General features: G+C 35.0%; 2 protein-coding genes across 2 annotated transcripts; one reads left to right on the top strand and one right to left on the bottom strand.

The window, feature by feature from the left end:
- Positions 1-38,033: 38,033 nt before the first annotated feature.
- On the top strand, positions 38,034-40,549 carry LOC134242325 (uncharacterized). Its single transcript, XM_062724400.1, has 3 exons — positions 38,034-38,493; positions 38,642-39,758; positions 39,799-40,549. The coding sequence occupies exons 1-3, from the start codon at positions 38,034-38,036 to the stop codon at positions 40,547-40,549; spliced, it is 2,328 nt and encodes a 775-aa protein (XP_062580384.1).
- Positions 40,550-62,845: 22,296 nt separating this feature from the next.
- LOC134242326 (uncharacterized) lies at positions 62,846-63,544 on the bottom strand. Its single transcript, XM_062724401.1, has one exon. The coding sequence runs from the start codon at positions 63,542-63,544 to the stop codon at positions 62,846-62,848; it is 699 nt and encodes a 232-aa protein (XP_062580385.1).
- Positions 63,545-64,750: the final 1,206 nt, after the last annotated feature.

The following is a 64,750-nucleotide window of genomic DNA, read 5'->3' as shown; positions in this document are numbered from 1 at the left end:
CCAGAGCCCAAACTTATAAATTCTAAATTTTCCGGATCAGGAAAAAAGAATTAAATACTTCAGTCAAGCAATTATTGAAGGAGCCATCAAAACGGTTTCAACGTTAAAAAAGAATATAGACTGAAGCTGAAGACGAGATTTTGGAGTAAGGTCTTCAAGACCACACAAAGTTCCATATATGGCGTTAAACTATCAGTAAATCCAATCACCATCTTAAAGACATCGGAGTAGACACAATAACTTTAATTTGTAAATCTACCTCTGCTGCTGATCTTGCTATGACAAAATTCAATGTCTGAACAAGAAAACTTAAAAAAGAAATTTGTTATTTAGATCAATTTCAACCATTTTAAAAGCATTATGGTTTACTTTTTTGCATCTGGACCTAATTTCATAAGTATCTGGCTAGCTTGATCTCTCAATGATCTTCTGAAAGCCTGTAGAACGATATTCTCGGTGTATCCTTCCCGTGTGAGACATTCAACCATACTTCGTAAACCAAATATTTTGATTTACTAGGATCATCAGAAAATGTTGCTAACTCTGAAATGTGATTGATGACTGGAATGTGGTGGTTTAAGGTACTTACTCTTTGGACTTTGTACCGTAATGTTGAAAAGAAAGGAAGTGGACTAGATATCTTTTCTATCCTCCCTTGCATAAATGTTCATCGGTTCGCTCATAAAAATGACAAATTTGTAAGAAAAAAAAAACTATTTTGTTAACAAGTACTTTCAAATACTCTAAACCTATATGAATCGTATAAAGGCTCTGAATCAACAAATCGTTAGGATGGTGGTGCATCAGGCATGAGCCCAAGATCATTGATGACGTCTACCATCTACCGGGTAGCTTCAACAATTTTGTCCATGTAAGATTGATTGATTGTATACTGTTTAACGTTCCTCTCCAGAATATATCACTGATATGGAGACGTCACCATTGCCGGTGAAGGGCTACAAATATAGGCCTATGCTCGGCACTTATGAAAACAAGAGACCAATTTTTTTTCTGCGTCTAGTGGTGTCATCAATGCAGACCAACAATCCATTGGAATCTCCATGTGGATCTTTGAAAAAGGTTTAAACGTGAGAGAGATAGCTTCACTATTCTCGACACATTAGATGAATTGAGCAGACAATTCTTACAATATATTGAAAAGCTCCCGATAGTGTCATCGAAGAGAGCTTTCACTATCCAACCTTAGTTGCATTGTCACTGCAAAAACTGATCAGGTGTACCCCGTACACAATATTTAGATTAACAAAAAATGCAAACAAGAATAAGGATAGCAGACTACACTCATATTTTTTCCTCCTCATCTTTGTCCTAACATAAACATACTTATTTCTCCTCAATTTCAATTTCGTGTTGAAGACTTTGTACAACATTCCCGTCCCATCCCCACAGACAAATTCCGTAATATTTTTTTTTAAATCAGTTACAGGCTGATATCTCATTTTGGATCCAACAACGAACTTCTGTAACTTTGCCAAAGTCCTTCTTGTCCAAGCTTCCAAAGGTCAATCAGCATTTGAATGGTAGAAAAAAGATTTCAACCTTTGAGAGTAAAGATGACATCTCACCCTAATGTCTTCACATTTGAGTCTGTCAGCGAGGTTAAAAAATGAAAATTTGTGGATGTTCTGCCCAGGATGAACATTACTAGCTCATATTTTCAGTACTCTATTGGACGTGTCCAAGATTATTTCCGCAATCCAAAGAACGGGAAAAACATCAATAAATCCAATCAAAAAGAAGTAATTCTTTAAAACATTTTCGATGAGAAAGTGGAACTTTTTAGCAATTGCAGAAAAAAGAACATAGTTTGCAGAATAGCATTCTATGCCAATCGACTCTTTTAAACAAGTCTTAACTCCATTCCTCAGCAACAACAGAGAACAAAGATCTAATAGAAAAGGTCATGACCAAATCATCTACTGCTATTTCAACAACAAAAACTAAGGAACAACCCCTTTAATGTTTTAAGAGCTTTTTCTAAGCGTAATAGATAAATCTTTAATATTTGTATTCCTTTAGACTCTGGGTTAGGGTTACCCTAACCCTAACCCAGACTCACTTTTAACAAGTTGCAAAACATATTAAGAAAATGTTTTTAAAAGATTTCACCATAATTTCCTTTTTAATTTTTTAAAAAAAGGTTTCCTCTGAAATCTTTCGAAAAAACCCTTAACAACATAAAATGTTACAAAAATGCTTTCTTCGCTGCCGTGTGAGTTTTGCGTAGGATTCTTTTATGAAAAACAAGTATGGCTGCATGCGAAAACTTGCGAGTAAGGAACAGATGCAGTAGATTCGCAGTTATGTTAGAGATGAAACAAAGAGAACCCCGGGTTTAAAAGATCTTTGTCTTTCTGATAAACTGATCAGAGAGTTTTGATTTCTACTTTTGTAAAAGTTAGGAATCATAAGATGAACGAAAAAAAGTTCGCAGTAGTGTTTAGGCTTCCAGAAGCTTTAAACGCTCTCAAAATGTAACACTTTTTTCTTTTGAATCCATATTAACTTATTTGTTACAATATCACATGATCTCGATGATCAGATGGCGGTCATATTTACTTTTTTGAAAAGTTTCATGTAAATCGCTTGGGCGCAGTTAATTCAAAAATTCTAAAGAACTGAGGCAAAGACCAGATGAAAATCTTACTAAAAATGCTAGCCCTTCTTGTTGATACTATTGCAACATTTGGGACTCAATCCAGCTATTAGATGGAATTTTATATATTAAGAAATTTATCTCTAACAATGGAGATTTGCAGTACTTACAGTTGATATTACCTCATACTTTACGAGACCAGGTACTTCATCAGATGCACAACTCCATTATCTCAAGACATTTAGGACAAAGAAAAACTACTGCAAAAACAAGATTACTTCACTGCTATGATATGCAAACAGATATAAATCTATGGATACGGAAATGTCATGAATGTCAAATGAACAAGATTACAGCCAAGAGGACCTTTAGGAGACATGAGTGTTGGCGCACCAATGGATAGATTATCAATAGATATACTTGGTCCCTTACCCAGAAGGCCACCAGGAAATCAAAATATATTAGTTGTAAAAGACTACTTTAGTAAATGGGTGGAAATACTTCCAGTTCATGACCACACAGCTCAGACTTGTGCAGATAAGATACTCAATGAAATTATTGCTAGATTTGGTTGCCTGCAATCTATTCACAGTGATCAAGGTCGTAATTTTGAAAGCCATTTGTTCCAGAAATTAAAAAGACTAGGACGACTCCTCGAAATCCACAAGCAAATGGTTTGGTAGAGCGTTTTAACAGAACACTGATTAGTATGATTAAATCTTATATCAAGGGAAAACAAACAGATTGGGATCTAAACTTAGGATGTCTTGCTCTTGCCTACAGAAGTACTCCACAAGATTCAACGAAATTTACGCCGAACATGGTTATGTTAGGAAGAGAAGTCAAACTTCCTCTTGAAGTCATATTTGACGTCTCCAGGGAAACAGAAAATTTTTCTACATGTGCCGATTATATTTATAACCTTAGAGAGAGTATGTACCAAGCAAGTCAAATTGTTAGGAAAAACCTAGGAAACTCTTTGCGGGTGCAAAAGGATAGATATGATAAACGATCTAACCTGAATCAATATGAAGTTGGTGACCTAGTTGCTATTCTACTAGAAAGTCCAAATACTGACCTGGAGAGTCACAAGCTGCAGCCGAGATACTTTGGTCCTTGTTTGGTGCTACAAAAGGTTAACGATTTATTATACCGAGTGCAGACAGACGAACAATCAAACATCCAAATTATACATCACAATAAAATGAAACCATACCACGGTGACAGAATGTCATGGATGGTGACCGCTTTGAAGAGATTTCAGAAGTCGATATGAATTTTATCCACAATTATCAGAAATTAATGATTATCCAGAGATGTTACTTATATAAAGTATCACTTCTAGGTTTATACATGCTTTGACCTATAGGGCCGATAATGGTTTTAGTCTTTAGAAAAAGCTTATCGATTTCCGTTCCGGTCAATGACTTTAGGCCACATGCGTGTAGTTTTTTGTTTCTCATGAATCGCTTAAGTTCTGGTCAATACCTTGAACGTGTAGAAATAGACGAAAAACTGTAGTATGATTTTCTATAATCTCGGAACGTGAGATATGAGAAAACCTAAAAATGAACGCACAAAGTCCTGAAGAAATGCTTTTCTTGCAGAAGCAACAATGTGAGAAACTTGCATTTCAGTAAAACCAAACAAAGTTGCAAGAATAGAATGAGACATGCCTGTACGCAATTTTGTGAGTAAGAGACCAGTAGCCTCTCGAGTAGAACGAACTGTCGATGGCGAGAAAGACGAAAGACGGGTTACAAGATCTTCAAACTGATCATACGTAAGACCAGTTAGATTAAAATAATCTTCATTAGATAGATTTATGCTCTTCCTAAAATCAAGCTTTTTATTTGCAATATTCTTTCCCTCATATCACTAAGTAATTCTGTTATTTCATTTTGGTTGATTTCTTAGGAAACCTTTCTGAGTTTAGCAGTATCAAGCACATGCCTAACACGCAAGTTTTACCCCAGTTGGTACCAATACACCTTGCTGTATGAAAATGTCTGCGCGTGCTGAATGTGGGATAATTCGCAAACCCTTTGATTCTTTGCGACAAATGAAGCACAGCGCCTTAGTTTTACCAACAGAAATAACAGGAAGATTGACCCTAGCAGAGGTAGATGGAATTTTACTAGAAATTTTATCAGATTTGTTAACTGTGTGGTCATCTGGCCCTCCCTCAGTATTAACAGATACATCCTTTGTATCAGGAACCTTACCTGATGCCTGGCTAATGGCAACGGGACATACTACCTTAAATGACCCTACCACACTCTTTTCTAATCTGTAAACCTACCTTCTGCATTTTTGGCATAAAATATCGCCAACGCTCACATTTTTCCTAAGTAATGAACTACATCTACTTTGTAGTATATCTCCCACAACAGTACCATTTCCAAGAGAAGTTCTACAAAGGCAAACGCAGCAATTTTTGCTCGGCATGACTATTCCTTCCTTACACCTGTATCGTGTAACACAAAGTGAATGATTTGTGTCCTCGAACAAAGTGTGCTAACACTGAGGTATAGTTCCGGTTGATTGCGTTTAGTTTAAAGAAAATTTATGATCTGCAGTTCCATAAATGTCTTTATTTTAACAGCAAACATGCATTTAAGAAAGAAAATAGAAGTAAAATGCAAAAGCCTGTATAAAAAAAATAAATTAAATAGTGTTTATATAAGTGAAAAGTTAAAAAAAAAAGTTTTCCAACTGGTGGATTCGAACCAGGACACAAAAAGGTAGGTTAGAGTGTCCACGGCCTGTCTAACTTACTGAGCTATACTAACTATATATGAGTAAGTCCTAAATATAAAGCAGTATGAAAGATATTAGTTTTCACATTTTTTGAGGTTTTTTGTGAATTTCGACCCTAGGGCAGGGGTGCCCCTAAAAAAATCCTGTTTTAAATCATAGATTATATCAATATCTTTCAAAATAACCTGATTTGATTTAGGGGCAGGCCTGCCCTGAAGGACTTCTACGTCAAAATTCACCCAGAATTTAGTGCTTTAACGGACAAAATGCTGTTTTGGCCAACTTTGGAGGTTTATTATAAAGTTACAAATAATGAATTTTAGATTCAAAATGCAAATTTGAAAAATTTAGACAAATGTTTGGTAGAAAAGAACTAAAGAACCTTGATTTTTAAATGTGATTTTTTCCCGGAAAATCGTTCTCTCCTATAGGTCAAATCTTTTGTTATTCCGAATACATCCTTTGCTGATTTTCCTTCTTGGACACATATTATACCACTTTACCTTAGAAATGAAAGGATTTTATTCAATTCCAAATACCTTTGTTTCCAAGCAAATTTCATGAGCTACCCATAAGCCATACCATTTCCTACACATCCACAGACTTGCTCCCCACAGATTTGATCGGTTGAACAGCTTAGCTGAATGCAGCATGTACATGTGTATCTATTAGTTGAACCTATACCTGAATAAAGAAATATATCAACTTTCAAATAAAGAAGAGATATAAAACATATTTATACTAAATTATTTTAGTAAATAAACATTAAACAATATTTATACTCCGACCGAGAATTAAGGATGGATGTGTGAATGAATGGCAGATTTTTACAAATATCATTTGATATGTACTCTATGTATAAAGTTCTAAAGAATTAAATACATTCGTGTACATAATATTTTTATTCCAAGATCATTTTATGAAACAGACTACTTCTACGGGTTGGCAAGGGACCTTTTACAATGAGAATATAAATTCATACTCACCTAATATTTATCTAATTTTGCAGTTTCATCATGGATGTGGCTAAGGCCGAAAAGAAGGGGAGATTATTTCAGTGCACGCTTTGCGATTTTATCAAATTAAAAAGTACGTTATTAAGCAATTCTGAAGTGTCACGTGCCTAGCGATGAAGTTCCCTTTACTACAATGTAAATCATGTGACTTTGTAGCGTTGACCGAGAAAGAACTTTTGTCTCATGGTAAATGGAATGGCCCGCACAAGGGAACAGATGTTCCAGTGGAGGTTATTCGTGCTGCTGTACCCTTTACTACAATGTAAATCATGTGACTTTGTAGCGTTGACCGAGAAAGAACTTTTGTCTCATGGTAAATGGAATGGCCCGCACAAGGGAACAGATGTTCCAGTGGAGGTTATTCGTGCTGCTGTACCTTTTACCTGGAAGAATGATCTACTAGTCCGATGGGAACAGGCAGCTTCACTGGCATACTGGCTGAATTACCGAGAAAGAGAAGATGGCTGAGGAGAAAGTGGTCCCACTGTCCACACTTCTGGAGGAGGTGGCGGAGTTAGTTCCCCCTACGCCAGCGATGAGCCCCCCTCCAGAAGTGGTGGACATTTTACCCCAATTGTTGGGAGAGGAGGAGCCAGAACTAGGTGCAGAGAAAGCGGATCTGATAGGGGCACTTAAGGACCTACAAGCTGAGGTGAAGAAGCAAGGTGACCGGCAGATAGAGGCCATAGTTGAGCAGACTGTAGCGGTCTGACAATTAACAAAGACCTTGACAGATTATTTTTAATAGCAGCGGCCCAAAGAGAGGGTTTACACCTCAGCCGGAAGATAGACCCGCGACACCTATCCGAGCAAGATCCCCTAGGAGGCCTGCGCTCCGAGGCCGAGGATGGTATCGGCCACGCCTGATTACCAGAGGCAGTGCCCCACCGTTCCGAAGGAACCAGAAGGAAGAAAGACGCCGGGAAAGGACAACCCGTGCCGAGACATTATTTAGAAGGTCCATATCAAGATCCAACTCTCCAGTAAAGAAGAAGATCAAGTCAACAGTAGTCAGGTGCGATAAGAAATAGGTTTTGATATGTTAATGGGTTTTATATTAGACTGGGATGGTGGGTGGATTTTAGAACATTGTATATTACCACAATATTAATGCTTTCATGTTGATGGTATGTAAAGTTGATAACAACTAGGTATTTATGACTTTATATATTTGTGAGTACGGATTTTATTTAATGAATATTGTCTACACATGTGTCTACAATATTTAGGATCATTTAAATTCAATAGATATTTGATCTGTTAGAGCACTGCCTATGTCTGGAAACTGGATGTTTGAATTATTTATTTTTTTTAGATATTGTGGATTGAAATAATATGTTGATAAATAGAGAATTGTATATTCCCTATATTTTTGGTTACTAATTATCCGTAAAAAAAGAAGAACTTAAGTCGGTTGTACAATGACGATTGGCTCCGCAAATTTAGGTGTATTCATGACGATTAATCACCAGGGGTTTTATGCTGTCCTTATGACGTTTTTTATAGCATAACATAAATCTTTTGAGAGTACATTTGATTGGTTTTGTTAGCATGGGTATGCATGTCTTTAGTTACCATGGGATGGCTTTTGTTGCTGTGGGTACAGAAGTGATATTTATTTTATTTGACATGAATCATTTTAGATGTCGCAATTATGTGTCTTGTCCGAATTATTATTTTGAGTGTATGTGGATGTATCATCTATGTTTATATCATGTGTGAGTGTTGACGAATGTATGTGAATTCTTTATTATTTTGTACATAGTATTTTGTGAGAATGTGATGTAATATTGTTGTATGAGTGTGAATGTCTTTGTCTTTATGTGTGTTGTATTGTGAATGGATGGTGTTCATGGGGAAATGAACGGTTTAAAAGAGGGGGCAGTGTAGTGTATGTGACCCCCCCCCCCTTTTAATTTTTATGTGATGTAGTTAGGGTATATGACATTCATTATTTAATCCACAATAAGTGTTTATTAATGCTGATTCAACGACTGTAATATTTTACTGTAATTGCGTGAGCTTGAAGCGGGTTGATTTTTTTATCAAATAGAGTCAATGACTGTACTATGTTTTCATGCTTTATAGTGATTTTTAACAGGTTGATGAAGTTTGTATATTAAAGAAGTTTTATTTTGTTTTACTATGAATGTGCTGTTCGCAAAGATGTACTTAAGTTATGTTATTGTATTTCTAAATAGTTGGAATCAAGAGTAAATTGTAGTATCATTGTATGTTGGTAATGTAAACATAAGAGATAATTCGAACTGAGTTAGAGTTTTATAGGAGATTAATAAAGTGAGTCATTTGTAAATTATTACTTACTATATATTGCAAGACCATGACTACGTAAAAGTATGTGATTGCTGTTTATTACTTTTTTTATGGTTATTAATACTTTTTATCAACTAAAAAATTGATACTTAGTAACATACTACAGTAGTAGTAATTACTACAGCTGTAGTAATTAAATTGCAATTAACAAAAATTAACAGCTATTGTCTCATATCCAAAGTCGTGATTCGCATTGAGTTCACAACCTTGAGCTGGCGGGAGATTATGCACTGCTATTACCCTTTTAACAGCTGTTTAAACAGACTTTTAGGTAAATTTATTTTTTACTGTATTCCTATGCACTTTAAACGTACTTCCGACAGAGATTTTTTTCTTTCGTTTAGACTACTTACAAGGTAGTATTGATGCTTTTAGGTAAGTGAAGTAACTCCGCTAGAGTACATTGTAAAGATATATAGATATACACTTTTTTTAGGTCACCTGAGTAAACTCAGGTGACCTATTGCTATCCGTTTTCGTCCGTCGTCATCCGTCGTTCGTCGTGTGTTAACATTTGAACATTTTCAGCTTCTTCTCTGCAACAACTGAACCAATTTCAACCAAATTTGGCACAAAGCATCTATGGATAAAGGGGAACAAAAATTGTGAATTTCATGATCCCTGCTCCCCGGGGCCTGAGGGGTGGGGCCAAAACCACTAAAATTAATGCAATCTTTAAAAATCTTCTTATTAACTCCTGGACATCAAGCAGTCAAACTGTTTGCATGAGTGTAATCAGCATTGAGTCCTCTACCAAAATTGTGAAATTCATGGCCCTGGGGTCAGGGGTTCTAGTGCTAGGGCGGGGCTAAATAAGTATATAGTGAAAATGCATTATTTCTTTGGAAATCTTCTCTACTCCTGATTATTAAATAAACCAACTAAGTACATAGTTATGATAAGCAAGAGTGCCTCATTCAAAATTGTGAATTTTATGGCCCCAGGGTCGGGGGTTCTGGTGTTAGGGCGGGGCTCTATTGATTATATATAGTGAAAATACATGATTTCTTTGAAAATCTTCTTCTCTGCCCCTGGGTATTAAATATACTAACTAAGTGCATAGTTATGATGAGCATGAATGCCTCTACCAAAATTGTGAATTTTATGGCCCCAGGATCAGGGGTTCTGGTGTTAGGGCGGGGCTCTATTGATTATATAATAGTGAAAATACATGATTTCTTTGAAAATCTTCTACTCTGCCCCTGGGTATTAAATATACTAACTAAGTGCATAGTTATGATGGGCATGAGTGCCTCTACCAATATTGTAAATTTTGTGGCCCCAGGGTCAAGGGTCCTGGTGTTGGAGGGGGGGGCTCTATTGATTAAATAGTGAAAATTCATGAATTCTTTGAAAATCTTCTATTCTGCTCCTAGGTATTAAATAAACCAACTACGTGCATAATTATGATGAGCAAGAGTGCCTCATTCAAAATTGTGAATTTTATGGCCCCAGGGTCAAGGGTTCTAGTGTTAGGGCGGGGCTCTATAGATCATATATAGTAAAAATACATGAATTCTTTGAAAATCTTCTTCTCTGTTCCTAGGTATTAAATAAACTAACTTAGTGCATAGTTATGATGAGCTAGAGTGCTTTTACCAAAATTGTGAATTTTATGGTCCCAGGGTCAGGGTTTCTGGTGTTACATAGGGCAGGGCTCTATTGATTATATATTAAAAATACATGAATTCTTCAAAAATCTTCTTCTCTGCTCCTAGGAATTAAATAAACTAAGTATAAGTTATGAATAGCAAGAATGCCTCTTTTAAAATTATGAATTTTATGGCCCCAGGGTCAGGGGTTCTGGTGTTAGGGGGGCGGGGCTCAATTGATTATATAATGAAAATACATTAAATCTTTGAATTTTTTTTTCTTTGTCTCTGGGTATAAAGCAGATGAACTACCTTTATAGTTATGATGAGCAAGGGCCCTAATCTTGCAGAATTGTGAATTTCAAAGCCCCAGGGTCAGGGGTGGGGTGGGGGCTCTACTTATATGCTGAAAATTAATTAATTGTTTGAAATCTGCTCTTTTGTATTTCATTTTTTGATATTAAGGGTGCCTTTTTGAAATTTGTGCAATGTGTGGACCTAGGGTCAGGGGTTTATATCACAGGATTAGGGGCACTACTGGTTAGTTGGAATGCATTTTTGTTCCCCTACCCTGCATATGGGTATTCAGTAACCAAGCTAAGCAGTTGCTAAGTGTATTGTTATGATGATCAATGGTGCCTCTTTCAAAATTGTGAATGTCATATAGCAACTGGCTTAAAACATGAATCAAATTCAATAACTGGAAAATTGTTGCATAATGCTCAGGTGACCTATAAGGCCCGTGGGCCTCTTGTTTTTATGCACAATGTAGTGTTTTCTAAAGCACTTACGTAATTTAAATTTTTCATGGCACTTAGTTTTTTTTTTATTTATTTGTTAAATTTTTTTCTCTCTCTCTCTTACTTTTTCATTTAAATGTAGAGGTCCGTTTGCGCAGGGCCAGCGTATAATCAACATGTTTGATGGAACGCTGTATAATGTAGATGTAACTAATGGGCCTCTAGTTGTTTAAACAGGTTAATATACTTAGATAGATGTTCTTTCAAAGTAGATAATTTCAAATACGATTCTTCAGTTACTATTGATTTGCTGAACGTCATTTTGTTATCAATATATTTTCTATTTGTTAACAAAAACAAGGGACGGTCCTTGTTTAAATTATGAAGAACTTTAAGTTATGTAGCTTGTTTGTTAATCAACAAATGTTTGTAATCGATGATGCCTGAGGTAGGAATTGTAAACATTAAAATTGTCCAATCTGTGTCCAGGCCCCTTTAATGCCGCTCTACTTGAATATGTACATTGAACAGGAAATGTCTGTTTACAGATACTCTGGACAGTCCAAGCCCAGAAAAGATCGTCAGTTTACTCTCAATTTATTTCAGATTCTCAAAGGAAAAACTATTTCACAGAATTGGTTCAGTTGAGGCCAGACTGTAAAATTGCCGGACATCTGCACCCTGTAACAGTTGATAACGAAACAGCTTCCAAATTCCAACATGTATTTGGTATTCACCAGACAATTACTTATGGGATCTTTACAAAGTGTTTAGAGTAGGTGTAGGCATTAATTGTGTCGTTTATAGTGTAAACTTGACTTGTTTTGTTGTTCTCACATCTATGCCAGATTTAAAACTTGCTATGGTGAGTCATTTATTACTGCTTGCATTAAGTAAGATATATTTTCCAGTAGTGAAGAAATTAGAATAGACTTATGGACAAAATTCACTGCTTCATCCCTCCGTAACAGATATGAAGATAAAGCCTTCTGGAAAAAAAATCTAAAGAAAAGCACATTATACCCACTGACACAATTTTGGGAAAAAATGTTACTTTGGCAAGGAAACAAAAATCGTGTTTATATCGCAAGACTGCCAAATTTGTATGGTCAATGCTATTGAAATGACCATGCTTAAATTAGATGCCCCCTGAACATGAGAAGCTACATGTATTTTAAGAAATGAGCTCTATTTAACCAAACGTTTAAAACAATTTAATTTATTCTCAAAAGCCGCAAAGCCATGGGCAGTTAGATTGAAATGAAAGCGTCTGTTTGTTCAAATTATGATAGAGTGAGGCCATAATAAGATCACAGTTTTACACCGAAATATCGATAATGATAAGGCCATTTTTTTTATTAGTTGTTTTTCAAGACTCTTTTTGAAAAAATAGGTCGGGGGAAAAAAAAGACTGTGAGTTGAAAAGTGGTTGTACTAAACAGATTACGATAGAGAACTTTAGAGTACACTAGTATTAAATATTTCAAAAACTTTTACATGCAATTAAACTGCTTTTTGTATGTCATTCTACTTAAGGAATCACTGTCTAGTTTTGAGGGTATGCCAGGGCATCAACAATAGTGGGAAACATGGGATAATCTGCATAACGGGCTAAAATTATCCCATGTTTCCCACTATTGTTGATGTCCCTGGCATTCTCTCAATACTAGACAGTGATTCCTTATATTTCCATTTTTACTTGAAATAACCATCTTAAAATAAATCGAAATACCGTCTAATTGAGTAGATTTGAAATGCACAAGGCCTCATGACGTCAAATTTTACTATAAAAAAATAGTACCAAAAACACGAAACAAATTTATTGATTATTAAGTTACCGTAGTCAAATATCAACATTTATAAAATAAACAACAAAAGAATTTTAAATAATGATCAAAGTAATCTTGTTGACTTTAATTATATATGTGACCTAGATTGAAGTTGTCGGAAGCACGAACATATATAGGCACTATGTCACTTCTCCGCCGCCATATTGAATGCAATGTAGCAGTTGATGAAACGGGAGTTGATTAGTATGGTCAGGAAACAGATTTGTATGGATGTTAAAATAACAGAAGAAGTTGAGTTGCTTAAGAAGTCGGATGGTAATGACTGAGGGACGATGTCTGTATCAGATGATGAAGTACGTGCAGATCAATGTGGCAAGGTCAATTTCTCCACGTGGCTGTTACAGAAGTGGAGTTCTCGGACTCGCGAGGCCTCGGTGATAGTGGACAGCGTTGTGCTAGTGACTTGCTTTCGAGCTGAAGATAATTCATTATTTATTTTGTTTGTTAAAAAGATGTATCATATCAAATTACTAAGTAAACAATTAAACAAAACATCTTTTTTTTCTTTAGTATATTCATATGCCAGTGATGTACATGCAGGTTGACACCTGACCTTTCAGTAATAGAGAAATATACATACCACAGGGTATTACCATGGAACTAACAAGATTCACTTTTGTAGTGTTTATCATAGAGAAAACAATTGGAAATGGAAATATTTTAGTTTAACATAATTACATATTTTAAACAAAGATGTATGTTCTCCTCAGTTTATTAGTAATTTTAATTTTTGATTTGATGTGATTTATCGTTATGATCCTGATCTAATTTAACTTGGAATGGTTCACTGTTAATGTTAAAAAAATATTTACGTAATGCAATTAATTTAATTTTTGATAAATAAAATTTAGTTAATTGCAACTTACCATTATGGCAATTAATATTAAGTTTAATTCTCATTTGTAAAATTGTTAATTGAATCATATATAAATAACAGTTTTGATAGAAATTCAAAATAAAAATAAATTGAAATCCTCATCATGTTTTCTCAGTGGGCATTGCACTTCATGACCTATATACTGCATGTGTTTACCATAAACAGAAGAATGGAGGAAATTCGGATTAAGTAAAAACGATCGTTTTTTGAAGTAAGCAAGTCAAGTAGAATTGCAAAATAGATAAGATTGTGGATATTTACGAAGAATAGAAGCATACTGTATTAAAAATTTTCATTTATTGAAGACATCACATTAGATCAGAGAACAATTAATTATTCACTAAATCAGGTCAAGGCCTCACCCCAGTCGGTCACATGGACCGGTGGTACAAGATGTACAGTGAGTTTCATCTTAGAAATTTCGATTTTCTATCAATTTTGCCGGTAGGACAAATGGTTTTTGGAAACACTGCATCGATGACATGCTCCTTTCCATGGTCGTCACCATTTTTGCAGCATGTGACACATTTTTTCCCCAAAGTTTAGCTTCGTATTTTCGGCGGCAATTTCAATTGTAAAAAAAATAGCCTAACAAAAATTTTATTTTTTTTTTTCCAATTTCTCAAATTTTAAGTTGGAGATCTTGAAAAACAACTAAAAAAAATATGGCCTAATTAATTTGATATGATATTACAATACGAGTGTTTTTACATAGTATTCATGTAGAGAAATGAATTAGATTGTTGAATGTTATTATTTGAACTGGCAGTATTAGTTTTTACATGCATTGATAATCATCTGGAATACCAAGGTTCCATTAAAAGTTTAGAACAAAGACCCAACGCGTATGAATATAACCCTTTCGAAGTTATTACCTCTTTCGCAAGAAATGCTTGTTATCGCTACTCCTCCGAAACCGTAAAGTTTTTTTTAAAGTGAAACCTTTACCAATGTCTTATACTTATTAAGATGACTCTGGAATCTATTCATTGCGAGAGCATTTGGTGACCCTTTCAATGAGTTCCAGCCCCTGAAACTTTTTGAATTTTACAAATAATGAAAAAAATATTTAAACGAGAAGTTGTAGAGACATGGGACCAACTGCATAAGATTCCTTGATCTTTGACCATGAAATTTATGCAAAGGTCAAAGTTATTCCAAAAATGAGAAATTAAGCAATTTTTCTTTTAACATATACAATCTGTCTTTGCATCTTTAATATGTACTCTAAACACTATTTCAAAGATATTATACTTGTCCCTTAAGATTGACCCTATTAAAAGTTTTGGCCCCTTGTGCGAAAAACCTTGTTATTGCTACTGCTCCGAAACCGTAAACCGCAAAGACATGAAACCTTCACAAATGTCTTAAGGGACTTTTGGCACAATTTTTCTGTTCAAGTGCGAAAGAATCTTGTGACTTCTTAAATGAGTTACTGCCCTTTAATGCGTGTGTACTTACAATTAAACCTTACAACTTTAAAACTATAAGTCATAGAGACATGGGTTAATTACAGTGTGACCCTTGACCTTGTTTATAAATTGAACTTCAACGGTCAAGGTCACCTCCAAATTTTTAATTTTTTTCTTCTTTTAAGCCATTCCTGGTTTCTTTTTTATGAAATTTAATTTTAAAGAGATAGATATTACATGGAATTGAAAATCAAAGAAGGTGGAAAGACCTCTTATTGTTCTGTGAACAATAAGTCTCCTAGTTGTTTTACTATTCCATTTGATGTTTACTATAAAATAAGTGTAGAAGTTGACTTAAAATATTTTGCAAAAAAATAAGTGAAGTAGATTTTCAGGTAATTCTAGTAGCTTTATTTCATATTTGTACTATTAAGTTTTGATTAATGCAAAATTTAATTAAAAGTTACCTGATAATGACACTATTTTAGTAGTAATATATAAGACGTGTATATTTGAAACAAATGTCAATAATCAAAAAAATATATATATAACCTGATAATGCTCCAGCAATTGTCCGAGCCATCTTTTTTTTCTGTTCATTTCCTGTCCCAGAATATCCTCTAATGCTTGTTTCTGATTTGTGGCCTGAAATGGTCATGATATGACGTGCTTCAAAACCATCAAGTATATATAATGTAATTGATGTGGCTCTAAGACAGTGATTTGTATAAGTTTTACTCAGTTGAGCTTCCTCAGAAAATGTTTTATTTCTTAGAATATTTTTTCCCAACACGGAAATTTTCGTTCTAAGTTGACTCTTCTTGACTCTGTAGGAGTCTTTTAGGGCGTTGGAAGAATGCGTCACAATCCTTATTTAACAAAGACAAATATTTCGTAAAGGATTTGTATGGACAAAGTTTCCCATTAATTCTATAAATCCTTCCATCTTGGCTTTTACCATCTTGTTCCTTACCTTCATGATTCTTTGTTGCCATGTCACGCATTTCAATGTTTTTCCCATTTTCATTGATAGAAATGTCTGATTTCAAACCCAAAGACGTGCGCAGTAAAGTTAAGGCTACCCATGAAAAAATTGGTAATGAGGTCATAATGAGGTTTAATGTCATGACAGTTGCTCCTCCCTGATTAATCCTAAGAAGGAAATAGAGATCCCATTACAGCATGTGTTGCATTTTAAGCCTATTGATATCAGTTTTAAATCCTCGTGTAGGACCAAACAAATTTTGGCAGTAAGTCTGTTACATTTTGCCGCAAGATAGAAGGTTTGCAATTCCAGAATACACCGGAGTAGCAGGTGACTCTATGGCCATTCCTTTATATTTTCACGTGCTTTAAAAGCTTCAACAACAGTTTACCAACAAGCGTTTCAGACTTTGGGATGCCGGATTTCTTGGATTTATCGTCAGAAAATGTTTTCCCAATGGTATCCTCTTTTTAGGTCACCTGATTAAACTCAAGTGACCTTTTGCTATCTGTTTCGTCCGTCGTCGTACGTCGTTCGTAAACTTTTGAACATTTTTAGCTTCTTCTCTGGAACCACTGAGCCAGCATCTATGGGTAAAGGGGAACATAAATTGTGAATTTCATGGTCCCTGCCCCCCCGGGGCCTGAGAGGTGGGAGGGGTGGGGCCAAAACCATTAAAGTTATTGCAATCTTTAAAAATCTTCTTTACTCCTGGACATCAAGCAGGCAAACTGTTGGCATGAATGTAATGAGCATCGAGTCCTCTACTAAAATTGTGAAATTCACGGCCCCAGGGTCAGGGGTTCTAGTGCTAGGGTGGGGCTAAATAGGTTATATAGTGAAAATGCATTATTTCTTTGAAAATCTTCTTCTCTGCTCCTGGCTATTAAATCAACTAACTAAGTACATAGTTATGATGAGCAAGAGTCTCTCTCTTAAAATTGTGAATTTGATGGCCCCAGGGTCAGGGGTTCTGGTGTTAGGGCGGGGCTCTATTGATTATATAGTGAAACTGCATTTATTATTTGAAAATCTTCTTCTCTGCTTCTGGGTATTAAAAATAACTTACTAAGTACATCGTTATGACACATGTAAGCAAGAGTGCCTTTGCCAACATTCTGAATTTAATGACCCCAGGATCAGGGGTTCTGGTGTTAGGGCGGGGCTCTATTGATCATAAAGTGAAAATGCATTAATTCTTTGAAAATCTTCTTCTCTGCTTCTGGGTATTAAATAAACTAACTAAGTACATTATGCCAATGATCCAAGTATATAATATATTAATGATGAAGAAAGGTGCATCTAGCAAAGTTGGTTTTTTATGCCCCTTGGGTCAGAGTGGTGGTGGTGGTGGTGGGGGGGTTACATAGTCTAAAAATAAATTAATGCTTTGAAATCTGCTCTTTGGTTTTAATCAACCATTTTATGATAAAATTTGCAAAATTTTGAAATATATGGCATGTGGCCCCTGGGTCAGTGGTTCCTTTGGAGTGAGGTGCACAACTGGGTATAAAGTGGAAATGCATTTTCTCTTTGTTACACTGATCTACCTCTGGGTGTAAAGTAAATAGAGTAAGCATGCTAAGTTTATAATTATTATAAGCAGCGGTGCCTCTTTCAAAATTGTGAATTGTGAATTTCATGGCCTCTGGTTTAAAAGACGAACCAAATTTAATTGTTTGAAAGTTGTTACACAATACTCAGGTGACCTATAAGGCCCTTGGGCCTCTTCTTCTAATGTCGTGAACAGACTTCTTAAGTTACAATTCTTCTAATCATTTTCCATAAGTATTTATAAGATATATTTGTTTTATTTGTTTTTTTTTATTTTTCTTTCATTTATTTATATAGTTAACTGTTACTTTATAACAGTTTCACTGGATTTAAATGCAGGGAGGCCTGAAATGGGTTTTTACGGAGTAAAAGCGATATACAAGTCTTATTTAAATTGGTATATAGTAACATTATTGCACTGTAATGTTGTTTTACAGGTGAAGTAAAGATATTCAAATCAACAGATTCCGGAGATGCCACCAACTTGACACACTTTACTGCACGGTAAATAAACTTTATTTGAAAAGAAATTCTCCCGTGATGCTATTTATCTTCATCTCTAGTGAATGGTCAGTGTGGTGCAGTGAGGGGTTTTGGTGGAAGTTACGTGGAAGTTTCCTTTCCTCTGACAAAGTAAAATGAAAAGATTTATCCGTACAGTTTTACCAATTATGACAAGGATGTAATGGATGTTAATGACTACCAAGAAAGTCTTGAAAACATCTACGTTGAAGTTCTTACAAAATATATCAAAATCTCAAAAGCGAGTTGTTAGACAATGACAGTTTTTTTTAATACAATTGTTTACCAAATCAAATGATGCAGTTATGTAAAGCATATAATCCGAGTATTTCAAACAGGATGACAAAAAATCAGTTATGTTCATCTTAAAAATATCAATCCAAGACTAAGATAAAGTACCCAACTCTGCAATACTAACAGTTGAAGCAGCAGAGAGAGTCACACCTGAAGAGACATCCTTGTACAGGGTAAATCAACATCTTATGAAGATAAAGGATGCCAATTTAGAATTATTGAAAAATTCATGTTACAAAGCTAAATTGACAAGGTACAATATAGAAACAATTGTAAGTTGCTTTTTTGACAATCTACCAATCTTGGTGTAAAAATCATTGATTCAGTTGAAATTGAGCATTGACATAGAAGATCAAAAATATAAAAAGTACACCCCTATGACACTTTTTGTAAATTTGGACAGTCAATGGTTTTATTTTTTTTTATTTCCGCTTCCGGCGAAGCAGCATCTTCAGAAAATTTTGCTGAGAGTAAAAATTAAATCATCAGGTATCTACGTTTGAAAACACAACATTTTTTATGTTGATCATGTTTTAAGTATAGTTTGATATCGGATGCTGGATAATTACGCTGCAAATTGAACATTGAACAGTCATGGCAACATCACGCATCCATAAACTTCCGTCAAAATTTGACGAATGTCTTACAGGAGACGACATCGATAATGTCGTGAATTCCGACGACAATACTGATGCAAAGATACATTTGCAATGTGACGGTAAGATAAATAACATTACCTTCAAAGTTGAAGTTGAAAATATCAATATTTGGAAACAAAGTATCATTCTGTTCTTTGGTGAAACGAAGGCGAACTTGATAAACAACAATCGTGTGGTCAAAGTCAAGTATGACGACAAAAACTTCGTGAAATTCAGCTTTTATAATACAGGGAGTGTCAATATACAAGGAGCGACATGCTCAAGTTTCCATGATACATATTTCTCAAAGTTGGATATGTTTGTAAAAGAACAGATTAACAAAGCCCTGAGCCACGACACAGCCAATACACAAGACATTTCTAAGACGGCGAGTGACACATACATTGACAGTGAACATGAACTAGCTACATTGAACAATTCAGAAACTGAATTAAAAGCAGCATTTGAAAGCGAAACAATCAATACAGACTTCTCGCAATCCACTCCAATCAAAAAATCAGGTCAGGCTCTTAAACGACAAATAACACCTAAAGAAAAAGTACAGCAGCATAGTAAAACTATAGAAATGAAATTTAACGAAGTCCACAACATGCTATCAGTAATTGATAACACTCTCAAATCATTTGCTGAAAAACTTTCTCAACTGAACTTGGTCAAAGGCCAAATCTCGCGAATACCAGAATTGTCCCAGTCACTTTTTGTGGACCATCTAAACACGCATAAGAAAAAGCTTCATGAACAATTAGACTCTATTGACTCCAAAGTCAAACACTGCAACTCTGCTATTGATTCATTACATGTGAAGACCAATGTCCTGGATAATCAATTGAAAGAAATTATAGGGTTACAAGAAGGGCATACAGTATCACTTGAAACTCTTCAGTCACAGATCACAAACCTTCAAGACCGCATTGAACAGCTTGAAGTGTCAAAAACATCTTGGCTTGCCCCTGACTATAATGCAAACCATCTCAGTGAACATTCTGTTCCCAGGGTAAACACAAGCCCAACACGACATGAACAAGAACCACAACCAATGCAGCCAACCAACTATGATAAACCTACAGACGATTCGACTGTAAATCCTTCCCCTGAGGGTAAAACACTGTCCAACACATCAGACAAAAAATTGCCTATAACTGGTGAGGCCATGAACAGCACTACAGACTGTGACATCCTCATCCTAAGTGATTCTATACTTAGAAAAATTCAACCCAAACGATTTACACCCGAAGGAAAGACTGTAATACGATTCATAAGAGGAGGAGCAAAATTGTGTTCAGATTTCGTCAAGAAGCACAGTCACAAATTCAACCCCAAATCAGTGTTGATTCACATAGGAACGAGGGATCTCGCTAACGGCAATGTGAAAGAAGAAGATTTTAAGCACCTTTTAGAATTGTGCACATCATCATGGAGGAATTCAAAAATATTTCTGCTTCCAATACTATACAGAAAAGATATTGAAAACAGTATGGTGGATCGGGCAAACTATGAAATTCATACTGCCACTTGTCTCTATCCCAGCGTGAAAATGGTGGACCCATTTGAACCCACAGATGATATGTTCCATGACAACATCCATTTAAACTTCAAAAAAGGCCTACCGGCCATTGTGAAGCACCTGAAAGTTGCTCTAAACATCACACGGGAGAGGGGGAATAACCAACACAAGCCCGCCCCAAATTCGGGAGAAAGAACCGCAAAATATAACAAATTCAACAGACGAATGAACGCGTCCGCACGTGGCCCCACATCTCCCAGCCAACCGAACATTATGCCATGGTTTTACCCACCAATGAATCCCTGGAACCCACCTTGGTCAATCCCTCAATTCCATCGTTGACATATCATATGTCCTCTGCGCCTGTAAAATTATCTTTAATACTTACATTATTAGGGAAACTGTTTATTTTATATCAGAATACTGTTATATTATTAACTTTCATTGATCATGTTGTCTAAGATATCATACTGCTTAAGAAATGATGTTTCAATTAATACTTTTAGATTTGTAATTTTTAGTACGCTTTTAGATATGGTTTTCAACTTTGATATCAAACTGATCTATGTGCACTAGAATTTGCTTCAATCTACAGTTACTAATGTAGTTAATACTACCATTTATCCATTTTATTGTTTAGTGTAATTCATAAACCACATAATTGTATACTTTACTGATGTATTACTTAATAAGTATAATGTGGTTACTATTATACGAATATTTCTTAAATTCGTAATCTTAGAAGACATGCTTCTATGTCGATAAAATCATCTTTTTTTTTTTATATATATATATATATATATATAAATATATGTACTATAATTTCAAAATGAGTAATCCAGTATCCTTTATCTCTAATATTACACCATGAAAAAATATTCCAAACATGTTGCAAATAATTCAAATTTTTTGAAGTTGGGTATGTGGAACATAGAGGGCCTTTCAAGTGAAAAAATCCAAGACCCCCTATTTCAAGAGAAGTTGTCACAATTTCACATAGCTAGCCTAGTTGAAACCTGGTTAGGTGAAACAAATCAAGGCAGTGCATTTCCCAGTCACATTTTAGTTCACTCAAGCTCTAGAAAAAAACATAAAAAGGCAAGACGATATTCCGGTGGAATACATATTTATGCAAAACCTACAATTATAAGTGGTATTATACCAATTAACAATAGTCATCCAGATATTTTATGGATCAAACTTGATCAAAGTTTCTTTAGATTACAAAGAGATATTTATCTTGCAGTAGTTTATATATCTCCCCAATATTCTAATGGCAATGTGAATGACATTGAACAAATATATTCAGTTTTACTAAGTGACATAGTAAAATATAGTAGAAACGGTGACGTAATAGTTCAAGGTGACTTCAATGCCTACACCAATACCCAACCTGATTTTGTTATATTTGATTCTGAACGTATTAATTCAGATGATGTTCTTTATCAACCAGATAAAATTTTGTCAAGAAATAATCTTGACCACAAGCACATTAACAATAGTGGCAAAAATCTTCTGAACCTTTGTAAAGAATCGGGTTTACGAATCTTAAACGGTAGAACAACAGGTGATCTAACAGGTCGACCCACCTGTATAACCTATAATGGTTGCAGTCTAGTTGATTATTGTCTTGTATCAAAAGACTTTCTAAATTCAATTGGTTATTTTGAAGTACTAGATTTTACTTCCCTATCAAACCATTGTCCAATTAGTTGTGCAATATTCGACAGCTTCTGTTCAGAACCAAACTCAAATAACTCAAATAATTTAAAACCAGTTCCTGGAAAGTTTTTGTGGAATAATGATGCAATAGAATCCTACACTAAAAATATTCACAGCAATCTATTCCAAATTAAATTTTCAGAATTTTTGAGGGATGAATTTTCTGATAGTGATTCCATTTCAAAAGCCTTCAGCTCAATACTTGTTGAATGTGCAAAAATATCGACTAAACTTATTAAGAGAGGACCTAGGCATAAAACTCGTAAAAATAAGAAAAAACCGTGGTTCTCACAGTCATGTTCTGATCTGAGAATTACAGTAAAAAATTATGAAAAACTTGTAAACAAGAACCCTTTTAATGGAGAATATAGGAAAATGTTCTATACATACAAGGCAAAATACAGAAGATTATGTAAATTTGAGGAGCAAAATTACAGAAACACAATATGTAATGACATTAACAACAATATTAATAAAAATCCAAAGTCATTCTGGAAATTACTCAATAAATTAGATAAAATCAATACTGGACAAATTTCATCTCATGATGTTCACCCTGAGGAATTTTATCAGTTTTTTAAGAAACTTAACAAAGCTGACAACAATCACAATAATTTTCATAAAAGTATAATAGATAAATTTCATGTCTTGAAAGAAAAACTACATCATAACCATTTCCTTGAACCAGAAATTACTGTCGCTGAAATAAGGAATGCCCTTAAATCCCTGAAAAATGGAAAGAGTTCTTCTATAGATATGATATCAAATGAAATGTTAAAAAATGGGGGATCTGTAATGCTGAAACCTCTTGAAAAATTATTTAACTTTATACTTAATTCTGGTATATTCCCAAAAAGTTGGAATGAGAGCTACTTAGTTTTACTGTATAAGTCGGGTAATAGGCTCGATCCTAATAACTACCGAGGTATATCAATTACTTCAAATCTAGGAAAACTTTTCAACAGAATAATACATACTAGGCTACTTGAATTTGTAAACTCTGCATCACTGATAAGTGAAAACCAAATTGGTTTCAAGGAAAATTGTAGAACATCAGACCATTTATTCTCAATAAAAACAATAATTGACCACTACAAAAACAAAAAGGTTTATGCTGCTTTTATTGATCTTAGAAAAGCATTTGACACTGTATGGAGATTAGGTTTATTTTATAAACTTCTTGAATGTAATATTTCCCAAAAAATGTTCAATATTTTATTTTCAATGTATAGTAATACAATGAGTAGAATCAAATTTTCTGATGGATTAAGTGATGTATTCAATTCTGAGTGTGGTGTCAAACAAGGGGATGTCTTAAGCCCCACACTTTTTAATGTTTTTATTGATGGTATTGTCCATGACTTAAAAAATGGAAATTGTGATCCTGTACAAGTAAACAATATGCATGTAAATTGTCTGTTATATGCTGATGATATTGTAATCTTCTCAGAAAGCAAAAGCGGTTTACAAACCAGTCTTGATATTCTCAGTAACTATTGCTCAAATTGGAAACTCCAAGTTAATGTAGATAAATCTAAAGTTATGATATTTAATTCAAATGGCAAGCCTCAAGGAAATGAATTTAGTTTTAATGGTAATGCAATACAAATTGTACCAAGATACTGTTATTTAGGTATTATGATGAAATGTAATAGGAAGTTTAATTTAGCAACAGCTGTGCTTATTGAAAAGGCCAGAAAAGCATGTTTTAAAATGAAAAGAATTATTGGATTTGATAACCCATGTAAACTTTTAGAAAAACTCTTTGATGCTATTGTACTTCCAGTTCTTCTCTATTGTAGTGAAATATGGGGAGTGGATCTTTCATCCAAAGATATTTCAAATGTTGAAAACTTTCACTTAAAATTCATTAAAGACATCCTTGGAGTGCACTGCAAAACATCCAATGCTGGTTGTTTAGCAGAACTTAAAAGACTACCACTTTGGTCCAAAATTTCCCTCTCAAGTATCAAATATTGGAATCACCTGAAAACTTCTGATTCTTTGGCCTTTAAACTTTACCAATCCACAATTAACTGTAATTCTTGGACTAAGAAATTATTTTCTATTCTTGATAATCTTGGATTCTCTAACATTACAAAATATACAGGTTCCATCCAACACCTTTTACCAAACATTAAACAAAGAATCATAGATCAGTGCACTCAAGAGCAAACATCAAAAATCTTTGGTTCAGAAAAACTTGATCTCTTCAAGAAAGTATACTCAGGAAAAAGAAGTCCTTATGTTGATTTACTCAAAAAAAGATCTGAGAGATCCTCTCTTAGTAAAATTAGACTAAGCGCACATAAACTTGCAATAGAAAGTGGTAGATATATTTCCACATCAAGAAATGAAAGATATTGTAATGTTTGTAATACTGGTAGATATACTGGTGTGATTGAGGATGAAATACATTTTCTTTTTCACTGTAATTCTTACTCTAAGCTAAGAAACGCATTCTTTAGTAATATTTATAACATAACAAAGAAAAATATTAATCTTAGCAATGAGAAATATATGCTACAATTATGTATAAACAGTAATATACAAAAAGTCTTGAAAGTTACTGTTAAATATATCAGAGACTGTTTTGATCTTAGAAGTCAATTACTTGACAATTCTTGAAAAAATATGTAAACATTATTTAATGTTGTTCAGTGGGCCTTTGCCAATTATTGTAATTGTGTTTGTGCCAATAAAGTATTTGTATTTGTATTTGTATTTTTAACATTGTACAACAATACAGGTTGGAGTCAATTCAATAAAGTTTGACTCTAACTGATTTGAAATAAATCTAAAATTGCACAGATTCTTAATTTGTTTCTTGTTGTTAAAGAAAGTGCTGTTATGCAGTTTTGGACAGTGGTGGGGATAAGTGGAATGTTAAAGTTACACATAAGAGATGCATGAGTTTTAGCACATTTTGAAAGTTGTTTCTGGTTAATAATGAGAAACTGATCATGGTTTCACCTTCAGAAGATTTGATTTTTTCTTTGTGCATAAAATTGTCATAAGATTCATCATCGGAAATATGTTCTTTAGAACAAAAAGGTACCTTTTTTTAGCTCTACTGGTCAGAGACCAGAAGAGATTATGCGATAGTAATGCGTCCGGCGTCCGTCCGTCTGTCTGTCTGTAAACAATTTTTCAAAATGCTACTCCTCCTACAGTTTTGATCTGATTTCAATATAATTTGGCATATAAGTAGACTACACTAAGATACATAACTCTGTATATCGGTTTTCAATTTCGATGAGCGGAGTTGCCGTGGTTACTAAAAATAGAAATTTCTGTGAAATTCTTTCAAAATGCTACTCCTCTTACAGTTTTGGCCTGATTTCAATTAAACTTGGCACACAAGTAGACTACACTTAGATACACAATTCTCTATGTCGGATTTTGATTTCGATGAATGGTGTTTCCATGGTTACTAAAAATAGAAATTTCTGTGAATTCTTTCAAAATGCTACGTCTCCTACAGTTTTAGACTAATTTCAATATAACTTGGCACACATGTAGATTACACTAAGATACACAATTCTGTATATCGGTTTTTGATTTTGACTGTTGCTGTGGTTATAAAAATAGAAAATTCTGTAATTTTTTTAATGCTGACTCCTACAGTTTTAAACTGATTTAAATGTAAGTTGGCACACAAGTATACTACACTAAGATATACAATTCTATGTATTGGTTTTTGACTTCGATGAACATTATTGCCTTGATTACTAAAAATAGAAATTTCTGTTTCATACTCTAAAAATAGCACTCAAATACAGTTTTAGTCTGATTATAATATTATGTGGCATGTAAGTAGTATACACTAAGAACATAAAGAGACTTAATCAAGGATCATTATTCAATATTTTGTTGCTGTAAAGTTTCAGTTCCCAACTGCTTTAGTATTTTTCTCTTCCTTTGCTCTAAGTACAAACCAGTAGAGCTTCAGTTTCGACAGAGACTTCTGGTTACTTGGTAAACTCCAAAATTAATATTTCTCAAATCTTCAATGGTGTTGAATTGCTTTCAACTACCCATTGCACCTTGTTTATTAAGAGTGAAGGATTCGCTTCTTCTGTTGTATGTTGTTTGGTTCCTTTTATCAGATAGCATGGCATCTTAAATTGAGAAGTCAACCAAAACAATCTGTCAGCTATGAGGAGATCTCTAATCTCTAGCAGATCCATTCATTTTGAAGAAATGTTTGGTGATGGATGCATCAATATTTTTGTTGTCTGCAAAGTATGGTCATTCATTTAATTTACCATCTGTACCGACAGCCATCATACGATTTACTGACGGTCTATCCTTGTATGTACTATAGGAACGTCTTCGGGACTGGTGGTTTTTTGAACATAAATAAAGGTTCCGTTAAGGACAACCACTGCTTGGTTCAATTCTACTGAGAATAATTTGGCAGCTATTTAGGTTCAAGCCTAGTATTCCTACAGTCAGACGGCCCGGTAGTCCGACATTTTGACCATCACCAATATTTTTAAGAGTTAAAATTAATCCTATCAAACATCATTTCGAGGAAATTACGAGAAACCAACAGGGCCCGATTTATAAATAAATCAAAGAGTTTCTGACAAAAGCTTTTAAAGCGTGAACTGAAAATCTTGTTTAATGCAGTAACAAACTGCAAAGAAATACTGGTCAAGAGTTCTCCGTCCTGGATATATTGATCTTTGAGACGAACTATCCTTCTCTGAAGCTCTTTACTTCCTCCGAGATGCAGGTAGGGGCCCCCGCGTGCTGCAGCCCTCTCCTCCAGCCTCTGCAAAACTTTGGCACCTTTTAATTTGCGGATGGATATCCACAATGATAGATGCTTGGTGCCAACACTGTTGTTACATTTATGATGGAATTCTATCATTAAAAAAAGATGTATGTGGAACACTTATGCTGTTATCCACTCTCCAAAAAATATAATCTATGTCTGTCCAAAATGGTCCAATCGTACCTCAAACAGATCTTGACCTTGACATTCTAATCATAAAGCTGTATTCCAGATTTAATTATAATGTATTGCAACGTTTGCGAACAAAATGGACGGAAACTGATGGTTGACCGACAGACATACCAACCGACAGCAGCGAAGCAATATGTCCTTCCTTCGAAGGACGGGAGGGCATATATATATATACATGTAACAACTTGTGTCTAATATTGAAACCACACTTTATCAGACCATTTATAAACATATATTGATCAGAGAATTAAGATCCAAATTTGGTATTCTAATCAACTTGCTTGTAAAAGCGTTAATTGTATCATACCTGATATAAATCGAATAGTTTATTTACTGGGGCAATACGTTGGTTCAACATCACTTTTAGTTTAAATTGTTTGTATTAGTTCATTTCCGTTGTCTTGCCTTCAACCAGATTGTTCCTCCTTGAGTCATTATCTCGATTGAACACATTCCACATTTGTGGCGGGAAAGTCACATCCAAGTAGGAGTCTTAAAAGCCTTTGGTGCTATGTATGCTGCTCTAGGCGAGTCTAGGGAAGCCCTTGGTGCTCTGTGAATGCTGTTGGATACTCCAAGGAGGACCTTGGTGCTACATTGCAATGGATGCTGCAGCCGAGTCGAAGGAAGCTGTTGGATGTTACATTAGAATCTGTAGGCGACTGTAAGAAGCCCTTGGAGCTACATAAGATGCTGTGTGCCAGTCGAAGGATGCCCTTGGTGCTACAATGGATGCTGTAGTCCACTCGAAGAAGAACTTGGTGATATTTTAGATGCTGTAGTCCACTCGAAGAAGAACTAAGTGATACATAAGATGCTGTAGGCCAGTCGAAGGAGGACCTTGGTGTTACATTTGGTGCTGTAGGAGGGTCAGAAAAAGCCATTGACTTAATATCTGAATCTTGGGACCAATGATGTCACCATGTCATCCATGTTTTTAGTTCTACTGGTCAAAGACCAGAGGAGATTCTGCGATAGTCATGCATCCGTCGTCCGTTTCTTTGTCTGTCTGTAACAATTTTTTCGAAATGCTACTCCTACAGTAGATTACACTAATTATTCGGTTTTGATTTCGATGAATGGTGTTGCCGTGGTTACTTACAATAGAATTTCTTATCGGTGGCATTCAAATTACTACTGGAATTAGAGTATTGTGAATACGTCTGTGAGAAGTGATATGGATTGGTCCCTGTCTCAAGGTTTTGATGATAGAAAAGGTGTATGGCTGACACTTCTACAAAGGGTGCAAGTTATTGGTTTCACATATTATTATAAGATATAACAGAACAGTGTGTGGGTACGGACTGGCCAGTCAACAGGTATGTCTTGGTACTTGAGGTACACTGCTGCCCTAGCATTAAACTGTTTCTGATAATCGTTAGAAGCTAAATCGTCGTATCGGTTAGCCATGTCTACAATGTCCTTGTCGACGTCAAGGAACTGTTTCATACATTGTGTTTTCATATATGCCAAAGGAATAAACTCAGAGATTGTTAAGGTTTTATTTAATCGGGTCTTTTTAGGTCACCTGAATCCTTTTTAAGTATTTAATAGAGTAAATAAAATGTTTATTCAAACTTCTAACACATTTTAAGATAAAAGAAATGCATAGTTTATTTATTTATTATTGAAATATTTAAATATAATTAAATTCAACATCATTTTGGAGGTCCATGTTTGCTCTGCTCCTATTTGTGTATTGTTTTGTGGACTTTGATATTGAAGTCTGTTCGTTACCTCCATATCCTTCACTGTAACGTTAATAAAATTATTCCATTGTTCACGGGTTTTGTGAAATACTTGACGTCGATTCTAGATTATCTTTTTTTTCCAAAGAAAGGGTGTCAACTCATCTGTCCATTGTTTTTGTACATGTGGTTCATCTGTATGTATTTACAAAAAACAAAGGTTTTAATACTATAGAGCCGGTCGAGATGATGAATTCTGAGCCAGAACCATGGTATTCAATAATTTATAGATTTAATTTCATGATAAGTAATCATATTTTAAGAAATTTTCAAAATATTTTCTGCAATGTGTTATTTATTAATTATGGGAAAGGGCATGTTGCTGAAAATTCTAGTGAGGCAGTTGCCTCATTGCCACAATGGAAGCTATACGCTACACCATTTTTCCTTCCAATTTGTCTTTCTGTCGACATCTCTTTGTAGCCATGCCCGTCTGTTCATATGACCCAATATCAGATGTACGTTTTCTTTTTTTATAAAATCTTTAAAAAGTGATTCAAAGGTTTGCCTTGATTTCTAACATTTAAGATAGGTTCACTGGAAAGCCGCCAGTAATACCCAAATTATCATTCAAACTTGAACACAGTTTCACCGCCAAAATATGACTAAAATATTGCCGATCCTGCTATAAAAGATAACATTCAATCAATCTCCTGGTATCTCTTTTTGATTGGTCTGGTATTTTCGTCCATGGTTTTGTGTTTTATCTCTCCCTTATAATTTTCGACCCAAAACACTCATCCTAGCTGCATGCCTTTTTATTTCTAATTCTACAGGACAGTCATTAAATTTACAATGTGCTTTACAGTTAAAGGTTTGTCGCATTCCTTGAGTCTTATTTATGAACTACTGATTTTATGAAAATCTTGCATGGAAACAATGATCGTAGGACTCCTTTTCTTGGCAAAAAATACTACCATTGCCCCCTTCTAAAACGTCTACCATTACGAACTCTTTTCAAATGATCTGCTTCTTCAACTGAAAGAAGAAACATATTCAGATGGAACATCAGCAGTAGAACATTTTGGTATTTATTTTTGCATTGCAGTGCAGTGCAGTATTTCTTCGATCATTGATCGGTGTAAAGGTATTTGCTTCTTTGATACACTGTACAAAGGGTATTGTTTCTTGTTTTCTTTTTGGGGGATTTTGTCGGTAATTCTTTCTGGTGGAGCAATTAAGCTCCCCAAACTTCGTTTAGTTGAGTTAAAAATATATCAGATATTATATATCGAATGTCAAGCACAATTAAGCGTTACAATCTATTTGTGCGAATGGATCAAATTTCCAATTGCATTTGCGTTAAAAAATGCAGTATATTTTCATATTTATAACTGTTCTAAGCAGATATCCGATTTATAGTTTCAAAAGTGGTAATCACCCTTACCTGTCTGTGAAGTTAATTTTAACCACTCTGATTTTTCAGTGCCATAATTATGTGACAAGTATTGAAGAGATAAAATAGATAGAAAATTACATTTAGGCCTGAAATGAAGATTTGAAGTGATGATTATAAAATGTATCGGTACATGTACTTACTCAGCAAGCAGCCTGGATTGTTCCCTGTAATGTTCTGCTGCTTCTTTGTTCTATAACTATATTTTTTTCTGTTTCAATATTTTAAATTTTTCTCTTAATGACAATTTATGTAAATTGTAGTCCTCATTGTGGTCCTATCCTACCACGGGGGTCATGATTTGAACAATTTTTAATCTATAGTATCATAAAGCTTCCACTAAGTTTCAACTTTTTGGCACAGTGATTCTGGAGATTTTTTCAAGACCTCACCCTATTTTTGTTTGGTTTTTAGCTCACCTGAGCCGAAGGCTCAAGTGAGCTTTTCTGATCAAAATTTGTCCGTTGTCTGTCGTTGTCGTTGTTGTCGTCGTAAACGTTTCACATTTTCATCTTCTTCTCAAGAATCACTGGGCCAATTTGAACCAAACTTGGTACAAAGTATCCTTGGGTGAAGGGGATTCAAGTTTGTTCAAATGAAGGGCCAGGCCCTTTTCCAAGGGGAGATAATTATGAATTAGAGAAAAATTAATGGCGTTTTTAAAAAAACATCTGCTAAAGAACCACTGGGCCAGGAAAGATGAAACTCATGCGGAATCATCCTCAGGTAGTGTAGATTCAAGTTTGTTCAAATCATGACCCCTGGGGGTAGGGTGGGGCCAAAATGGCCGATCAAAGTTTTACATAGAAATATATAGAAAAAATCTTTAAAAACTCTTCTCAAGAACCACTGGGCCAGGAAAGATGAAACTCATTTGGGATCATCCTCAGGTAGTGTAGATTTAAGTTTGTTCAAATCATGACCCCCGGGGGTAGGGTGGGGCCAAAATGACCGATCAAAGTTTTACATAGGAATATATAGGGAAAATCTTTAAAATTTTTTTTCTAAAGAACCTTTGGGTTAGGAAAGATGAAACTCATGTGGAATCATCCTCAGGTAGTGTAGATTCAAGTTTGTTCAAATCATGACCCCGGGGGACGGGTTGGGCCAAAATGGCCGAACAAAGTTTTACATAGGAACATATAGGGAAACCTTTTAAAATCTTCTTTTCAAGTACTTCAAAGCCAGGCTTCGTTATATTTATAGGGAATCATCCTCAGGTAGTGTAGATTCACGTTTGTTCAAATCATGACCCCCTGGGGGTTGTAAAATTTAAGCCCCCCCCTCCAGTTTACTTTCAGTTCTGATCTGATCTTTGTTTTTTCCTAGACAATTGTTCAGGTGAGTGATGTGGCCCCTGGGCCTCTTGTTTATTTAGCCTTTAATTTTCATAATTTGAATACCCCTTTTCCGAAAAACTGTTTGTACCAAATTTGCTTAAAATTTGACTAGTGGTTCTTGTGAAGAAATTGTCAATGTGAAGTTTACAGGCTGACAGACAGACAGATAGATGGACTGATAGACTAACAAATTGTGATCAGAGAAGCTCAGTTGAGGCTGGGCCAGTTAAATTTCAATTTTATGTTATAACTTGTGATAAATCATCACACATAAATGAATAATTCTTAATTACTTAAGATTTTTTTTAATTAAATGATATAAAAAGTAACTCAATCAAGAATTTTTTTTTCTATGATTTCATTTGATATTTTTAATTAAAGAGGATGTTTGAATTCTTATTTTTTCCATTCATTACCTGATTTATCTGGAACAAGAGTGGTTTAATGCAGTGGGTTTTAATGGCACAGTGAGTGTGTTATTGCTGCATTTGTAAATAAAGTTTCAAGAAATATGGATTAAAAAGAAAGCCAAACATACTCTTTTAACTGTCCCTTTTATAGAAGCTCGTCCTTTTTCCATTGCCTTGGTAGTTGAGATTTTCTTCCAAGGGAGGGCTTGTGAATTTGTCTTTTACTTTCTTGGTAATCTTGTCAACAGCAACATCAGACAGCTGAATATATACAAGAATATGCTTACAGTTACATACATGATATATTGACTATACTTTTTATGGTGTTTTATAGTTGCAAATAAAGTTAAAAACCTCAGGGGCCATGTATTTCACAACTTCAGTTTTCAGAAAGTACATGGACATTTTGGGACCAAGAATTTTTTGTTCATTGAGTAAGAAATCTTTCCTTATACATTGAGCGGCCAATTACTGCACCCGACAAAATACTTACACAGAGAAACAAACATGAAAAAAATTACATATGGAGCGGCCAATTACGCACCCGACAAAACACTCACACAGCTTTCATCAAAATTTCATTAAAACTTTAATCAAATTTAATTGTTTGAAAGTCGTTACACAATACTCACGTGACCTAAAAGGCCAATAACATTTTCCCGATTTGCCCTGTGTTTCTTGTCATAGTCTACAACCTCTCCTTGTCGTCTGTGATTGAATAGTATTATTTGTGTCAATAGGACCGCACATTGATGGTACGATGCATCTTTGTTTATTTTTTCTTCTGTTAGGCTGCCCTATGCTATTTTAAATTCTTTCTTCAGGAGGATAACATCATTTCTATATTTCTGTTCATCTCTCTCACAGTTTTGTAGACATGAATTTTTTTGTAAACAACGCAAAATTCTTTCTCTGCACAAGCTATTGTAGGCAAGCCTTTAGAAAAAAAAGAACAACTTTGGCTCTTATTTAAACTGCATTTCGTGCAGACCGTTTAAGGCTGTGGAACAGAAATGTTAGTTACGGTGGATCCTTACAGGAGAACGTGCAGTGTTTCACCTAATGAAAAATATCTTCTTTTCCATCGGAATCATCAATAGCTTGTGTTGGGCTTAAGGATTGCAGGGTCGGATTAGATGTGATCAACCATATCTGCTTACCGTTCACCATCCCAACAAATTTACAATCCAGCTGGCAAAATTTTGGCGCATCTTACACGTTGTGTGGGAATATGTGTTCACTTCTATGTTAAGGTTATGCACAGTACCGTTACTAATTCTTCATTTCTTAACCTGAACGTAAAGTCGATATAACCAACAGATGGTTTTTCTTTGACTGTAATGTCTTCATACCCCATTACTGGTTCCAGATTTTTCACATCTTTGATTGTAGGATTTACTGCTGTTGATACCTTAAATTTTTCGTCCACATTCTCAGTGTTAGATTGTTCTATTTATAAGATTTCCCGGGCTCCAAGAGAGAGATATCTGCTCTTCACACACAGTTAGCACGATGGCTTCACACTGTTTTCCGCTTTTATGCATTCACGTTTCCTTGACGATTTTCATTTAGTATTTATTCAAGGAATAACTTATTTTATTGATTTTCTCATGTGATATTGATTGGCTAGCGTGATGATTTGCATGATTTGAAGACAATAATAAATCAACTTAATGAATTTGAGAAATTAAAGACCGAGAACAAAAAAAACTACTCGTCCAGCATTCTTGTAAAAACAATTTCGGAGTAGGAGATGCTGGAAAGTTACAGCTTGAAAGCGTCCGTCGAGTTGGGAAATTCAGTAAAGCAAGACCACGTCCAATTCTGAACTTCCATGATATCAAGATCGTTCGGAAATCGAGTTACAATCTAAAGGATACGGATTACAGCAAAGGGGAGCAATTGCCTGGGGAGTATTGCAGATAAAATACTTGTATGCAGAATTTCATTCCCTACCAAGTCATATGCCTGCAAACTGGACAGATATTAGAATTGGGCTCTGTATACCTTGGTCTCAGTTTCCTCAGGCCCAGCTGTCTCATATAGATTGAACAAATTTTTCTTCAACTTTACTTAAGCAATTAACGATCCTGGGTGTATTCCGTCCGCCAAAAGGAAATTTAGCGAATTCCCTAAATTTTGATGTTTTTTCCTGATTTTGTTTTTGAGGTTTTATGGAGATCTACAGCAAATTCTGGTGAATGGGTTGTCAAATTATTTCAGATATTGTTGATTCAGCTAGTTCCTTGTCTTTATGTTAAAAAGAAATGCAAGAATGGTATATTTTATAGATTTGTATTGAAGTGAAAACCTGTGCATTCAACAACAGACCATCAACTTCAACCCAGTACCAAGTGTCTATGTTAATATTAACTAGAACTGACCAAACAGGACAAAATACCCCCTGCTGAGTTTTCCAGAGGTGATAAATCATGAATACTTTATGGATCTAAGAGAAGAGAGAAATGCTAAAACATTTTTAGAGCAAATGTAATTGCTCATTATATTTTTCATAAATGAAACAAAGGCACAGCCTAATAAAAACTAGAGGTACTGTGAGCGATGAGCTCACTAAATGATACCCCCCGCCTCCCATATGGTTATAACTGGTGAAAAAGTCCATGTTTTCCTGTGGCCGGGAAACCCAAAATATGTGTCGGATCAAAAAGTAAAATAGGAGGTGCACAATGGCAATATGTAATAAAGATTCTGTGAAAGTTGCATCAAATTTCATTCAGTGGTATGAGAGGAATTGGGTACCCCAAAACGTAACAGACGGACGGAATTAACGATTACTATATACCCTCCCGCTTTTCAAGCGGGGGGTATAATAAAATAGACTAAAAAAAGACCAGACTTGAATTATGAACTTTTTCCGCCTCAGGTCATAAGCAATGTTTGTGTGAAGTAGTAGATTAAATTTTTTCCATAATAAAGATTTGTACCAAACATGAATTATACAATTTTTCTTCCAGTGACCTTGAATTTCCCCGAATTACCTTGGGTCAAGGTCATGACACACCCTAAGGTCAAGAGCAATCTTTATGTAAAATAGGACCCTACTAAGTTTATCCATAAGAAAAGAAATGAACCGGACACAAATTATTAAATTTTTCTTCAAGTGACTTGAACTTCCCCAAATGACCTTGGTTCAAGGACATGACACACCCTTAGGTCATGGGCAATTTTTGTGTGAAAAGAGAACCTACCAAGTTTATCCATAAGAAAGATATGGATTTGACCCCAATTAAGAAATTTCTCTTTCAGTGATCTTGAATTTCCCCGAATTACCTTGGGTCAAGGTCATGACACACCCTTAAGTCATGAGCAATCTTTGTGTGAAAAGAGAACCTACCAAGTTTATCCATAAGAAAGATATGGACCTGACCCCAATTAAAAAAAAAATTCTTCCAGTGACCTTGAATTTCCCCAAATTACCTTGGGTCAGGGTCATGACACACCCTTAAGTCATGAGCAATCTTTGTGTGAAAAGAGAACGTACCAAGTTTATCCATAAGAAAGATATGGACCTGACCCCAATTAAGAAATTTTTCTTCCAGTGACCTTGAATTTCCCCGAATTACCTTGGGTCAAGGTCATGACACACCCTTAGGTCATGAGCAAACTTTATATGAAATAAGAAACTACCAAGTTTTACTTTATCCATAAGAAAGATATGGACCGCACACAAATTATGAAATTTTCTTTTAGTGACCTGAACTTCCCCAAATGACCTTGGGGCAAGGTCACGACACACTCTAAGGTCATGAGCAATCTTTTTGTGGGTAAATAGATTCTAATGTTCCTCGGTAAGAAAGATATGGACTGGACATATTTGCGCAGACAGGCAGACAGACGAACAAGGTGATTCCTATATACCCTCTCAAACTTTGTTGGGGGGGTGTGTAATTAATATTCATATCTACCTGTTAACCTGTCTACCTGCTTGCCTATATATATTATTAACAAGAAACATATATTGACACAAGCGACCGCAAACCAATTAATTATTCCATTGATAAAGTAATTAGAAAATGAAATTTGCGTGACCTGTTTTTAAAAATTTCTTATATTGATCTATTTAAATATCCTCGTGACATGAAACACTTGAATGCGACATTGCCGAATCTCTTCATGCATAATGCATGTACAATATTATATATGTATAAGCAAACGGTCCATAGACCTCCTGGCGGCCGGTAATTAAAAACTTAATAAATTTGAAGATATGTAGATGTTAAAGATATGTATGCTGTGTTAAACAGTATTTTTGCACAGGTGAAACCAACAAAAATTTCTGGAGTATGATAAGCTACCAAAATTGAAGCATTCTTGCAAATTCGACGAAATTTTATTTGGTATTAACAAAGTTCTGGTCAGGAAAAATACACGATTATCTCTTGCATATTTATAAAGGACTGACGTTTATCCTGGATCTGCGCATGTGCGCGGGAAAAGCATCGCGAGAATCATCAGGTCGAGGAAAATATTTTTTGTGACGTCTGTTCAATGAGGGACACAAATAGACCAATGAGTTGCATTTAATGCATTTATGGGTTACTACATAAAATACTACATGTATTTTTCAAAAAGGCTAGTTTTTTAAATCGCTCTCAGAAAGACTTGATGCATTATGTACATTATTATCTACTAATCCCATGCTCATATTTACATACAAATGATTAACAATGATGAAGTTTTTCCCACTCCATTGTACAGGTCCGTTTGTTTAGAGTTTCCGCGTGCTGTACTGCTAGTAGGCATTTTCGGTTGGGTGAACATTTACGGATTTTGATGACGTTGAATTCTACACTAAATGGGGTATTGAAATAACAATTTGTAATCTTTCTTTTCATATGAAGGACAATTTGTAACTACGTACTTGACAATAACAATAGAAAATTCATTTTGCAAGGGTTTCTTTGTCAAAAAGCTCTTTAACAAAAAAAATTGTAGCCTTCTTGTTCTTAAAAACTAGTCCTATTTACATATTAGCTCAGCAAAGAAGCCACTTCTGATGGCTTTAAAATAATGTTAGGAGAAGGGTACGAAATGTTCATTTTTAAAATCTTCTAACAAATATACAGAATTCAAAGATTCTTTGATGCAATTCATCGATAAAATTTCTATCAATAAAATTTTAAAATTTTAAAAATTTAAAATAGTTAATGACATTTTAAAAGGATAAAAAATACAAAAGTTTTTGCATCATCCACGTGAATTATTTTTCTGAAGACTGAAGATGGCCAAGCCAAAAAAGTGTTTCATATATTTCTTCTCTATTTTTTGATTTCCAGTAATCATAATGGTTTTGTGTAAGAGATGGAGGCACGCTTGTCATCACAGGGAAGACCCTTTTCTATGCATTTGTAATGGTCCTCTGTCATTTCCATGAATGTGATGATTAACTAAAATAAAATCCGATGGTCATAAAAATTTTTAATTTCCGTAGTTTTCAAGCAATTCAAGGTATAAAAAGAACCACAAAAAATTTTGCGCAGACATTGGAAATCACAATATGTCTGGCGTTGTATCAAAATCAGACTATCCCGTGAGATTGACTACAATCAAAACATCAACGACTCAGTTCTTGCAGTTATTAGAATCTAGAATGACTTTACCAGACGTACATTTGTATCGATTCCCACCAGACTAGGAGGATTATCATTCAAAAAGTCTATGCAACGGGATTCATTGTGGCCAACCTGAGGAAGAAGTGTTACCGAATGTCGAAAGAAAATCGATTCGAGAGACTGAACCTACTTGACAAGCTGACCAGCAAGACCAGCAGTACAAACTTTGTTGCCAAGTATGACCAGTGGCTTAGAAAGAACAGTCGTGGAGGCCTAGTGAGACCAGCCGATAAATTCTACCTTCTGGTGCGTGAACTGGAAATCTCCACCAGAAAGATTGTTGATTTCAATGACATTCATTGCGAGACATTGAACACCTGCAAGATGAAGGAACACATGATGGATTCTTTCATGGTGAATCATTATCTGAAGGAACTGTTCCACGATTGTGTAAACAAGTACCTCTCAGCACTCTTGGAGGATATCGTGAGTGTATTTGTGATTGTTCGTGGGTATGCAGTGGCACGTGTGCTCCGCAAAAAACTTAGTGTGAAACAAGCCAAGCAGCCAGCCAAGCAGAGTGGCAGTCTGCGTCAGGTCCTAAAGCAGTGCAGTACAAACTTGTGATTAACTGTTCAGACTTGGGCACGAACAAGCTGGTTTCAGACAATACAAAAGCACAGAGGACCAAACTACACATCTCTCACAAGTAATTGAAGACTCTTTCCAATCTAAGAAAGTAACGTTAGCTGTCTTTGTAGATCTACAAAGAGCATTTGACAAAGTCTGGAAAGATGGCCTTCTTGTAAAACTCCAAAGATTCGGCGTAAACGGAAGGATGTACAAATGGACCAACTCTTATTTGAAAAACAGAAGAGCCAGGGTGATGGTAGATGGAAAATTGGGAAAGAAAATTCTTCTTAAGCAAGGAGTTCCCCAAGGAGGAGTACTGCCACCCACTCTATTCATATTATTTATGAATGACATTGTATCTGAAATGCCAAACGGAGTAAACATAGCACTATATGCGGACGATCTAGTACTATGGTGCTCCGAGGAATACACAACCACAGCAAAATACAGAATACAAAAAGCGTTAGACAAAGTAGAGACATGGGCAAGAGAATGGTGTGTTACCATCAACAGAGAAAAAACAACAGGAACTCTCTTCACACTATCACGTAAACCTCAAATCATCACTCTTACCGTGGACGATACTCAAATCAAAATGGAAGAACAGCAAACATACCTTGGGATAACTTTTGATAAAAGAATGACATGGAAACAGCACATAATGTCAGCAGAAGCAAAAGCTAGGAGAAAACTTAACATCATGAGAAAACTGGCAGGCACAAGCTGGGGTGCAAATGAAATGGTATTGAAAACTGTCTACCAAGGAAACGTCAGACCACATCTTGAGTATGGATCTAGTGCCTGGTTAACAGCATCCAAGAGTCACCTACAGACACTAGACAAAGTCCAAAACCAGGCATTACGTATCATCACAGGAGGCATGAAATCAACACCAATTGCAAGCATTGAAGAAATTACCAACATACCACCTTTAAATAAGAGAAGAGAGTGTAAAGCTATGATACAGGCCACCAAGTATCAATGCCTTCAGGACCATCCAATGAGCCAGAGAATGAAACAACTATCCTCTGGTAGACTCAAAAGATCTAGTTTTGCATATGAGACTCGGGCACTACAGCGAAAACATCAGGACGTTCTGCCAAAACTAGTTAAACCAATAGAGATCACACTTCCAGCTAGCCCCTGTGCAGAGAAAACAGGAAATGTCACCATCCACACCTCAGTCCCACAAATCACTGCTAAAAAACGAACAATCAGATTTGGTCAAAAAAACGTTCACAATCAGTATGATAGAAGAACTGTATCCCTCAACATCCTGGATCAGAGTTTATACAGACGGATCAGCCAGAAATGCAATAACAGAAGGAGGAGCGGGCATCTACATCGAATACCCTAACGGAAAAAAACAGTCAGAGGCAATACCAACAGGCCTTCATTGTTCAAACTACAAAGCCGAAGAAGAAGCCATCACCCATGCAGTACGCTCCATCAGAGACAAGGCCAACAAAACAAGAAGTGTAGTATTCCTGACAGATGCCCTATCTGTACTGCAAGCCATTAACAACGGCAAACTTCCCGAACTTGAACAAGATCTACAAAACATCGAATGCCTCCAAACAGCATTACAATGGATACCATCTCACTGCGGAATCAAGGGAAACGAAAATGCTGATCTGCTAGCAAAGGAGGGAGCCAAACAACAGAAATATGAAAAACAAGTAAGCTTCTCAGAGATGAAAACCATCATCACTTCACTATACAGAACCCCTCAACAACAAGACAGCTATCATCAACTAGCTAGACTTGAGCAGACGACCATCTTTAGACTTAATACAGGAAACAACAGACTCAACCAACATCTGCATAGAGTCATGAAAGTCATACCATCACCGATGTGTCCATGTGGAGAAGCTGAGCAGAATACAGAACACCTCTTACAACACTGCAGAATACACCAGGCACTGCGAAACAACACATGGCCAACACCAACAACGCTACAAGAGAAGCTTTATGGACCAGTGGAAGCCCTACAGAAAACCACCAGATTTGTAGAGGAGACTGGGACTCAAGTGTGAATCAGGCGAACGAAAAGAAGAAGAACTGTTCAGACATTCATTGTTGATGTATTATATTCTAGTGCTTGAGTAATTTAATAGGTGTATTCTAGATGCCTTATGATTAGTGCCAAGTACTGTGTACATGATTTTTTAATTTATTCATTATGCAATTCTGTTAATCTGAAGTACAAGTATTTGGTATATACTTTCCCTTTCCTTATCCTGGATATAGTGATCAATGCCAAAGAGCCATGTATGTGGATATCTATTATGTTGTATTGTACCGATGAAATTAATATATTCCTTATCTGTTTACATCTCAGCTATGCTGATAATTGCCTTTACAAAAGACTTTATTTGTTGTGTTATTCAACTATGATATTTAAACCTTGTCAAAAACCTTTATTTATATTTTAACTGTCAATGACTTATGTCTGTGAAAATTAATTTTGTTGTTTTTTTTTCATCTTATAAAATCGACCTAGTCTGAATCTGTTCACTTTCTTGAAACAATGTATATTGAATAATAAAATTAATAAACCGTCATAGAATATTCAGTTTTATAGCAATGGAGTATTACCAACTCAGTTAGGAGAAAATCAAGGTTGCTGTGTTGACTTCTCAGCACAAAAAGAAATAATTCTAAGATTCTCTCAAATCTAAGCTTGAACGGAGTAACTAATGCACAAGCATTACAAGGATTTTATAAGCACATTATCTTTCAAAAATTGAGGTCCTTGATTAGCAATGTTTTGAAAACTGCATGAGTGCATATTTATCATATGGCAGTAAATTTCTTGAATCCCATATTGCATAAAGTGCACGTGCACTGAAGGAAGCTCTTCATTATTTAGACCCTAAGGAAACCATCAGTAATGACCATTAACTGAGAACAGACTTGAGTCAAAATTTCAAACCAATGTAACATTTGATAAAGTTTTTTTAACAACTCAATTTACATCATATGTTTGATTTTAAACATTAAATGAATAAACACCGTACAAATTTTTAAGCAGCATATATATTGATTAATATTTTTACTTAACTTTGTTCTCATTTTAAGGTCTATTGTTTGAAATTTAACGGTATAAAGCTCCCTTAAAGTAGCAGTCGTAACACTGAAAGTGCATGAATATCAGTCTGTACAATATCTTATATGCAGTATCTGAATTTCTATCCTTGCAGTTCATTACTTCAAGAAAGGAGACCATTGTTCATTTCATACACTTATTAACATATATTCAAGAAACAAGTCAACTGATACAAACAAGTAATAATTAAAAAAAGAATAAATTAAAGACAAGTTTGATGAAAGAGAATCAACAAAAGGCTTTCAATAATTATTCTTGAACTATAACTTAAAGAATCAACATAAGACTTTCAATAATTATTCTTGAAATATAACATAAAGAATCAACAAAAGACTTTATATAATTATTCATGAAATATAACATAAAGTCCAAATCAGTTGTTTTATTCTGTAACTTGAAGTCCACCATTATTCACTAAAAACATGTATCTACATTAGTCACTTGAAGTCCACCATTATTCACTAAAAACATGTATCTACATTAGTCACTTGAAGTCCACCATTATTCACTAAAAACATGTATCTACATTGGTCACTTGTAGTTCAGGATTCACATCCAGAATTCTTAATGTCTCCTTGCTTTTCTTCTTGGAACCACAGAATTGTCCATAACTTGTGGAGGTCTGTTTTCATCTCTCCCACAGTTTCCTCGGGTTGATGGCAAGGCTTGTGCCCCAACAGTTCGAATTTGGGTTAGAATGTTTTTGACCTTGTACACTGTAGGGTTATTATTATTGCCGACCTTGTGCCGATAATGGCCAAAATGTTGCTCTAATGGATCCTGGTTGAAAAAACTGGTCAAAATGTATGATGATCCTGATTCTAGCATATACTTGACACAGGCAGTGATGGAGTGAGTGGAAATTTTCAGACCAAGGAGAGTTTGATGACTTAGCTGCATGCTGGCTTTTTGGGCATCGGTAAATTCTCCTCTTTGCTCGACAGCTTGTTTCCAATCTTCAAAGTATTGTAGGAAATCATTTGTCAGCCAGTGAAGTCTGTCATCATCAGGCCTGGTGTAAGCCTCCAGGTTAGGATTTCGTTTGTTCCTGCCTTCGTAGGGACTGCGAACATTCATGCAGTCAAAGAATTTGTTCATTGTCCGATTAAAGGTCACTGTCTCGCTTACAGATTCGTCACAGCACATCTCTAGAGAATTGGCCACTGTTTCACTCAAAACTTGAGCAGCCAGTCTGACCTTCATTCTGCTAAAGGCGTTCAAGTCAATATGTCCACGGTTTAGCTTTGGACATGGAGTGTATAGGTTCTGGTCACAATGTTCTTCGTAAAGTCTCACAATGTGCATCCAGGATACGTCTTTTCCTCCATTCCAAAGGGTCCTAGACTTAGTGTGAGAGTAGGAATTGCTGAAGCAATTTCGAGCAGTTTTAATCAGATGAGGAACATCGGAAATGAAAAAAATGTCTCTCGAATTGTCATGTGGATTGACTGTTTTGTGGGTTAAGCTTTCTCCATCTCCGGCATGCAGTGTAAAGAAACGTCTGTTTGCCAAGGCACCATCACAGGTACAAAACAATACCTTTAATTTCACAATTACTTCCAGAATGGAAATGGCCTTCCAAATGATGGGATATAAAAAGTCCGCTGTAATTCCCATTGTTGAGAAGGCAGCAAATGGGAACTTCAAATCGGTGGTAACCCCTCTGACCATGAGCACCAGGACGAACTTTGCTACACCATCAGAGCTGCATCTGGTTTTCTTCTTCTGGGATTGTTCGAATTGGCATAGTTGGTTTCCGATGTTGCCCAAATCTACGTAGCCAACCAGTTCCCCGGAATGTTTATCATACACAAGATCTTCTTTTATTTTTACTTCGTCAAACCACAAGCCCACAAAACTTCGGTGATCAGCAGCAAACATGTCTTTCTTGCTACACTCTTCTTTTAACATTCGTACGACGTCTGGCTGGAATCCTAGATGGTTTTCAATGTAGTAAGAATAATCGTATAAGGTGCTAGTACTTGGCAGTTGCACAAATCCAGAGTCTCGAAGTGCCTCGTATGCTTTCGATGACTTGTGTCTCAGGTAAAGGCATAACTTTATCATAATGGGATGCCATCTCATACCGTGTTTGCCGTGCTTTTCATATCTTTTCTGCTGTTCCCAAAAGAGTCTTTGGTAGCACCCTTGATCTGGAAATTCTTTTTCCATTTCATCCTGACAGCTTCCCATCAAATCCTTCATTTCCTGATTTTGATCCTCACTTAGTTTGAGACCTTTCTCGATGGCAGCATTCATTCCTCTCTTCAGACGGTCAACTTCTGCTTGTAAAGACTTCATGTGGGACTTCCGGAGAGATAATTTTTTGTACAGCATGTCACGTGTCATGTCGGAATGTTTGTAGGTGCTTGTAATGGAGACATCTCTGTTCTTTTGTTCTTCTCTCCGATACTTTCTTTTTCTGAGAAGCCGTCTGTACCTGGAACAGTTCACACACCTTGCTCCTTCAACAATAAAATCACATTTCGATGATCGTATCGTTGAACTGTATGACAGATTTCCCTGGATGGCACCAAAATCCCCTTCTCTGAATGCTGAAATCTCTTCGGATGTTGTGTCTGATAATCCACTTCCTGTTGGTGTGAGATCTTGGAACTCAGCATCAGGATTTCCCACGCATACGCCATGTTTAAGTTTATCCAGAACTCTGCAAACACCAACGGCTGTGAAGGCCTGTCTTGGGAGTCCACTCCAGAAATCATGAGAATATGGAATTAAAGTCCTGTGTACATAAATGTTCACATAAAAGTCTCTCCCAATCACAACACTTAACTTATTGAGGAGGTCTGTTTTTGGTGCTTGTAGAATTCAATAATTTCTATGGCATGCTGATGGAGATGGCACGTCACAGTATATTGAGAACAAACCAGGGAAATGAGTTCATCCTTAAGAAGGGTCAGTGGGTCTTCACTTTCTACTGTAGAATGTGGCAAAGTCTGTGAAACAGGGGAGGTAACTTGCAAATCCTCAACAGCTTCTCGCTCTTGATCAGCGGTGACCTGACTGGAACAATAGGACTGATCTGAAGGCAGTTGAACATTTTCTTGATCATTGGCATTAGAGATGTCTGGACTGGAACACTGACTGAAGTCTGGGAAATCTTGACCTGGAGCTGAAGAACTGTTGAGGGTGTTGTAACTGTGATCATACTGTTGAACCGATACGTCTGACTACGCTGCCTTTTGGAGTGGTATTTCTTTCTTTGGCCGATGGATCCGCTTCTTCTTCTCAGGACAGGCATTGCTCTGAAATAAACATAATAACATAATATTTCTATTCAAAATGTTACTTTAAATTGAGAATTTTAAATTTTAGAGACTGTGAAAGGCTTGTGTCATGTATCTTAGGCCCTTTGAACTAGATGAAGTGAACATGATGCATAAAGTTTACTCAATGTTTGTATTTATTTTTTTTTGTAAACACAATGTCTTAGTTCTGTGTCTGGAATTACAAAATATCGCTCAAATAGGGTGACAAATGAAAGGCACCAAGTTATATTTTCTAAACTAGATATCAGATTTATTAGTGATTGTAATGGGTTTCCGAGTAGTCGTTGCTATTGGCCTCAGACTATTGGTTGTAATGGGTTTCCGAGTAGTCGTTGCTATGCGCGGGGGTGTTAAGGAAGCATTTAGTATTTAGCATTTAGTATTTACAGAGCTAAAAATCCGTGAAAATGTTGCACTATGACGTCACAATGAGAAGTCCCCTGTTGTCTGCAGAAACGCTGTTACATTGGTTTTCATTAGCATTTTACAATTAATCAATAATTTCCTCGCACGTGTGGTTTTTATTACTCCAATGATTAAAATATTTAGCTTTGAAAAAATTCCCCGGCAATTTTTTAACCAGGCGTCATGCTTTCCCACAGAAAAAGAAACATAATCTTGTATTTCGTGCATGCCCAGTTGTCAATCCGCGTCGGTCGAAAGCTTAATTCTCGGAAAGCATGGTCATGATGTGAAAACAGGTGCTCTAGAAAAGAAGTCCTGCCTTATGCTATCGGAGCCGTTACAGGATTTATAACAGGTATGTACATATAAAAGCGATACCTGTCACTGCGTATAAGCAGATAAACCACCCAATCAAACTGTATTTCAAGTTTATTGAAGAACGTGGTGAAAGGCTGGAACATACAAAAATGAATTTGTACTTTACATGTAATCAAATAACAGACAATCATACATGCAACAATCATACTGACTAGATTACCAATAAATTGCCATTAATCTGATTTACATACATTTGAAAATTACAGGAATAGATTTAGACTGAAGTCCACTTAAATTCATAGTAATAATATCTCATTATATCTCGCAATATCTCATTGAGCAAACTATGCAAATATATCAATGCAAAATCATACACTACAAATTTGGCGGTATCTGCTATTTTTAGAAATGACTAGAAAATACACAAATTCAATGTATGAGACCTATGCCGACATTTAAGCAAAATCAAATACTATAATCACATTAAACATTTGCAAAAATATAAACTTACAATGTGCTCTTGGCCGGATGGACAAATACAAAATATTTAAGTAGTAGCTGCAAACATGCGCTGCATCAGGCGCCAGCATGGAGAACTTAACTCTAATACACAAAACAAAACCGCAAACCCGGAAATATCCGGTAGACTACAAAACAAGTCATACCTAAACTGATTCGCTGACACTACAATACCTTTGATCTTATTATTTTTTGTTTTTATACCTGTTTTTTTTAGGTCACCTGAGTAAACTCAGGTGACCTATTGCTATCTGTTTTCGTCCGTCGTCGTGCGTCGTCCGTTAACATTTGAACATTTTCAGCATCTTCTCTGCAACCACCAAACCAATTTCAACCAAATTTGGCACAAAGCATCTATGGGTGAAGAGGGACAAAAATTTTGAATTTCATGATCCCTGCCCCCCAGGGGCCTGAGGGGTGGGGCCAAATCCACTAAAATTAGTGCAATCTTTGAAAATCTTCTTCTTTACTCCTGGACATCAAGCAGTAAAACTGTTAGCATGATTGTAATTAGCATTGAGTCCTCTACCAAAATTGTGAAATTCATGGCCCTGGGGTCAAGGGTTCTAGTGCTAGGGCGGGGCTAAATACAAGTATATAGTAAAAATGCATGAATTCTTGGAAAATCTTCTTCTCTGCTCCTGGTTATTAAATAAACCAAGTTAGTGCATAGTTATAATGAGCAAGGGTGCCTCTACCAAAATTGTTAATTTTATGGCCCCAGGGTCATGGGTTCTGGTGTTAGGGTGGACTCTATAGATTATATAGAGAAAATACACGAATTCTTTGAAAATATTCTTCTGTGCTCCTAGGTATTAAATAAACTATGTAAGTGCATAGTTATGATGAGCAAGGGTGCCTCTTTTAAAATTGTGAATTTTATGGCCCCAGGGTCAGGAGTTCTGGTGTTAGGGTGGGGCTCTATTGATTATATAGTGAAAATACATGGATTCTTTGAATCCTTTTCTCTGCTCCTAGGTATTAAATAAACTAAGTATATAGTAATGATGATCAAGAATGCCTCTTCCAAAATTATGAATTTTATGGCCCCAGGGTTGGGTTTCTGGTGTTGGGGCGGGGCTCTATTGATATTATAGTGAAAATACATGAATTTTCCTTGAACATACTTATATAGTTATGATGAGCAAGGGTCCTAATCTTCCAGAATTGTGAATTTCAAGGCCCCTGGGTCAGGGGTACCATAGCCGGGGGGGAGTTGGTCACGGGGCCATATATGGTGGATCGAGTTATGGTATAAAATTTGATTGTAAAACGCAAAAATATTTCTTTTGATATGTCAGTAGTGTTGCCTATGTAAATAATTCTTGCTATAGTCGGCCAAAGTTGGGGCTCAATTTCCAGACATGAATTATGAAGAAGTGTCCAGAGATTCTGTAGGCGTCAGTCCAAATATCTAGCCTAGCAGAATCTCAACAAAGATTAAATTTAGTGAATTTACAACTCATTACATACAGTAACCTGTTTCATCATTCATTCTTGTTAAACTGTTGATTATAAAAGGCAAACACAGGTTTTAACACAAGATTTACTTGATCTGGTAAAAAAAATTAATTGTTGACAATCACATATGATATCAATTGCAGCGAATTGCTATTTTTTAATGTTCACCGACTTTAAATTCTAGTAACTCAGATTAATCAGGTACATTTAATTTTAGCAAGGAAGTTCTCCAAACTACCAGTAAGTTGTCATATTTTTTGTTCATGAAAATAAAAGAATCTACATTTGATGGTGACAATCTGGAACGTTTTTTGTTGACAATGTTCCCTGCCAAGCTAAACACACGATCAGAGGACACCGAAGAGGCAGGAATGACCAGTATTTGTTTAGCAACAACAGAAAGTCTGGGGAAATAAATTGCATTATCCTTCCACCAATTGAGAATGGTATCATCTTCAGATGAAAATTCGCTATTTAAATAGTTCTCAACTTCTTTCTTGCTCAACTTTCTTTCTTGCTCAACTGGGTCAGCATCTTTACTGGTTGTTTCCTTCATAAATATGACATCATCTAGCCAATCTTCCATATCCTTCATTTTTCTTTTTGTCCCTCGAGAAGAATTTTTCGTGTTGTTTTTGTCATGTATCTCAATTGTAGTTGCTTTATCAATTGGAATTGTGTCCTCCTCAGGAAATGGAAGGACAGGGAGTGGTTCCTCATTTTTGTGTTCTTCAGCTTCATCTAGTTTCTCTTTCTTCACAAATATTCATTCAACTTCTGTTCTAAACGTAATTTTGCATGTTGAAAATCCTCGTCTTTTAAAAAATGAAGATCTTTTGTTCCTGGATTAAGTAAGCATGCCAATAGTGGAATATCTCTGTCCTGTGTCCGTTTCTCAATTTCATCTCTGAGAATTTTCTTTAGTTTCTTTAATACATCCAGATCATCATCACGTTCCTGTGTGCTCTGGTTCAATTTTAAAAGGACTGGAATGACCTGTTGCATAGTTGGATAAGTATCAGCACATTGTATCGTAGTGGCTTTTTTAAATGGGCTTAAAACTTCAACAGCTTTTTGAATAATACTTTGCTCCTGAAAATGGAAGGAATAATTCTTTATTGCTTTCGATGTAGCTTAAGTACACTTGGGATCGTTCACCATTGAAATTATAGCTGGGGTTAGTTTTAATAATCTCTCTAGCATGTCCAAGGTACTATTCGACCGAGTGGGAACATCATGGATGAGCGTGCGTGTAGTAGTGGTGTCAAACAATAAAAGCTGCTTTTCTTTCAGCATATCCATTGCACTGGATGACTGGTGGTAACATGTTACAATTTTTCTGCCTTTTGCCAACATTTTTGTCATTTCTGGAATAGAGAGTGCTTTTTTGACAGCAAGATTAATTCTGTGACCAAAACATCCAAATCTCGGCCACTGCAGATGATCAAATGCTTTGATTTCATTGGCAGCGTTGTCTGTTGTTGCTTTTGGCAAACTAGGGAGAGACCATTCCTTCTGAGTTTTTCTCAAATTTGCTACAATGGCTTCTCCTGTGTGCGAGCCCTCAATTTTTCTTGTTTCAAGTACTCTTGAGCTGCCATTCTTTATCAATAAAATGGGCAGTGACAGTACCATAACTTTCTGTGTTGATACTGGTCCAACTATCATGAGTTATTGCTATGTCTTTTGTATCAATGATGTCTCTTAAGTTTTTCTTCCATTTGTCTCTTCTTCTCACCAGTCATTTTTACTACAGTATTCCGGCTAGGAATTATATACCTGAAATGCATATCAAACATAGTAAAAAACTTAATAGCTAGATCTACCTTACATTATGATTAATCTTATTATTTATTTTTTTTTTAAACATTTGGGCTTGAAAGTTTTAAAAATATATCAATTATGCAAATAACTTTAGCATGTTTAAATTATCATGTATTAACAATTTCAACTTCTGTAACATTTCACAAATGAAAAACATGATAAATTTGAACAAACCTTGGATCTAACAGGTGGACAAAATTCTTGAACAAGTCATTGTCTACCAGGCTAACAGGTAATGATTTTCCAGACAGTAACTTTATCAAATCATCATTCAATGTTTCTCTTCTGTCACAATTCATCTTTCCAGTAGAAAAAAAACGATGCGCCAGTCGTGGACTTGCCACTTGGTAAGTTTGCTTTGGTTTAGGTTTTTTTGTTTGTTTTGGAACGCTTCCAGACATTTCTGACAGATGGACCAGATTTAAATTTGACATCAAATTCGTAGTGTTGCCTGTCATGAAAAATGATTTTTTTTTCATCCATTCAAAAGTGTTACAGTTTGAGTGATTGATAAAAAAATTAAAACTGCAAATTTGTAATTCTAACAAAATCATACGTTAAGCCGAAGCACATGCTGCATAGTGCCACTGTGACCCTTACCTTTATTCGCATACACTTTTCTACAGATTTTACAAATGGCCCACTCCATGTCAAGAGTTTTGAATGTCGGCGGACCCACTGCATTTTCTTTTTTAAAAAATCCAAAGTGTTTCCACACAATGGATTTCGTTTTGCTACCAGGGTGATCATAAAAGGTTGGCTGACTTTCACAAACCGTTTCGTCCATTTTGGTTACGTATAATTTGAGAAACTTGATCCGATAAATCTGTATAATCCCGTAATAAATAAAAAGCGATTTTCGCCTCAAAACATGGATAGCCATTTTTTTTTTTTTTTATGAAGAGTTCAAATTTTTCACTTTAAAACACAAGAACCAAAATTAATTATCAGTTTTTCTTGAATCTTCTAATCGCTGTATTATTCCGGAACAAAGACTGCCGACAATATTTACCCTCATTTAGCATGTAAAAATGGCTGACGTCAACAAACCGGGAATTACTTGATGGTAACACAAGTTTATCTTTTAACAAGTTTAGCTTTTAAAAAAAGCTTAGAGAGTCAGCCAGTGGATTTTTCTTATCTGTGATAATGTTTTGAAGAATAAATACATGTACTACGGTACTGAAAAAAATGCATTATATACCGGTATTGCATGTTTTGTCTCCTAATCAACAGACAGATATAGTGTGATAAAAATTTAAGTTCAATTTCACAAAACATAATTCCATGAAATTATAAACCAATCTCATCGGATCTAAAGGAGTTTAATTTATGAGGATAGGGGACATAGCAGTTTTAACAATCCCGCGGCCACCAAACCTCGTAAGCTTTACTATCACCCTGTTAGAGTTGTCATGTTGCAGGTTGAATCACTCAGTGCAACTGTGTTTAAAGACGTACAACACACTGGGGGAGATAAGTCTTGCGATTTCAATTGAACGTTTGACGTGACGTCAAGTTTAACGTAAAAAATAAAGCGTCAGAACGACGAGTAAAACGACCCCGATGTATATCAATCATGAAAGAAAATTGGGATATGGGGCTTGGCTGTGATTGTGCGTACCATACTCAATCAATAAGTATTTTTTTTTAATTAACCCGATTAAAATCCGTAAAAAGCAAGAAATAAAATACCATCCCTTAATGTTTATTTCATTTCATTTCTTATGTACAATAAATTGTATTTTTGATAAAAGCTTTTTTTATTCTGAAAATTTTATTTTACATTGCCGAAATTCTCATTACAATTTGTGCATACACGATATAAATATTGTTTTTCTTCTTTAATTCTTCTGTAATTAAATAAAAACAACAATAAATAAACAATTTAAACTTTTTACAATGTAAAATCGATGGTGTTCTCAGACCCTTACTGATCAAAGAGGAACAACTCTGAAAATGTAGGAGATGTTTATTTTCCTCCCTTTATTTACGGTTTTCCACAGAATCAGATATATTTACAGCAAGACCTGATAAATCCGAGAATTGAATACTATAGACCTCATATACACAATGTAAGTATAGAATTGAAAAGAATTGTTCACTTGTACTGAAATTATCTGCATTTATGACAGCATCTTATTGCAGCAAATCGTAACTTTGACTTTCTGTCAACAATGTCGGTTCGCATTTCCTCGAATCAAAACAAAAAGCTTATAAGATTTTAAAAAATATCAATGTGGGATTTGATATAAATTGAAATAGATGAAGAGTTTAATGTTTGATATTTTGAAGTTAATGTGGACGAATACGAAATTTTCATTTTAACTTTAGAAGCGACGCCATTGAAAGAAATGCGTACAATATCATGAGGGGTGTATGTACATCTAATGCAAAGGTCGATGTATCCCCACGGCCATATACTGTCTCGTTTGAAATTAATGACATGAAAGAAACTACAATTATTCCATTTATATCACAGGAGAGTTGAACATACACCATTTTTATAATGAATAAAATTAAAGAAATAAAATTAAAAATCAACATATCAACATATTCAAGTTCAACAAAACTTGAATTCGTATCCAGGTTCCATGTGATATGGAATGCATAACGCATACGTATATGGACTAAACACTAAAATCTTTCAGACTGGTAATTTTTTCCTGATACATATAAAAAGAGAAGTCAATATTTATTCTGCATTCATGAATTTAAAAACTAATGCATTCCTCCTGGATTCTTGACGAAATACCAGTATATTTGCACTGTAAACGACGTTCCGTCAAACGCTAATGGTCTGCGACGCAAAAAGGGAAGGGGTGGGGGTGATAGGGGTATTCAAAATTTGCCTAAAAATCTACATTTAAATACGCTTTACATATGAGAACTTTTAAATTTGTAAGTTAATATATTTTTGAAGCAAAAGCAATATTCCAATTTAATTTTTTTAAATGTGTATTTGTAGATTCATATAACAAAGTGATCGACCCCTGTCTGAAAGACGCGCGGGAACGTGATTATTGAGAAAGGGGGAGGGGGTAATTTTCCGCTATTAAATCAAAACTGGTCGTACAAAAATTATACCAAAAATTATGAAGATTATTTTTACTACCAGCTACCTAAAGAAAGTTTTTTACCAAAATTAAACGACAGGTTTTTTCACAAAAAAATTTTGAATTTTAAAAATACGCAATTTTCAAGGCTTAGAAAATTCATAGTTTTTCAGTTTGAGGTCTTTAAAAATTGTTTTGATGATATGTATATCAAAAAGATGACTATGTTTTTGTGTTAAATGGTTAAAGGAATAAGCCAATGAAATTTGACATTTATATCTAATCTGGTTTTATTGAAAATCAAGGTTTAATTAGTTCATTGATTAAAATTTTCTCTCCTTGTAAACAACTAAAGGGGGGTAACTTTCGGAAGTTCCTGTCCAAAAACCACTCGAACGATTTTGTCCAAAATATGCATTCATGCAGTAGATATAGTCATGTACTAAATATACAAAAATAACGAAAATTAAACGACAGGATTTTTTGGGGGTAGGTGTGTTGTACATCCTTAAACAACAAAGACACCTTTGCCCCTGCGATAAGGTAACAGCCATACTGAACCCTTAATTGAGAATATCAATAAAGGGCCACTTAAATACATACATGTAACAAGTACGTACAGTTTCTAGTACTTTTAAATTAGAAAAACTTCATTCAAACAGGTAACATGTAAGCTTTGTTTAGCCTAATCTTTGCATAATTTAAGACACGGGTATTTTTTGTTAACTATCACCACTTTAATTTGACCTAGCTAGCTGAATTTAAACTTGAAACTTAAAAAAAGTAGAATTGAAACAAAATAAACAACACGATGACTGGTAAACAAATTCATTTATCAAACCTCTATAACGTAAGAAAACTATAAATCCATTAATCTGATTGCCACAACATAAATAGTTTCATTCACCATGTTCACTAAACAAACTAATTCAGAGAATCTGTGTCTCCCACTTAGGAAAAAAAGCATGGATTGCGCAGATCTAAAAAAAAAAAAAAAAGAGAGAGAGGGGGTTGGGGTTGGGGGGAGTTGGTCACGGGGCCATATATGGTGGATCGAGTTATGGTATAAAATTTGATTGTAAAACGCAAAAATATTTCTTTTGATATTGACTGGAAATGAAAGTTTTAAACGCACTCACACAGAGATGTGAATTTATTACCTTGACCCTTGAACGTCAAAATAAATCTATAGGTGTCTTTCTTTCAGCATAGGTTGTTGTGCTGGAAAATTTCATTTCTAAAGCTCAAGGGCTTATCGAGATTTTGCACGGACACAAAAGTGTTCAAACAGACATAATTTTGATTTCATTACTATGACCATTGACATTTTTACCTCAAAATCAAGAGGGGTTGTGTAAAATTTCACAACAAAAGCTCAAGGGCTTCTCGAAATATTTCAAGGAATTGAAAGTGTTACAGACAAAACTACAGACAGGGGCACGGAAGGACAGGCAGACCGAAATAAAATAATATCCTCCACTTCCAGCGGGGGACATTACAAACGAGCAAGCTCAGCCAGTTGTGTCTCTTCTCGAAGTATCCGTTGTATGCGCTAACAAGTCAGTTCACTAAATTGCATCGGGATCGAAATGATGTTATTAATGAAAACGAAAGTAAAATTAACCAGAAGTTTCTGTCGAGACTGAAGCTCTACTGGTTTGTACGTATAGCAAATGAAGAGAAAAGTACCTAAGCAGTTGGAAATTGGAACTTTTCAACAGCAATAAATAGAATAATGATCCTTGATTAAGTCTCTTTATGTTCTTAGTGTAGTCTACTTGCATGCCACATTATATTACATTGTATAATCAGACTAAAACTATTTGGAGTAGCATTTTGAGAGTATTTAACAGAAATTTTTATTATTGGTAACCATGGCAAAACCGTTCATTAAAGTGAAAAACTGATTTACTGAATTATGTACCTTAGTGTAGTCAACTTGTGTGCCAAGTTATATTGAAATAAGACCAAAACTGTATGAGGTGTAGCATTTTGAAAGAATTTCACAGAAATTTCTATTTTAACAAACAACAGCAACACCTTTCATCAATTCAAAAACCGATAAACAGAATTATGTACCTTAGTGTAGTCTACTTGTGTGCCAAGTTATACTGAAATCAGACCAAAACTGTAGGTGGTGTAGCATTTTGAAAGAATTTCACAAAAATTTCTATTTAAAGTAACAACAGCAACACCGTTCATCGAAATCAAAAACCGATACACGGAATTATATATCTTAGTGTAGTCTACTTGTGTGCCAAGTTATATTGAAATCAGACTAAAACTGTAGGAGGAGTAGCATTTTGAAAGAATTTCACAGAAATTTCTATTTTTAGTAACCACGGCAACACCGTTCATCGAAATCAAAAACCGATACACAGAATTATGTATCTTAGTGTAGTCTACTTGTGTGCCAAGTTATATTGAAATAAGACCAAAACTGTATGAGGTGTAGCATTTTGAAAGAATTTCACAGAAATTTCTATTTTAACAAACAACAGCAACACCTTTCATCAATTCAAAAACCGATAAACAGAATTATGTACCTTAGTGTAGTCTACTTGTGTGCCAAGTTATACTGAAATCAGACCAAAACTGTAGGTGGTGTAGCATTTTGAAAGAATTTCACAAAAATTTCTATTTAAAGTAACAACAGCAACACCGTTCATCGAAATCAAAAACCGATACACGGAATTATATATCTTAGTGTAGTCTACTTGTGTGCCAAGTTATATTGAAATCAGACCAAAACTGTAGGAGTAGTAGCATTTTGAAAGAATTTCACAGAAATTTCTATTTTTAGTAACCAAGGCAACACCGTTCATCGAAATCAAAAACCGATACACAGAATTATGTATCTTAGTGTAGTCTACTTGTGTGCCAAGTTATATGGAAATCAGACCAAAACTGTAGGAGAAGTAGCATTTTGAAAGACTTTCACAGAAATTTCTATTTTTAGTAACCAAGGCAACACCGTTGATCGAAATCAAAAACCGATGCACAGAATTATGTATCTTGGTGTAGTCTACTTGTATGCCAAGTTATATTGAAATCAGACCAAAAACTGTAGGAGTAGTAGCATTTTGAAAGAATTTCACAGAAATTTCTATTTTTAGTAACCATGGCAACACCGTTCATCGAAATCAAAAACCGATACACAGAATTATGTATCATAGTGTAGTATAGTGTAGCATAAAATAACTGTTCATTTATTGTGTAGCTTACACTTTAAAGATAACATCAATATTTTAAATTCTGGGGGTTTTTTGCTGACGGAAAAGCCCGAGTCATTATCTGATTGTTCTAAACAATGACAAGGGAGTTTTTTTAATCTAAGCACAACCAAAGATAGACTCTAATTTTCACAGTTTTTTAAAACCTCGTTCGCAGTAATTAAACTGGTTCGCATCTGATCGTGAAACGTGTTCTACGCAGTTAAGCATACAGTTGTATGAATTCATATCGCACAGTGTTTGACGCGTTAAATTGAAGGTCTTTTGTAAAGTGTGTTGAAGTTATTTTATTAGTAAATAAAACAGTTTTCCCAGAATGCACCACCATGGCGGCCGAGCATTATATTATACCCGCTAGTAACACATTAATTAAGCACGGAAATTGAAAAAAAAATATAGCAGTCAGGAAAAATTGTTCTAAGGTTACTATCAACAGTTCAAGATTATAAAGCTTCATTCAATTTTTTAAATTTGAGCTTGTGAAATAGGTGATTGGAACGTAATGAAATTGTCTGCTCTCTACTTTCACTTAACTGTTTTCTCTCTCACACTTGTTAGGAATTTGATAGCTACAGATCCTTTAATACAAATTTTTTTTTTGCGCATTATTTGGGAAAATTTCCAACCTTGGTAAATTTTATAAACCTTCAAACCCTTAATAATCAAATTAAACATCTCTATGTACAAGGGATAAACTCGCTTGAATTGGAATTTTCAGTAATCTATCACTGGACTAAGACAATTCAAATCAATATTAAGTTTTTACATCACTACACTGCAAAATTCCTTGCATCTTTCCAGTAGGGATAATCAATTTTGTGTTGAACTGTTGGGGAGATGAAGCTATAGCCGCAATAAAATAGCCCTCTCCGATTTTTTTAATCGCTCCCCCCAAAAAAGGGGTACATTATTGCAGCTAGTAGAACTATAGTGAAAAATGTATAGCAGCTATAGTGAAAAATGCATAGCAATGAACTCTGGCTTCCTTGATTTAATAGAACCTCACGATAGTGTCATGACTGATAAAGGGTTCAGTAATCTTATGGAAGAGCTGAATCTTTCTCATGCAAGTTTGCTTGTTCCAACAGGAAGGCATGGTATTGCAAAGATGACTGCATAAATTATAATGTTCAGAAAACAAAAGAAATAGCAAATGGAAGAATATTTGTAGAACAAACCATAAGACATATAAAACTCTTTCGCTTACTGAAATATGAAGTTCCTGTTACAATTTGTCAATATTTATGCAATACACCCAAATTGCTTGTAGAATATGCAATCTTTTATCCACCCCTTCCTAGGTATGATTGAAATGGTAAAAAAAAATAAGCTATGAGGATTTTTTTTCTCTTCAGAAACATTTATATTTTAAAATTTTGATATAACAAACATGAAATCAGTATATGACAAAGCTTTAATATATACATTACACATTTGTCAATACGTTGTTGACATTGTTAATGTCATTCTCAGAAAGTTCACATTTTATGGAACTTATGTCTATTAAGGTAGTACACACTAAATATGACAAATAATCTTTTTTCTCAAATTCAGTTTGAAATATCGCCTATCAGACCCATGTAAGAATATTGTGAAATGTGACATTCGACCTGAGAATGTGTATTTTTTTTTTAAATTAACAGTCAATCTATTTCAAACTTGTGTGATACTGCTTATAAAGGCAACCCTTTGTTACTTAAATTCAGTAAAATACATGTATATTAATAGCAGTGTATTTGAGACAAATACAGACCTGCCTACCCTTCCGCTTTTGGCGTAATTCTTCCGCTTTTTACCACAAAATTACGCTATTCCGCCACTTACATTAATTTCACGCTTTTGATATTTTGGATTAAAATCCATCGTGAACGTTTAAATTTAAAGTCTAAGTACGACCTGCTAAAATGAAATGAGAAATTCTAATAAAGTTCTAAAAGAAGTTCCAATAGAAGTTATTAATTAAGGACTAGTTCGATAAGGTACGTTAATTATTAAATGATATCGCAATAAGTACAACCATTTTTTGCTTAATTACGCAAATTAATAGTTTATTTTTACGTTGCTTAGAACAAGATAAGAGAAATGTGAATGTTATAAGATGCAATACATTGTAATTATGTACGATTTGTGCAATCATGCAAACGCAAGCCTTCATTTAAGTGATTTGATAGTTGATACAAACGGACCAAGTGCTTCATTAAGGGTGTACGGTTGTATTAAGTCTTTCATAGAATACTGGTATTTTAAAACTCTTTTTTGACAATAAATGATTGGAAAAAGAAAAGTATTTGCCGGCTTTGTTTAGTAAATTTACCATTTCGGTTGTTTTGAAAGAAAATGTACCGCAATAGCGGGTTTGCTTACTTAACTTATTTTAAAATTTGGCGTTTTGATAGTAGTCCGCTAAACTTTAAATCGCTAAAATAGTCAGTAGTCTTCTTAGTGTTTATCTGCAAAGAAGTGAAACCATGTGTCCGCTGAAATAAATTACGCAAAATTATTAGCATAACAGAGCAAGGCAAAACGCCAAATTTTACGACCGCTAAGAAAACCCGTCATAAGGAATTAGAGTTAAGCATCAAAATAGGAAAACATGATTGATTACGCTTTTACCTCTGAAATTCCACCAAAAATTTACTGAAATTACACCCTTGAAATGAAAAGGGTAGGCAGGTCTGCAAATATGATGTAAAAACAAAACATATATAGCCCAGATATGGACAATTCACAGGTAAATATGCATAACCACAATACAAAATGTAGACTCCAACTATTAGAAAATTGACCTTTAGTACTGGTACTTATATAATGGTAAAGGGAAGGATCTTTATACTAGTGGAAGATTGTTCAAATGATGACAACATAGATTTCATGTAGTATTGTTCGATCTGTAAGCAATCCTCCACAATCATATCTGCTCCGGAAGCGTGTGATTCCTTCCCCTTGGCTTGGTGAGGTGGATCAACATCTAGGCCTATAATGAAATTTAACAAATTATACCAGGCATAAAGCATTACTAATTAATTTAACTGTTTAACTTAAAATAAGTTCAAATAGTTGTCGATTCATCCTGCTGGTTATTATTTTATTATTCATTGAGGAACCTTGATGATTGAGATGTAGAGATTTCTATTAATGGTGAAAAAATAGAACCTTTATTATCATCATGATTAATCAATATATATTTATATGATGTGGTACAGATTGAATTGTAGTCTGTTACCTTTAAATAATCAAGCATCGGGTAAGGTTTCTCTAAATGCATCTGAAAAGGTTGCTTAAAAGTTGTCCTCCTCACTATCCTCAATCCTGCAACATGATTGGTACTTGTTTGTCCAAACCTATATTTGAGAGCAGAAGAAAGCATTAATTAAAAATACAGTTTTACAAGAAGGATCCAAAATTGAAAGTTTTTGAAATTATTTTTATTACTTTTAAAATATTGATGGAGATTCAGTGGGATAAAGAGCTACTGACCATGCAACCCCATTGCAAGGTAACTCAAAAGTATTGAATACATGTCATATTACGCATTCAACTATCAACTGAGATACAAAAATACACAATTTTTTTCCCCAGCAAATCACTGTGTCTTTGAGTAGTTAAACCATACAGATGGTCAATATCAATTTTAACATGTATGAACTGAATTGAACCTGTACTTAAACATGTTATAAGAGCAAAAAAAAATACAACTTTACTGGTATTTCAACCCTGAGGAAATAATAAGCATTTTGCAAATGACCTGTATATTAATGACCTTTATGTGTAATAGCGAGGTAGCGCAAAGCACCACCATATGTCAATGTATGTCATGCTCACCATGCTTTACAATCACAGAAGGCAGACTTAACGTCCCCCGGGTCTTTAACATGTAACCGGAAGTAGAACTCTTTAGTGTATAAATTACCAAAATTCCTAGCCAACTTGGCTTAAAGGAGTAAACTATCTCCAGTTATCAATGATCAACCCAGGTAAGGGGATTTCTGAACTATGGTCAACGCTAAATGAAAACCCAGTTGTAAGTTTTATCAATTTAATAAAGTGAGAATTAACCGTTGTAAATGATAACAAATAATAAATAATGATCAAAATTTAACAAACAGAAAAGTCTTCGAAAATGGCACAGGATAAATAAAGCTTTATCAAAAATGTATTTAATCTGAAAAATGAATCTCAATAATCTCAATGAATAATCTCAATAAATACATAATTGAAAAATGTTATGAAAAATGGTAGGAATGTGGCCAAACCATGAAAAATAATCTATGTCCCTACTGAGCTTCCATACTTATGAAAATGGCAAAAAATGGATAAAAAGAAATGTAAAGGGAATGAGCTACATCACCCAATATGACACTATCAACACTCTAGAGTTAATCTGAAAATATCAATACTAATTCTAGGCTCTAAAAATAACTGACCCAGAAAATAAACACCACCCAAAAATAAATAATGAATAGTGGTTCTAGAAAATACACCTGTTATCTACATATCCTTAGACCAGGCAGGACTTGGAAAGGGAAACTTAATTTACTTTAAATAACCTACATCCTAACCTATCATATAACTTTATTCTATAAAACCTACACCCCTTACCTATCATAAAGTGCTCGCTCAGCACGTGCTAAAATTGAAACCTATAATGCCATGTACCTTGAGGTTGGCATCAAATCAGAGATAATGTGCCATGAGGCTTATCCCTAACCAAGTGAAGTAAACTGCTCGAACACGCGTTTAAATACCCGAGCTAGGCCCAAAAATAAAAACCAATGACTATCAAAGATCCTAAGCTAAATTAACCAATCAGAACGCAGATCTCAAAAGTACTACGGAAAGACTGCCAACATGGATGACACTTCCTGTTTAAAAAGGAATACATGTGGAATGTCAACTCATGTCCTAACTTATAAAAGACTAATAATAAAGGGATTTTACCTAAGTAACAACTGAAAACAAAAGGTAAATAGAATTATCAGACTGATATACCAGCAAATACTTGTAAATTATGAATTACGAAACGATGGCTATGAAATGAATATCTAAACCACTACACCCCCCCCCTTTAAAAAAAACAAAATTTACACAATAAATTTTCGTTTTCCAAATAATATGATATAAATGAACAAAGTTATTGTTTATATCCCCATGGTGGAAACCTCTCATCTCTAGGATTGGCATTATCTGGCAGTGTGAATGAATCGCTGGTAGAGGCATCAAGTATCCCTTGGGATCGATATAACGAGGATTAGTTGTGTACCTCTTCTAAACGCAAAATTGAAGATCCTGATGATCCTGATGAATGTGTCGATACATGTCATTGCACTTGTAGAAAGTTTTACGACAGACTACACTTGGACAGTAGTAGATGGCACACATGTCCTTATGGAAACTCAAGTAGTGAGCTCTGTAGCTTCCGAGTTTCAGAAATAGATGCGGACGAGACGGACAGTGCTGTATCGGGCAAATCTGACCTGCCTCCGGCCATACTGTAGCCACTGCCTCCTCGGCTTCAAACTTTTGCAATTCCAAAGGATCCACATTTATGTCTAGAGTATCCATCTGTGAAATTTGAAGAAAATTGTAAAACAAAGATTAGAAAAGTATTAAAGCAGATTAATCACCATCAATGCAAGTTTTGAAGTCAATTTATCTTTATGAAAAATAACTTTTAAAATTAAAATCTTAAATTCTAAGACTTTAACTAATTTCTGAATATATGAAAAGTTAATCAATATAGTGATCCCTCTTGATAGCGACATCTGGAAAAATAGGCTCACCTTTCAGAAGGGGACTTGCATCACCACACAATTCAGATAGTTTGTCTCTCAAAATAAGAAGATAAGGATTTAAGGCCAAAACATTCTCAACTGATTCAATAAGTTTCCATAAAGGGCCCGTAATCATCTTGTCTATTATTCCCAAAGCTCGAATGCTGGAAATGTACCCCTTTTCTCTAATATCAAAGGAAACACTTTTCAAGAGGTCATTGGGGTCAGTCCAAGATGACAAAAAGTCTTGTATATGTTGTCGGTGATGGTAAACGGACCCGGCAACACAAAATAAATGATTAAATCTATGACCCCTGAAAGAAATTAAATGATTTTGCTCTCCCTTTTCCTTCAAAAACGTCATGAAATGACCCCCTACCCCAGATTTTTCACAACCCATCATTGTGAAGGCCTTGCTTACCGTTCTAGTCAGCCTACTACCCCCACTTTCTTTCCATTCAAAAGAAAAAGGATTTTTCCCTTGTGCAATACTGTCTTCAAAAACATTGAGACATCTGTCAACTTCCCCAGCCATATTTACAAAAATGTGCATTTTGCAAAAAAATGAACTGATTTTACTTAGCTCAGACCTTGTTTCTAAAGTCAAGTTGTCCCAGTTCTCAATGATTTCTGGCATACAGTTTTGTTTGAGATCTTGCAACTGTTTGTTGAAGACAGGATTAGTTGATCCTTGATCAGACATAGTAGATACAATTGATCCAACTAATTTTGAAAGGGTTTTGTCCGAATCAGCTTTGCCAGAATCTTTAAGAGCTTGGGACAACTGACCGATTAACTCTTTAAATGTGTTCATTAAAGAAGTGGCATCACTACTGCCAACTTCACATAAACCCAAAGAATATGTCTGATTTTGTGTTGCTGTGACCTGAAATGACGATGGAATTTAGATGTGCCATCTTGATGAAGGCAGTTACCCTCTAGGTTATTTTCATTTTGTTCTGCATCTTTGAGCATTGCCTCAGCAACTTGCAACTGAGCAATGCGCTTAACCTCTGACAAAAGTCTCGACTTAACACCGGTACTTGGCAAACTTGATAAAGACTTGCCTGTGAGGTTTTTTTAAAACAGTTTCAATTACCCCATTGACTTTTTTTTGGCTCACCCCAAACTCTGTAACAAGGGTCATAATTGTTTCTCTAATTTCATTGGTATACTTACTTTCATGAAAAGTCTGAATGACTTCATTGTCAATGCAATTAATAATGTCCTCCAACTCTAGAATTTTGCGTTCTTTGATAGAAATTTCTCTTTTCAAATCTTCAACCTCACTCATCAACTTTTCAGACATTCTATCTTGATCTTTTGACTTACTTCTTGATCTTAACCTACAAACTTTTAAGTAAATTTCTCTTTTCTTTTCTCATTTGCTCTAGCTCTGTAGTTTTTTTCTCACATTCCATTGACTTTGAAGCCAATTCTCTCTCACTTATTTTCAAATCATCACTTTGTTCAGCAATTTTTGTGTCTCTTCTCTTCAGTTTTTTTGTTGAATTTCTTGTAACTGACTCAAGTTTATCCTTTTTCTCCTTCAGTTCTTTCAATGTGTCTTCTAACTTGTCTGATAATTTATTGTACTTATTTTCCCACTCTTGGCTTCTTAGTTTGATTTGTTCTACACTTCTGGAAGATTTAAGAGATTCCTCATTTTTTCTTGTTGTTTCTTCCAGTAATGATAGCAGGATGTTGACTTTTGTTTCAGCTCTAGTGATTTGTGTTTCTAAAATTGAATATTCTTCTTCAATGCTTTGGATGTCTCTTTTAAGGGAGCGATTTTCAGTGACAACCTCTTTTGTTTTTGTGGTTAAAATATTTAGTTTTTCTTTTTTGACATCATCAACAACTCCAAAGTTTGAGGGGTCTTTTCTGGAGAGAGGAAGAATGAAATCAAACTGTAAATAGACAGCTAACTCCTCTTCATTTTTGTTTCTTTTTAACTCTCCGCTTTTCTTTGCTGTCCTTGAAATTTTTGTTTGTAACCCCTTCCTATCTACATTTGAAAACTGTTGGCGGGTTTCATCACTCATACTTTCTAAGCATTGAGTAAAGGTCATTGTTGATGGAAATAGTTTCAGAATCTCTGAATTTGTTATTTTCTTTTGGACAGTCCCAAAATTTCCCCCTACATCAATATTTATCAAAGGTTTTGCTACAAAACAAGTATATATATACTCAACAAAAAAAGAAACGCATATTGTTTTACTCGTCAAAGAAATTTTTAAAATGTACATGAAACAACTATTTTTTATATCATTGGTTACCTGTGACCTATTTAAAGTACAACATGGGGTTTTAAAACCCAAGTGTTGAATTATCTCCCTTGATTAAACATGTTTATGAAAGTAGTGTTTTTCATGATTTCTTCTAAATCAGATGTCTATTTTCATTGATATTTTGGATTTAGAGAAACTTTTAACACTTCTATTAAACCCATATTTAAGATTTGATTGCAGTGTTAATACTGCAATGCCACGCCCAAACAAAGATAAATACAACCAGGCTAACGATGATACTAAATGTAGCTACGCAACAGGAAGTTGCAACTGTATTTGAAATAAATCAATGGGCTTTGTAACCTTAAACCTAACGTCTGAAGACCACTATCTGGCCATTCGCAGGTAACCACAACCAGGTAGGACCGTCAGACCCCCCACCCCTTCATCACTTCATGCGATTCAGAACTTGCTGTAAAAACTGCTGCTACAATTGCTGGATGAAAAAATCAGCATAAAAATGCATAAAATGTTCGCATGAGACTAAAATGAGATGATATTCCCCCACGATATCCGTACATTGGAAACCCACTAACAGTGAGACTTTGCACAGTCAATATTGTTATGCCCCTTGAATTTGGGGGCAATGAAAATGACCTCAACTTGACTTTTCAATTTGCAACATTGATTTTTATCACAACACACTCTAAAATCGCTTACATTAATACAAGGTTTAAACTGAAAACTTAGAATTTCAAATTATTCTGATTATGCGTTTCTTTTTTTGTTCAGTATATATTACATGGTAAAATATTGTATTACATGTGTAAAATATTGTAAATATGTATATGATGAAATTTATTCACTTTGAAAAGAAATATAATTTAATATGAATTCATATTATGACTGATTTGTAATATAGCAATGGTTGAATTTAATTTCATAACATTTTTATCATCAGTATCCTTTAAAAAGCAAAATGAGTTTTAAAAAAAAATTGGATTAAAAATCATCAATGTC

This window comes from Saccostrea cucullata, unplaced genomic scaffold (assembly GCF_032062105.1).
Source record: "Saccostrea cucullata isolate Sc308-1 unplaced genomic scaffold, CSIRO_AGI_Scuc_v1 ctg2600, whole genome shotgun sequence".
NCBI lineage: Eukaryota > Metazoa > Mollusca > Bivalvia > Ostreida > Ostreidae > Saccostrea > Saccostrea cuccullata.
This window is presented reverse-complemented; position numbering and strand designations above follow the sequence as displayed.

Excerpts from the sequence above, each read along its gene's own strand:
- LOC134242325 (XM_062724400.1), top strand. The coding sequence starts at position 38,034 with ATGTCGAAAGAAAATCGATTCGAGAGACTGAACCTACTTGACAAGCTG. Across the intron at positions 38,494-38,641 it reads TCAGGTCCTAAAGCAGTGCA|ATCTACAAAGAGCATTTGAC; the intron begins GTACAAACTTGT and ends CTGTCTTTGTAG. Across the intron at positions 39,759-39,798 it reads CAAAAAAACGTTCACAATCA|AGTTTATACAGACGGATCAG; the intron begins GTATGATAGAAG and ends ATCCTGGATCAG.
- LOC134242326 (XM_062724401.1), bottom strand. The coding sequence starts at position 63,544 with ATGAGTGATGAAACCCGCCAACAGTTTTCAAATGTAGATAGGAAGGGG.